The sequence below is a fragment of the Musca vetustissima genome, unplaced genomic scaffold (genome assembly GCF_032173495.1).
Source record: "Musca vetustissima isolate MV318-11 ecotype Yass unplaced genomic scaffold, APGP_CSIRO_Mvet_v1 utg3344, whole genome shotgun sequence".
Taxonomy (NCBI): domain Eukaryota; kingdom Metazoa; phylum Arthropoda; class Insecta; order Diptera; family Muscidae; genus Musca; species Musca vetustissima.
In genome coordinates, this window is record NW_026885918.1 from 645,438 (window position 1) to 717,526 (window position 72,089).

General features: G+C 34.6%; 1 protein-coding gene across 1 annotated transcript; it reads right to left on the minus strand.

Annotated features, from left to right (window-relative positions):
* Positions 1–47,014: 47,014 nt before the first annotated feature.
* LOC133333283 (uncharacterized) lies at positions 47,015–59,454 on the minus strand. The gene is made up of 3 exons (XM_061541597.1): positions 55,689–59,454; positions 49,600–49,778; positions 47,015–47,098 (listed from the first exon to the last, which is right to left on the minus strand). Exons 1-3 carry the CDS (start codon positions 59,452–59,454, stop codon positions 47,015–47,017), a joined length of 4,029 nt encoding a protein of 1,342 aa, XP_061397581.1.
* Between the last annotated feature and the right edge of the window lie 12,635 nt (positions 59,455–72,089).

Sequence of the window (72,089 nt, forward strand, 5' to 3'; positions counted from 1 at the left end):
GTATAGGACAACTGTAGATTGTTGTGACACATACCACAACAATTCTACTACCACCACACCAGCAGGCATACCTTCATACATGCCATGATCGTTGAATACATTATTCTACTCAATGGAGCAGTATTAATAAAAACGAACTACTGACGGCATGACTTCCTTTGTCCGAACATTTGCGCCATCGGATATGTTTTAATCAATATATAATAATAATGTATTAATTATAATTGCTAATGGAATTTCAATTTAATTTCATACACATAAACAGTACATACATATATGTGTCGGAGAATGACAAAGGTAGGATATTACATGTTGAAGAATGTTTTCCAAAGAATGTATTCGATAAAATCATCGCACAAATGAAATGGTAATCAAATATGAATGGAATATTTGATATATTTTCAGCAAGTTGTAATGTGAAATCTATAAAAATAACTTAAAATGGATATTGGGAAAAGTAAAAATGAATAAAATTTACATAAACCAGTAGAAGAGCGAAACGCCAAATCTTCTTACCAAAATTGATCTGTGTTGGTCCACTTCAAAATTTCGGTACTTTGGAGAGTTCATAAACGTTTTTCAAGAAAATAAAAAGTAAATTTATATATCGATCTCTCATCAGACAATTTGGAGTCTATTTACATACGTCCGCCCGTCTGTCTTTACATACGTCTTGACTGGTCCGCCCGTCTGTCACTATAAGGTTGGATAGTGGTGCTTATGGCTCCCTCTAGAGCTTACCCCAAGAGGTCATTATTTCAAAATTTGCATCGGTCCACTCTTTCTGGAATCGCACTCAAAAACGGATCAACATTATTAAAATCTAATATAATTTGAGGTGAATGGAGTAACCGATTTGATTCATTGATTGCACATCCTAATAAGAAGATATAGCGAAACTTTTTCTGTTATCTTCTCATAGATGACCAACTCTTAGATGGTCAACTATTAGATAAAAAATATATAAAACGATTACATTGTGCAAAAAAATCGGGCACATGGTCTAGGGGTGGAAAAGTCCTTCTGGGGATAAAAGACCTCGGTGATTATATAAAAAAGCAAGAACTAAAAACCTGCCATAGCTCAAATTTCGGAGATATGGCGTGATCATTTTTTTGCTGGCGACCGTATTATACTTGAAGAGATAGCTTCATATCTTCATTTGTAGATATTGTATGCACTTTTAGAAATACAATTTCTGCAGTAAAATTTTATGATGATTTTTTTATTGTAGAATATTTCGTCCTTCTAACTGTCCTGTGTGTCCTTTACGTCCTTAATTTATTAACCCGGACTTCAAAGATGCGATTTTTTTATCCTCGCAATATTCTATAAAAAAATGTTGCTCATATCATTTTGGGTGGGGTCTTCAAAGGCGACCTCACCCATGTGTTTCGTATGTGTTTCAATGTAGAACTGTCGGATCCGTCCGAATTATTTTCTAAAAACATATATTTTTATGCCAAATACGCAAACAAATTAATTTCGAGGAAACCGGGTTTCAAAAATTTTGAACCGGATATTCAGATAATAAAACCGATAATAGCCCGGATCTAATGATATGCATATAAGGTATTATAACCACTTTTATTATCACAATATCCGGTTCAAAAATTTTGAAACCCCGTTCTTTTTTCTTCTAAATTTATTATTTATTTTACGTATTTTGTATAACTATGTAGGGCATTAGCAAATATTTAAGACGAATCCGTCAGTTCTACATAATAGGGAATGTATACTGAATTTATTAAACAAGAAACAGGTAAAATTGAGAATAGACCAATAAAATGTTGAAATATAGATTTATCGTCTTTGAGGAGCACCTAAAAGCTTATGGACAACCCTAATTTGATATCTTTTCTTTGACCTAATCCTATATCTCTCTTTAACATAAATGCGCTCGATAAAAAACACAACATTTTTAATATTATTTATAACTTTTATAAATAATACAACAGTTACATTAATTTCAAATACAAAAAACCCTTGGTATTTCAATTAAATAAAATGTAATTTAAGTACTCGGTTCAAAAATTTGGTCAACCACACGCACACACACAAGGACTTCCTCCTAAAATAAATAGCCCCGATTCAACAAAAACACAAACACACACATAAATATTTAAAGTTTTTGTGACACACACAGCCCTCCCCAACTGAAAATAGAAAAATTCAATATTTACATGTTTATTGAATTGACTAACTCCCTTATCGGGTTAAACATAACTTTGGGGACTTATCGCTTCGCATTGTTAGCCAATAAATATTAAATTCAATTGACTACATTTTTTGCGCTTTTTTGGTTTTTGCCCTGGAGTCTAAGGGTTGATATGTGTTGATTTGTCATTTACCAAAATACTCACTGGTTTTGCAAATTAATAGAACACAACGCAAAAAAAATATTAATCTAAAACATGTTGTTCGGTCAGATATTAGGTTGTGTGTGAAAAAGAGTGTACAATTTCTTGAACACATGAAATGTGTATATTAAACGTTCTAAATATGTCTTAATTATACCCTACACAACTATGTTGTCAGGGTATTATAGCTTTGCGCAGCCCCAAAAGTTTGTAACGCCGCGAAATATTGGTCCTAGACCAACCTTTTAGTATACCGATCATCATATCTCGACTAGCTGAGTCGATCTAGACATGTGTGCCCGTCCGTCCGTCTGTCCATTATAATTTGTAAACACGATACAGGGCACAGTTATGGACCAATCTTCACGAAATGTTGAATGGGTTCTGCCCAATGAAGATCCCTATTGTTATTGGAAAAGATCGGCTAATATTTAGGGGATGAAATGGACCAAAAACTTTATTTTTGTCTGATTTTCTAGTTGCTCCAGAGGACGCAATTATGGCCAAAACACCGCGAATTTTTGCATGGAGAAGGAGATCGGGCCAAAGTATAAGCATGCCTGTTTTCATAAAGATCGGTCAATATTTAGCGGGTCAAATGGACCCTGACTTTTATGTGAAAAATAACAAAATTTTTATTCTATGGCGTATATATTTGCCCCTGAAGGACCTAGACCCAAAAAGTTGATAGTATGTTCAAGAGGAGTGTTTGACCTTTAAATTGATACCAATTATATGGTCGTATGTTCTCAGATGTGGAAGTTACACTTAAATATTTACAGGTGCTTACGTATTCATATATTGTTTAGTAACCCAAAAGCACAATACAGGGCGGAATTATATCGATGATCGCTTTGAAAATTTCCATGAGATTCCAGTTATGGTCAAAGACAACGCCTATAATTTCGGTGATGATCAGATAATAAATTTGGGATGAAGTGGACCGAAAACTTAACTTTTTGTGTTACTTATTTATAGGCCACATTCGACAGCCCAACATCATAACATAACTCACGGTAATGAGAATCTGGACAGCCCTCGTCTACTGAATATTAGTAATATTTGTTGACCTTTAGTCGGGTTTCAAGAGGGTACAAATAACGCAAAGTTAGATTTTCGTGGAAGTTGTGTAGGGTATTATATGGTCGGACCCGTCCGACTGCTCCGCTTACTGGTTTTTTTATATATTTTTTATATCAAATATGGCAAAATCATGATTAAAATACCTTTATATCCAAATATTATCTAAATTTTTCTTTATTATGTAATTTGCGTATAACAATGTAATTTGTGCATAATAATTTCTAACGCCAATCAAAATTTCTGAAATTTGGGCTAGGAACTTCCACGTAACGAAAATTAATAGGGACCATTGTATTGTACTATTTAAAGCCATGGACATACATCAAGGTATTTTATTCGTTATTAATCTAATAATCCAAATTAGAGTCATTTCTGTGAGAAAATGCGGCTAAAACCTTCAAAACACGGAAAATAGGGAGGGGATTACGTTGCCTCCTTGTATTTTGTGCAGTGTTTGATGTTCTTGCTTAGTTAGAGTTGCAATTTTTATGTGGTTGGCGCAATCTTATTATCTGAATATCCGGTTCAGAAATTTAGAAAACCTCGAAATTTATTAGTGTATAACTATAGGATTTTAGAAAAAAAAACGGACAAAACTGACAGATCCACATAATAAGGAATGTATTCTGAATTTATTGAAATGCATATAGGGGTTTAGTGACAAGAATCGGGTAAAATTGAGAGGACCCCGCTTAAAATCTTATGAGCAACATTTTTGTAGAAGGATTAAACATAGCATCTTGTGATAATTGGAGTCCATTTCAATAAATCTAGGACGAAAAGGACACCTAATGAATAGAGTAAGAAGGACGAAAATGTTCTAGAAAAACGTCATTCAATTTTACTGAAAAATACATACAATAGCTACAAACGAAGTTATGAAGCTATCTTTTCAGCAAAAAATGTCCAACAGATACCAAGCTATTTTATTTCCCCAAAAAATGTAATATTCTAAATCTGTATGTCAGCCTCCACAAAATTCAGAATGCCAAATTACAGGCTTTTCGGTTGAAAACTGTAACTAAGAGCTTCAAAAAAGAACTAGACAGATATATTACATTTGCAATACCATCCTGTGATAAGTATGTTCTAAGCTCTCGGGCATGGAATTTTATTCTGATCGGAGGTGGATAATATATAAATACGATCCCTCTGCTTCAATAAACGTTTAAGATCACCGAAGATGACGAAACAAGTATACAACACATATACACAACACATACAACTGCTATCGGCCGTGTGAGTATTCGAATGCGAAACAAATACATTGCAAATAGTTCATGGTTCCTTCGGCAACACGGATGATGTGACAACTGTTCAAAATAGTACGGCCACCAAAATTTGTTTAAATGCAGTCCTCGGAGAAACAGTAGAAAATGAGTCATTGTGTGCTATGATAATGCGAGCTCTACAGAAGAATACTTTGAAATACAATGAAACCATTTTAGGAAATAAAAACACTATTGATTTTTTTTTATTATTTCAAATCCAGCGTTTTCGTCTCCGGAGTAGATTTACTAGGTCTAGCGTTTAACATTTTTAACTCTTCTACCAAAATTATCCACATATCCTAATATTCGGCTTCCTTTTTTATGTCAACGTTAACAAAAAAAACACACAAAACCACCTATATACCCACAAAACCAATCATGAATAAAAAAAAAAATGAAAAACTTAAAAAACATGTTTATACATGTTTTGAGGTACATACACACCTACATGTTTCAATGAGTTCATGTACAACAAGTGAATGCTGTTCTCGAATCATTCGGGAATCACAAACTATGACTTCAAGTTAAACACACGAGGAAAATGAATAAAATAGGCAAAGAACACAAAAAGCAGAAATTTCTCCCGATTCCACTTCACCTTCCGATTGAGGTACAATGATATCGAAAGAGGAAGAGATTTTGTAAAAATAAGATTTACCATGGATTTTGTATCCGCAATATCATTTTGAGGTGTCAAACTTCAATATATTTCCCACACTTCTTTTGAGAATTTCAAAATTTTCTTAGAATTCCGACAAATAAATCTCAATTTCTAAATTAAAATTTCAAAATTTACAAAATAATATCAAACATTAAATTTTGTTTACATATACCCGTCCAAATATATGTTTTTATACTGATGACATACTAAATATATCCGTCACATATAAAGGAAGTCAACAACTGAGAAAATCACAAACACGCACACGCACATATACATTTATACACGCTCACAAAGAGAGCGAAAAAAACCCAACCGACAAGCAAGCAAGCAGCCAACCAATTGTGTTAAAGGCGTATTAAATGAATGTAAACGACAAACAGCAAAAAGGTGTTACCATCATTGGGGAATAACATTCACGTGGATGTGGGAATGTGGTTTCGGTTAAACGTTTGTGTGTGTGCGTGTGTTTGTTTTTTATTAACTGGTGTTTTTTGCTCTTTATTTTCTTCACATCATTGTTTTTTAAACAAATTTCAGTCGGTATTCACATCATTTTTTTTTCAGAAAATAAAATAAAAAAAGATTTTTAATCCACATCACAGAAACATTGTGAACAAGAACGGAAAGTGATTTGGGTAAACATTTTTGTTCGAAGGTAAATTTAAGAATTTTTTTATGTTTTGTGTGTGTTTCAAGTTGATGTGAGTGTGAGTGTAAAATCCCCATTGGAATGGATTTCTGTAGATTTCGTTGTTGCTGCTGCTGGTGTTGTTGTTGCTGCTGGTGTTGTTGTTTGCTGTTGCAATGACATTTAAATATGGTAATTTGGAACATTGAACATTCAACGTTGTTGTTGTTGTTATTGTTGTAATGAAAAGAATTGAATTCGCTTGAATTGATATGAAGTGCTTGATGACAGTATCGTCGCAAGTCTGTTGGCAAATAAAGAGAGACATTAACGAAGGAACGCACACACATACACACCCATGGATTCACATACTGCTAAGATAACACCTTACGTGCAATATCAAACAGTGCGTATTTCCGTTTGTGATAGGCTAACCTTGTATCAAAGCATTACAGATACATTTCGTATAGTTTGATATTGAAAACATTATAATTAATAATCTGAGAGGGGAAATGAGATTTTGAAGTATTTTGACATCAATGATCGAAATCTGAGGAAATGTCTTAAAGATAAACATAAACATTTATTGCAGCATCAAAAGTTATTATCATGAAGTGAAAGTTGCACTTTCCATTCTGTCATTAAAACACTAAAGTTGTGTAAATCGTGGCTCCAAAAGGTGGGGAGCCATCCTCCTTTTAAATTTGGCACTCCGAGCAGTATAAAATTCTGTGTCAATTTAGTCATGTCCGTCTGTCTGTTGAAATCACGAGGAGATCGCAAGATTTTATATCGCAACTTCCATATTTTTCGCATTTTCCCAATGAAGTGATTGTAATTTGATATTCCGAATTCTGGGAATGTATTGTGATATAATTCTATGTCAACCTAAAAACCGTACTAACCTATGGAGCATGAGTTAGTAAAAAATAAAAAATATCTGTGACAGACATCGGAGAGAACAATTCGAAGATATCAGTAACGACAGAAACACCTCTAAAAATAACGAAGAATACTATAGCAGTCCAATGAAAATACACTGAATATACCATGCAACCCTCCCGACTTGTACGAAATGATAATGACAATTGAACAAATTAAAGGTGATAAAAACTCCTGCTATTTTGGTTTACCGACTGAAGCTCTAAAGACGACAACAGAACTGCAGTTGAGTTACATTAACCTCACATCGTATAAGCTTGAGATGAGAGGAAGAAAGACTGCTTTTAACGTGGAAGGAAGGCATTGTTGATGTTACCCAAAAGTGGCGACTTAAAACATTGTAACAACTGAATGTGAGTAACACCGGCTCAACACCATATGAGAAGCATTGGACAAAAAGAGACTATCTCAGAAAAAATACTCATCTCTTCACAACGGAAATATAAGACAACCACATCCCACCAACGCGGTATTAAAATCTCTGTCTCTCACGACAGCTCACAGACATAGATTATGCGGATGATATCTGTCTTCTCTTTCACATCATATTCAAAATGCAGTCAAAATTAGAAAACATAGAGTGATTGGATCGCAATGTTCCAATTGAAATTAATATTGAGGAAATTAAATCCATGGAAAATTCGACGACGATGCTATAGTATTTGATCTACTCCAAAATATGTTTGAAAAAATTATTTTGCAAATATTCATTTGATTTCTAAATGTAAACAAAAGCAAAATGACTGGCCAATAATGCGTATACTTTATGAAATAATAATGTACAATTACATTTATTACTCATACGCTGTATAGAAATGAGATTATTTTACACAAAAGAGAGAAAAAACTGAAAATGTTCAAACCCGTAATAGGGGTTACAAATTTTAATCTCAAAGAAAATATATAAAAAAATACACCAAAAAGAGAAAAAACAAAATGAAACAAGTTTTGCATAAGAATAAAAATGTATTTTGAACAACATATCGAAAATATACATTGTCGTAAACAATGTATCGAAGATAAACTTTATTTTTCTTATGTTAATATGAACAACCACTTTCAATTTAAAACTGCATCACTTTCTTTTATAAAATTAATATTTCCTTTTCAGTATGACAAGTATAAAAATCCTCGTGACGAACTCCTAATTTCTTCCCCTACATCCTGTGGTGACCTACTTTTAACGAAGCATGAATACAAAAATACAACAATGAAACATCCAGCACTTACCTTTAATTGGTGCCCCGTAAGGACACAACGCTACACTACTAAATCCTATAATCGAAAGGCAGTGACTTATGAACTATAAAAACTGACTAGTGGAGGATAAGGGAACTTATTATAAAATAAAAAAAATATCCCTAGATCAAATAGAGGCAAATGCTATTAACGGCCATAAGTAACAGTGGGAAAAAAAGAAACCGCAAAAGCCCACAACACTAATACACACACTAACGGATAAAATGATTCGCTGTAGTTCTTTTTTTCTGTCGCACATTCAAGGAACAGGAAACAATTTACGTCACATCCATATTGAAGTATGGTCAACCACCATGGCATACATATATACACATCCGCACACATAACTATCTACCATAACTATTCCAGTTCTCCATTTCTCGCAGTTGCTCATGTGAATGCAAAAGGGATTGGCAGGCAGGCAGAATAAGCATCATTAATTCTCCATAATTTGTTTGGGAATGCGTGAGAAATGAGAGAATATCACTTTGACAGGAAATTAATGCAAATTTAATGAGATGCAATGTTAAAGCTGTCATCGTTCACAGTATAAATATATTTATTTCTAATTTAAGTATTTTTGTAGTCATGCGGCTACGGCTGTTGATGCGAAAGATATCACACATATTCAAATTATTGCCAACATAAGATGTAACCATAGTTGCTAATCATGGTGCGGTAGGCGGTGGCAATGGCTGTGATGTAGACATTAAACATATTGCAGTGAGTTTTGGGATATGATTATATAATATTTTATCATATTAAGAAACTAAAATGGTGGATAGAACGATATGTATATTTATACATAGTCCCGTACATGTGTAAATATGTATGTATTTCATAACGAGTATTAATTATGGTGGTAAACATGTTGCCGAAACATACACACATACATATTTGTTTATGAAAAAAAGACGATAAACACCGCCTAATAACAACCAGTTCTACAAGATATGTTAGTTTCTTGGACAACCAAATATACACCCTGAGAGGCCTAGATTTCGGTCAGATCGGATTAAATATCTCATTTTATTGACCCTAGTTTTGTATTTCGGATTTGAAGGAACTTCTACTTTCAACAAAATATACGTGTCCCGCTTTCGACAAAGTCCACATTTTCTTTCCAACTAGGATATGGAACCCATGAAAATTAATACCGTTTAACTTTGTAACATTTATTTTTATCTTCATTCATGTATTAGTATTAGTCTATAGACGTCATAGTATTTGTAACAAATACTCTACAGCAATAAAATGTCCAAATGATTCGATTACTGTAACAGTACCCGATAAATTCTTTATTTGGCAGATAGCTGCTGCTGCCTTAAAGTGTGAAGCGTGACTTCGTGTACCTCAATTAGACGAAATATGAAATGTGGAATATTATTCGCAATTTTTCCTCTTTTTTTCTTTTTTCCTCCTAGTACTAGCATTTAATGTGTACATGTCTGTGTAATTGTGCATACAAATGAAAGTAACTGTGTAAGTGTGTGTGTGTGTGTTTGTGGGGATGGGTATTCAATCTACTTTAAAGAAAACGTCACAACGCGACGTGTGTGCACGTTCTGTTACCCATTGTCACGCTCATGCAACTTTGTAACACACTTTGAATGCTCATTCAGAACTTTTTGATCATATGTCGCTCAATGTCCTGACGTCAAAAATAGGACCAATTTATATCCCCTGGATACCCTTGGCTGTAACACCCAACTTCGCTGTCCTTGTGTGTGTGTGTATGGGGATGTATGTGTGTGATATTTGGCGTTATGGTAACACCGTTTGTTGGACGCAGCAGCACACACTTACCACTATCAAATGTAAGATGTACTGAAAACGTATGTTACGCACACATACAAATGTATGTGTATTCTTATATATGAACAATAAATACCTACTCATTGTAACATCCAGATGTTGGAAGCGAGGAACATTGGTTTGACTACTAAATACCGAGAAAGAAATTGGCATACGTAATTTTTTTAAAATATATTTCTTCGACAACTTTTTCAAATATTTTTATAAAGATGGATTTTTTTTAAAATATTTTTACAAGCATGGATTTTTTTTAAATATGGTTTTAAAGATTTTTACGTGCGTGAATGTTTTAAATATTAAAATACAAGTAAAAAAATTAAGATTTTTACAAATATAAGATTTAAAAAATATATATTTGAGGATGTTACAAGCGTATTTGTTTATTTTATCAAGAGTGGATTTTTAGAATTTTTTGTTAACATATTTTTATGAATTTGTTATGTGGATTTTTTAAAAATATTTTTTATTTCATTTTATAATAAAAAATAATAATTTTTTAGAGCGTCGATTTTTTTTCAAAATATGTTCTTGAAACAGCGTAGAAATTTTAAATTATGCTAATTTTGATTTAACTAATTTTAATCGGGTGGAACCATTCTGAATAACTCATTTCAATCGATCCCTGTAAACCAATGTCCCTCTGTAATAATATTTACATCGGTACGAGTGTATGTGTTCACAAAGCGTGTACGTGTTTGAAAAGTGTCATTTCTGTGGCATTTAGTGGTAGGTTGGCATATGCTAAACGCGTGATATGCGAACATGCTGGGCTAGAATATACCACTACTCCGACGGACTGACTGTCTATCCATCTATCTTTTTGTGACCGTATGTTGGTTTCATTCGCACAGAGAGATATTCATCTTTCTTCGTTTATCTTTAGTCATGTACATTCGTTCGTTCGTTCATCCGTCTGTCCATACGCCTGTCCGTCCAACCATTGTTTTGGGGTCCCCAAAAAATTGAATGACTGTTTTATTTTTTTTTTTTTCCTCTGCTGTGCCTTCATCAATCCATGAAACTGTTTAAATATTCAAAACATGACAGCTTTACTACAACTTAATAATAAACGATTTAATGTGGTTACCACAAATATTTTCATCCATCTCGTCGTCGTCGTAGTTGTCGTTGTTGTTTGTCCTCATCGTACATGGTAAATCTTTTAATTACACCAAAATGTACGACGTGTCCTTCAGGGCCATCCTATCAATTGTTGTTCTTCTTGTTGTGGAAGAGGAGGACAATAATGTTATGAAACAAAAGATGAAACATAGATAAATTATTGTTTTTATTTTTGGTGTTGTTGTTTTTTCTTTTTTCATGCTTTGAGGGATTTTATGAAATGATCCGGGATAAGGAAAAATTAATTTTGTTTCTTTTTTGTGGTGTTTTTATTGTTGTTTTCTGTGGACAATAAATGACCCATAATTAAGTGTGCAAAGTAAACACACGTTTTATAAGTTAAAAGTTTTACAGTAAAGTTATATTTAATTAAATTGACGAAATTGAAAGTGAAATATATACCGCATAACTCATATTAACTAAAGTGGAGTTTTAAGTACTTATCTCTAAAGTTGTATTGAAATGAAATAATGGTTTTATTAAGGGTGGAAATAATTAGTTCACTTTTATACTTCCATATTAGAAAAAATTGATAACGTTTTATAATTTTTTTATGGAGAATAGTTATTTAACAAATATTTTGTGAGAATAACTGATGTGAGAATATTTCTATTATTACTTTTAAAAGTCTTGGCGGACTTCACGAATCATCAACGCCCAGACAAAGCGGCTAAAGGTAGAATTTTGAAATTTGGGGTGAGCGTCACTCTTGGTCCAAAAATGCCATACAAGGCGGTATCATTTATATTTGGCGAACCGGTAGAGCTAGAATTCTTAAATTTGAAGTAATAGGTTTTTTGATATTCGAACTATATGTATCCGAAAAGTAGCATGTGAATAAATAGAGCAAAAACTTGAAATTTGGCATGAAAATTAAGGGTCGGTATAAAGATGTGATTTTGGAAGCGTGTACTCATGTATACGAAAAGTACTAAACTGTACTAAGTTTATTACAATTTGAATTTGGAGAAACGGATGAAGCTGGAATCCGGAAATTTTTAATTAATTATGTATGTGGACGAAAGGACTAAATGATATTATATTTGGTACGATTTGGAGTTGGGTGAAGCGAAAGAGCTGGAACACTTGAATTTGGAAATAAGATTACTACTGCATTGTAGAATTGGGGTATGTTGATACTTTGTAAGTAGTTCGTACTTATGTGTACTAAATTTGGTACAATTTTGGTTTGGAGCTGGAATTTTTATGTTTTATGTTTATGGTACTCAATTTGGTACAATTTGGATTTAGGTGAACCGATGGAACTGGAGCACTGAAATTTGAAAAATTTGAATTTGGAGTGTAGGATTGGATATGGATTTAGATTTGGAAATTTGTACTTATGGGTACTAAATGGTACTTATAAGTACAAACATTGATGCAATTTGGATTTAGAGCTAGAATAGTAACAATTTGAAATTATAATTTCTGTGAGGTATGTAGGTAGTTGTGTGAATTCGTACTTATGTGTACTAAATGGTACTAAATTTAAAATAATTCAAAATTTGGGTGAACTTATAGAGCTGGAATCCTAAAATTTTGGAGTTGGGGTGTAGGATTGGGATATGAGGGAAGTTTTGGAAAATTGTACAAATGTTTACCAAATGTGGATTTGTGTAAACTGATAGAGTGAACATTTTCAAATTTGAAGTTAGAACCACTGTTGGGGTGTAGAATCGAGCTATGTAGGAATTTGTATTAAATGGTACTAAATGTGGATTTGGGTGAAATGATTGAGCTGGAAACTTCAAATTGAGCTAGATGGCTTCAAATGTGTTCAGTGCACTTCCAAAAGAAAGACAATTTATTTTAGCGGCGAAACAACTGGTTCCAATATCATCTACCATTCCAAGCGACGAGCAAATATGCATAACAAGACCCATTGGATTCAAGTAATATATATTAAGAATCCTTTGTTTGGAGAAGTAGATAAGTGCATTATCTACTTCTCCAAACAAAGGATGACAGCAAACTCTTTGGGAGCTTTTAATATAAGGCCGTGTTTCCCAAGAATGTATATAGATAGATTATGTTGACTACGCTCAATCGAAGAAGTTTTCCAGAATATCTTATATGCGTTTAACCAGTTGGGGATCAATTGTGATGATTGTTATCGATTCAACAAAAAGAAAATGTTAAAAGAGAATGGTTACCACGCAATCAAGTTCATCGGAATATGTGCCCACAATGTTGTTGTAATGGATGATAGCTCTTGACAATAATAATTGTTTTAGTCCCTGTATACCAAAGGAAAACCAAGGTAGTTTCTGATTTCCACGAGTCGCCCTGATGGCCCTATGTTGTCTAGGGCCACACAAATTTGCAGAGGGGTTGAGGAACACCTAAATAAGATCCCAATAAAAAAATTACTAAAAAAGCTTAACCCATTCGAAAGCTATAACGAATTTACTATGATTATTTTAGATAGATTATCATTTAAGCATGGATTAAAATATATATTATTTTAATGTATATATATTATTTTGAGTTCCTACATCTAGATCAGATACGTATAGACTAATTTAAAACAAAAAACCTGACGATAGTCCAATTTTTTAATGAGTTACAGAGCTATCTTTGGATGGGTACAAATGTACCACGGATATTGATCTACGTATAATTTTTTGGTTATTGACCGTAGGGTTAAATCGGACGAAAATATATATGGGAGCTATATCTAAATCTGAACCGATTTTTCTCAATTTCAATAGGGTTCGTCCTTGGGCCAAATAAGTGACCTATACCAAATCATAAATGCGTACTTTGTTCACAATTTAACATGGACAGACGGACAGGCGTAAATCGAAAGTGGTTCTTTGCATATTCTCAAAAGGAATCATGTGTCTATCTCGTTTCCTTTTGCCTGTTACAAACATATGCACATTTTTATACCCTTCACCATAGTGTGGTGAAGGGTATAAAAATGAGATAAGGGAAACAGGTGACTGTTTTACATAGATTTGTCTATATATGTTCAAGTTTTGATATCGTTTTTTATGGAATTTGTATACCCTCCATCATATTATGGAGGTTATATTAATTTTGTTTTTCCGTTTGTAACTCATCATCAAATAATCATTTCTGACCCTATAAAGACGATGTAAGCATGCCCGACTGTCCGTCTGTTGTAATCACTCTAGCGTCTAAACGAATTGAGATAGATCGCCAAAATTTTGCATAGAGTCGTATTTTGTCTGCGAAAATGGGCTACATTGGTCCAAGTTTTGGCATAGCTCCCATATAAAGATACGCCTTGACAGCGTTTTCAACAGAATTCACTGAACTTTGGTACATTGTGGTCTTATTGGGTACCAAATTTCTCCACTATAAATTATAAATATAGATCCACTTTTTCTGATAACTCCCCTATAACGGTATCCCACCAATTTTCAGTATTTTGGGGGTTTTGATCGCATTTTTACCGAATTGGCTGTAATTTAGTACTTTCAGTTCTTATTGGGTAGCAAATCTATCCGCTAAAAATTATAAACATAGGTAAATTTTTTTCGGTTAGCCCCCATATAAGGGTACCCCCAATTTTTGTTGTTTTGAGAATCTTAAACGCGTTTTTCAACCGAATTCGCTGAAGTTTGGTACATTGTGTTGTTATTTCTCCACTAGAAATTACAATGGTATATGAAATGGAACGGTATCCCCCAATTTTCGGTATTTTTGTACTATTTTTTTATTTTTATTTATTTTTGTATTGAAATACAAAACTTGAAATTGAGCTATATCGGTCATTAATTTGGAATACATCCTCATATAATGATAAGCCCAAATATCTGCTAATTACTGGCTATGTAATCAATATTGGTCCCCCTTTAGCCATAGCCACATATAACTCTGAACTCTAAATTGCAGTAGTTTGAGGATTTTATATACATGTTCCACTCTACCATGCGTTATCAATCAGTCCACGTTTTGGGGTATACAGATTTTAGGAAAAATCCCCATTAAAAATCTCTGAAATTAGTTTTTGGTTTACATAAATTTTTACATTAATCGGTTTGTAGTATTATTGGTATAGGTCCACTTTTTGCTATGTTCCCTATATTTTCATTTCAAGTACTTTTCAGCAGACAGAGGGGGGCCCTAGTGGAGGATACCAAAAGCTGCCCCGGCAAACTTACCGAGATTTTTACTTTTACATTTTATTTCCAGCCCTTTTATAGTTTATAAAAAAGGGTATAAAACTGAATTTTAGTTTAAAATTTTTTTAAAGTTACACGATTAGTAACAATCGATCCATATTTCTACATAAATTTATCTGTTACATCTTAAATCTATGAACATGCTACGTATTCCCATATTCGTTATGCCTGACTGGAAACACTAAGAAATATTATTCCCACGCCAGTGAAAGAACTAAGTGAAAAACGGAAATGATTCACATTTGTTTTCTATGACTTGCTTCTTTTCATTTTCTGGTGACTGCATTCGTTGTCGTATCCTCCACTGGAGACGAGGAAATCCAAAACTCACACAAGGAATGAAATTCGAGTCTGTCTTTAGTATCAGTCTCGGTTATTCATTGATTCCAGTCAAGTGGAAAAAAGAATCGTTTTCACAGTTTTAACCCTTGGACAGCTGATGGGGAATAATCACCACGCCCCCCACTCTGCTACAGTCGGACGGGCGGAATACACAACTCTATGGACAATTCAAATGCAATCAACTGCAATTTATCTATTAGATGTCTTATTAAACTATGTGTAAAAAGAAAAAGAAGTATTAGGTGTTTGAAGATGAGTACATGTGTACCAATCGATGATGAGGGAAATATTGTAAGTCCAGAAATATTTTAATTTTTTACACTTACAAATGTCCTTTGCTCCACCATATTAATTTTACTTTAATGAGAAAACAATGACGCGGATATTATGACGCAAATTCCATATTTGATCAATAATGCCCTTATAATATGTATGATACATCTGTTCGGGTACAATCGAACTCACAGAATAAATTCTGCGACCGTATCATCTCTAAAAATTTTAGATCGACTTAAGTCATTTTGAATGTGAAATAAGTTCTTAAAATCAAATGAATTGAAGAATTTGACATAGCAACAACAACACGATTTTTTTCAAACATCCTCACACATTCACGTCTGATGAGCAGTAAAAGAACAAAAAGTTCCAACAAAAATTCCCTCTGAAGAAGAAAAATCTTACGAAAATAAAATTCATGATTGTCTATGGTACAGGAGATCGAAAAAAGGATAAGAAAGCACATGGGATACTAACGCTACTTCAGACTCAACTACAAGCAAACGAGCATCAACAACGAAAAGTTAATCTTGAAGATGTTGAAGATGAAGCAGCAACGAATGCAGATAAGGATGAATTGAACACAAAGAACTTTGGCTATATCATTTACTTTTAGACTTAAGAAAAAAAGAACGAACTAAACACATACGTACACACACTCAGCTATACGTACACACACTCAACTATACGTATTTAAATTTGCATGTATGCGAATGTGTGTCTTGGACTTTTATGAATCTATATAAATGTGTGTGCATATATTTTTACAAGTCCTTTAAAGATGCAAAACAACGACAGAAATACCTTTGAATTTACATTTACATGACTACGAAAGATATTCTCCGGCAAGGCAACATAAGTAAATATTACTTTCCAATGCAATTACCGTTCAATAACAGTTGTAAGGGGCATAGTGGGTATAGAAATTAGCATTCGACAAAAAAAAAAAACTGGCAGACAAATATGCATGAAAATATACTTCTTTGCATATAAATGTTAAAGGTAATAGACATATTGAATTTTTAATTTGATTCATGTAAATAAATTGAGAAAAAAAATCACCTAAGTCATCATTCAATATATAAATATATCTATAATGTAAATCGATCCGCTAATACGACATCCTATAATACAACATTTATATATAATAATCCAACATAAAATTGAATATATATTTACTTTATTCCCTGCAATTCAATGGGATAACATTTGAAGTACTGATTTTGATATGTATATCACTTCCTAAGAGGCCCAAATAATGAAGTTTGTCTTCCGCCTCACTCCTCACTTTCGCAGATTTCAAACGCCTGTAATGCAAGCTGGAACTCTCTTCATCCTAACGATTATTGCGCTTATTCTAATGTCAGAAATTTAGAACAGGTTGATACAAAAGTGTTCGTTTTTTTATTCCCGTGGGCATATTATTGGGTCAGTGGTCATTTGTTCTACAATGAAGACTTCGAAGCTACTAGCAACTTTCACTTAGATCCATCCTTTCCAATTGCTAGATCCATCCATTCTATTCAATGTTAAATATATGTGGTCCTTGGCTTGTTTTCGATTATATATTTGCTATAGTTTATAGTTGATTTTTCCCTTACAAGAACCAATAATGCCAAATTACAGTCACTTCGGTAGGAAACTACTGCTAAAACAGTTATGTGGAAGCTATACTATTAGTAGACATTTCCAAACCTCCAATTACACTGGTACCCCAATCCTACACTTCAACGGTATTTTCCAAATTTCAGGATTTCAAACTTATCAGTTTACCCGAAATCCAAATTGTACCAAATTTAGTACACATAAGTATGACTTTCCAAAACTATTTACATACCTCAATTCTGCACTCCAACAGAAATCTGAATCCTATTGTATCAAATTTATTACTTTTCAAACACATATGTACAAATTTACAAAACTACTACATGTCCCAATCCTACACCCAAGAGAATCCTAACACCAAATTTCATGATTCTAGTTCTATCGGTTCTCCCAAAATTTAAATTGTACCAAATTTAGTGCTGCTTAATACACATAAGTACTAATTCACAAAACTACCTACATACCTAAATTAAACTATTGCAGCTCTGAATTAAAATTGTATACAATTTAGTACCATAAGTACAAATTTTCAAAACTACATCCATCCGTCAATCCTACATTCCAACAATAATCGTATTTAAGTGTTCTATCTCTATTGGTTCAGCTAAATACAAATTTAAATTTTTTATTACCACTCCAACAGTGATCCCAACGCCATATTTCAGGATCACAGCTCTATTGGTATACCCAAAATTTAAATTGTACCAAAATTAGGACACATATGTCCGATTTTCCCAAACTACCAACATATCTCAATTCTGCAATGCAATTGTAATCTTATTTGCAAAGTTCAGTGTTCCAGCTCTACCGGTTCACCTAAATAAAAATTGTACCAAATATAGTACGATTTAGTACTTTCCGTACGCATAAGTTAACATTTCCAAAAATAACTACATATCGCTATCCTTTACTCCGACCGTAATGTTAATTTCAAATTTCAGGATTCCAGCTCCATCCGTTTATCCAAATTCAAATTGTACCAAATTTGGTACAGTTTAGTACTTTTGGTATACATGAGTACACACTTTTAAAACCACCTCCTTAAATCAACCCTACTTCTCAACCTTAATTCGCATTCCAAATTTCAATCCATTCAAATGCTACGATATTTTATCAAATTTAGAATATTTAAATACTTATAGTTCGAATTTCCAAGAAGCCTTTGTTTCATTCCCAGTCCCAGCGGTTCGCCAAATACAAATACAAATAGTACCATATTTAGCACTTTTCGTGCTGTTATATATCTAATTTAGGTATATAGAGGTGTATTTCTATTTTGATCAAATTTCGATAAATCACATTTGCAGTATCAAACATTCCAAGATCTATATGATATCTATAGTTATTTTAACACACGGACGGACATGTCTAAATGGACATAGAATTTTATTCTGATCAAGAATATATACTCTAATGAACTTTCCGCCAGGTCATGAAGTTATACTTTATACAATTATTATTGCGAGAAGCTATTTAGTGAATATTAAGCTGCACTATTACACTGTGCATTACTTCGAAAAAAAACATATGATTTTAGTACATTAACAAGATTAAAATAAGATAACTAACATATTCCTCATTCCACATTCGTTAACTTCATAATAAATTCAAAATAAAAATGTAGAAAATAGTTTTGGCCTAGCTAGAAATGTTTAAAAAAAATTGCACATTCAAGGTTCGTATTGAACGATATTCAACGGAAACCAAGTATTTTTCCTCTCGAATGGATTTCTTTTACAACGTTCCGAACAAAATTCCTTTTGATTTGATTATTATTATCAACTGCACTCCACATATAAATGGAGTTTCTTTACATTTAGGAGAGCGCTCCCTTTCAACAGAGCAATTCGTCAGTTGTTGTTGTTTTTGTTATCGTCGTCGTCGATGATGATTATTCGTTTTTGTTGTTCACAAATTGATGCAATTTAAACAATTCATCCTTCATCGTCTTTGTGCTCGGAACAATTCAGCGCATGTGTGTGTGTGTGCGGGTGTGTATCTGTGTTTGTATTTTTTATATTCAATAGGGCATAATTTTCAATGTGTAGTTGTTAGTTTTTTCTTTTATTTTCTCCATAAAGCATCAAGGACCCACTTCATCGTCCTTTTAAATATGGAGCATCATCATTTATCCCCTCTTCTGATCTTAGCCGGCATTGATGCACCTCCATGGCTGATGGAACCATGGATGCTTAGAAAGCAACGAATCTTGATTTGTACTTCAAAGCTGTACTTTGAATGGTAAATTCAATACAAATAAATAACTAAGCAAATGAAGAACTAAAAGGCGAAGGACAAAGGACTTTGTGTGTGTGAGTGGGTGCACTGGATGCGATGCAATGAATGGGATGTAAATCGAAAAACACAGAATAATACATTGAATGTCAAAAGGTAGAAAGAAATACCAAATGGTACTCATCGATATGCTAAGACGTTTAGCAATGCTACAGCTGATGCTCCTTCTCCTCCTCCCCTTCTTCGTGCAGCTTTTGTTCATGTCGTTGGTAAATTTTAGTGTACGCGTTTTTTCTACTTCGTTCATCATTGCACTCTGTGTGTGCATGTGTGTTCTCACATAATTTCAAAACAATCACTTGTGCCAAGTTGGTGAGCCAGCTGGGGAATAAACAAAAATCGAATGAATCAACGGAGAACTACTTGTGCATGCAAGCAATTCGAACAAACTTTGCATTACCTTCATCATCAACATTGAATTTAGTTCTAGAGATAAGTTCTGCCATTCAGATCGAATGACGCATAATCAAAATCCTGTTTTGAATTGCAATTGGTTTATTTGAAACTAAACGTTTCATTTGGTGTGCCATCCACCCACCCACACCCTAGTCCGGATTTTTTCTTCATTGACTGATAAAACAAATCGCATTTTCAGTTTATTTATGGGATACCTTTAAGGATTTTGTAATACAATATCGAGTATTAGGGGCATATATTCAGACACACACATAGATATAGATATACATAGGGAGGAAACGACGAGTTAACATACGTAGCATGCAAACGTATTTAATTTTGTTTACAAAGTAATAGTAAGTGATTGTTATTTGTTAATTAATTTGTTTTTTTTTTTTAACAAAAACAACGCCTAGTGTTAAACCTTGTGTTAGACCCTTAAAAATATTACAAATCAGTAAGGAAAATAGTAAAGTCGGACTTGGCCGATTTTCGAGGAACATTGGCATGAAATTGAACGAACTTAAAAATGCGGTCTTTATCTATAAGTAACATCAATCCTTACACATGCCATTCTGCATCTATTCCATACTTTTAAAATTTTTTTAGCAATTTTTACGCACACTACTGATTATTTGGTTTACAATCAACATTAATAGGTCGAAATTATATATGGAAGCTATGCCATATCTAAATCTGAACCGTTTTCAAGGAAACTTGCCCGAGATTAATTTATATTAATTTCTGTACGTTTTGCCAATCGGAACTATATGTAAATTTGAACCAATTTCAAGAAAACTTGACACACACAAGGTTATAGTAACTTCAGTACATTGTACAAAATTGTGTGCGGGTCGGCCAATCTTAAATCATTAAATCGGACGTGTATATATATAAATATATATCAAATCGGACGAATATATATATATTGGAGCTACATCTAAATCTGAACAGATTTTCAATAAACTTAGCACACATCATTCTGGGCCCAATTCAGTACCCTATGCCAAATTTCGTGCAAATTGAAAGATATATAGGGATTTGGAGACCCATTTACCTTAAATCGGACGAAAATATATATGGGAACTACTATAAGTCTGACCCGATTTTCTCGAAACTTGACGTCATTCTTGACCTAATTCAGTATTTTTGCCAAATTTCGTGCACATCGAAAGATATATAGAGACTTTGGTGCCCCAATTACATTAAATCGGACGAAAATATATATGGGAGCGCTATCTAAATCTGAACCGATTTCCCCATTTCAATAGGGTTCGTCCTTGGGCCAAATAGTTGGCTTGTGTCAAATTTCATCCAAATCGGATCATTTGTTTACAATTTAACATCTACAGACGGAAAGACGGACGGACATGCATAAATCGACTCAGAAAGTGACTCTGTGCATATTCTCAAAAGGAACCATGTGTCTATCTCGTTTCCTTTTGCCTGTTACAAACATATGCACAAAGACATAATACCCTGTACCACAGTGTGGTGAAGAGTATAAAAATCCATCCAAAACGCTGGCGTTATTGCATTATATCGGAGAAGAAGAAGTCCCAACCCAAAAGGCTACAAATATCACTACCACGTGTATTTCATTACTTTGCGTACCATTTTCAATATAGCTTTCAAATATGTTCATAAAATTGTCGTATATTTTATTTGATACAGCATCGGCAGCGACTAACATGCTACATTAATTTTCATGTTCTTTGTTTTATTTTTCGGTTTTATGCGAACATTAAATAGCCCAAAATACAATTCAATTTAAAGCCAATCTTACTTACTTACTTACTTAGCTGGCTTGTTACAGAACGGTTGTTCCATAAGCCGAGCTTAAAAAAGATTTCCAAGCGCGTCGGTCTTGTGCGCAAGTCCACCAGTTTGGAAGACCACGTTCCAAGATGTTGTTTTCTACTTGGTCTTTCCATCTAATTCGTGGCCTTCCCCTTCTACGAGAACCATCCGTAGGCGCATTTTTATATGCCTTTTGAGCTGGAGCATCTTCATTCATCCGCACAACATGGCCTAGCCACCGTAGTCGCTGCAGCTCAATACGACTGACTATGTCGATGTCTGCGTATAAATTGTACAGCTCGTGGTTCATTCGACGCCGATATTCACCGTCGACGCAGATCGGCCCGTAGATCTTTCGGAGAATTTTTCTCTCAAACACCCCAAGCGCTGCCTCATCTGCTTGCGCAAGTACCCATGCTTCTGATCCATATAATAGCACGGGTAGTATCAGCGTCTTGTAAAGTGTGAGTTTGGTCTGGCGAGAAGTGGCCTTGTTTCTAAACTGCTTACTTAGACCATAGTAGCATCTGTTGGCCATCACAATCCTTCTCCGAATTTCAAAACTGATATCATTCGTTTTATTTATGGCGGTACCAAGATATATAAAGTCTTTAACTACCTCGAAGCTGTAGTTCTCAAGTTCCACAGTTGGTCCGAGTCTACTGGACGTCTTGCGCGTTGATACCATCAGCTTGGTCTTCTCGCCGTTTACTGCCAGACCCACTTTCGCAGACTCCTTTTCAATTTGTTCAAAGGTGGCTGTTACCGCTCGCAATGTTCGACCCATTATATCGATGTCATCGGCGTAGGCGAGTAACTGATGTTGTTTGGTGTACAGAGTGCCATTTCTGTTCACCCGTGCGTCTCGTATGACCTTTTCCAGTAGGATGTTAAAAAGATCACACGACAAACTGTCACCTTGTCTGAATCCTCGTTCGGTATTGAAGGGCTCCGATAGGTCCTTTCCTACTTTAACGGCTGACCTTGTGCCACTTAAAGTTATCCTGCATAGCCGTATTAATTTTGCAGGAATGCCGAACGCAGACATGGCTTTAAACACCTCTGAACGGATAGGGCTGTCGAATGCGGCTTTATAGTCGACAAATAGGTGGTATGTGTCGATGTGTTTTTCGTGGGTCTTTTCCAGGATTTGGCGCAGAGTGAAAATCTGGTCAATGGTCGATTTGCCAGGTCTGAAGCCGCATTGATATGGTCCGATGATGTCATTGACCATTGGCTTCAATCGTTCACACAGCACACTGGATAGCACTTTATATGCGATGGGAAGGAGACTTATTCCTCTATAGTTGGCACATATCGTCTTGTCTCCTTTTTTGTGCACGGGACACAGGATGCTGAGGTTCCAATCATTGGGCATGCATTCATCTAGCCAAATTGTGTTAATCAGCTGGTGCATGCTCCTGACCAGCATCTGGCCACCAGTCTTGAATAATTCGGCTGGTAACCCATCGGCTCCTGCTGCTTTGTTGTTCTTGAGCCGATTAATTGCTTTTATGACCTCATCTTGGCTAGGTGGTATACACTCTATACCATCATCTCCTATTGGTTCTGGGGTATCTTCTTCATCGCCACTATTTGATACTAGTAGCTTTTCGAAATGCTCCTTCCAGATCCTCAACACGCTGTCTGTATCTGTCACCAGGTTTCCTTCTTCATCTCTACAGGAGGATGTACCTGCACCAAAGCCTTCGGTTTGGTGTTTTACTCGTTGGTAAAATTTCCGGACTTCATTCTGACTCCTGTACATCTCGATTTGCTCACGCTCACGTTTTTCTTGTTCTTTCTTCTTTTTTCTGAAAACACGTTTCTCCTCTCTCCTTTTCTCCCGATAATTCTCCATCACGTTACGTGTTGCTACTGTCTGCAGGGTTGCCCTATACGCTGCGTTTTTCACATCAGTAGCATTACGACACTCCTGATCGTACCATGGGTTTCTTGGTGGTGGTTTTTGGTACCCAATTGTTCTTTTTGCTGCAGTTTGTAGGGAGTGGGCAATTCTTTGCCATTGTGCTTCTATACTATTATCGGGACAAGAAGTGCTTTCTTCAAGCAGGTGGGTAAGTTGAGCGGAGTAGGCCTCGGCTACCTGTTGTGTTTGCAGCTTTTCGACGTCGAGTTTCCGTGTTGTATTAGATCGCACCTTTGCTGCAACATTTAGACGGGTGCGTACCTTGGCTGCCACAAGGTAATGGTCCGAATCGATATTCGCTCCTCGGATCGATCGGACGTCTAAAACACTGGATGAATGCCTTCCGTCTATCACAACATGATCAATTTGATTTCTCGTTACTTGATCAGGAGAAATCCAGGTGGCCTTGTGTATATCGAGATGCTTGAATCTGGTGCTGCTAACTACCATGTTTTTTGCTGCCGCGAAGTCAATCAACCTCATGCCGTTGTCGGATGTTTCTTCATGAAGGCTGAATTTTCCGACGGTGGGGCCAAAGATATTTTCCCTTCCGATTTTTGCATTAAAATCTCCTAGCAGAATTTTAATGTCATGGCCAGGGCAACGGTCATATGCTGTTTCTAGGCGCTCGTAAAATATATCTTTGGTCTGTTCATCTTTATCTTCGGTCGGAGCATGGGCGCAAATTAAACTGATGTAAAAGAACTTCGCTTTTATACGGATTATAGCAATTCGCTCATCTACTGGAGTGAATCTGGAGACAAGGTCTTTTATTCTCCTGTTAACCATAAACCCGCAGCCAAATTCATGTCTCGTTTCATGGCAGCTATAATACAGGGCGTAATCGTCTGATTTACTTACGCCTGTCCCTTTCCATCGCATTTCCTGTAAGGCAATAATATCGGCTTTGTACTTCTTGAGTATATCCGCCAAAGCGAACACTGCCCCTGTTCTGTACAACGTGCGCACATTCCAAGTGCAGATTCGCAGATCGTGGTCCTTTATACGTTTGCGGGGGTCGTCAACATTAGGGGGGTTTGGTTTTCTTTTTCTTTGCTTTTTCATAGTAGGTTGGGTTTTCCGAGAGTGGGCAACTAACCCGACGCCTCAACCCATTTTTTTATAGTTCTTATGGGTGAACTCGCGGCACATATTAGCTCACTATTTCATCGGGTGATGAGAATAGCTCCCCAGGTGGCACCGCGGGGAGGTCAGTGTCCACAATTGAGATGAAAGAGGGACCAAGATAAGCCTGGGCTTCGCCATGTTAAAGCCAATCAGAGCCGTTGCTTGGTATCTATCGTCCCCTACGCCACCCTTAAAGCCAATCTGATTACAGGAAATTCAACATCAATGTTGAAAACAAAAACTACAACAACCATAAAAAGAACAAGAACATGTTTGGCTAAAAATGGCAAAGTTAATACATTTAAAATATTTTGCACAAATATCCGCCAGTATTTTGGGAATAAACGCCATCCGAAAAAAAACTAAATTTCATTCCTGACAGCAAAAAACGCAAACACAAAAAACCCCCGAAAAGAAAATATCATTACTCAGCAAAAGGTTCGGCAATGTTAGGGAGAGGGGGCCAATGCTATTTTATAGTTGAACTTAGCGAACTGAAGTGTTACATTTCAGCTATGAATGATTCTATTGAGTTGATGACCCAGCGAATGGGAGGTGAATTTTGTTGACTAGCATCGTCGTGGAATATAAAACGAATGTCACTTTTCTGCTGTTACTGTTACTGCTGATGCCACTGATGAAGGTGGAGGCATTCCGTTTCTTTTCGTTTGGGTGATGGTGATGTCAACTTGTGATGACAAATTTTATACAAACAAATTTGTGATAAAAGCTAATTTTTCAAATAAGCAAATATAACAAATGGCAACAATCTACAACAATGCCAACAACAAAAAACTGCACAATGGGAAATGACACACACACACTCACTCACACGTACATACATCAAATTTACTTTGATGGAGTGTTGCAGAGCAAACAAATAGAAATAAAAATACACCAGCAACAACGTGTGAACAAATGTTTGTGGCAGAACAAATTGTGCATTGACTAAATATATATTTTGGATAGTTAGTTGAATTGGGAATATAGGAGGTAAGGTCGACACTCCAACAACCCTATATGATGGAAATAATATTTTCATCGCTTGGTTATAGAAATTGTTCATTAAATGGATATTTGTAGAAGGTATCTGTCTATGATCTAAATTAAATGTAGAAGGTCGTCTGCATATATACAAGTATTCTACATTCAGACGTCGTACATTTCTAGAAGATCCGTATACGGTCTTTTGTCTATAGAGTAACTTCATAAAAGCACTGCACAATGTATTCTATCTATCTTTATAATTAATTCCGTTTATAGCAGACATGTTGAAGGTATTCTGTAAACATGCAAATATCCTGTACAACAACAACATAAGAAAGTCTTTTTGTGTACATTTAATGTTATTTATTATGCCCCAAAGTGTCTTTATAAGGTCCTTTGTCTTATGCGCAACTCTTCCAATTTTAAAGACCTTGTTCCGAAATGATGTCTTCCATTTAGGTTTTCCATCGAATTCATGGTCTTTCTCTTCTGTGTGAACCTTCACTTGGCTCGATTTTATATGCCTTTTGAGCTGAGGCATCCTCATCCATTCTCACAACATGGCCTAGCCATATAGTCGGTGCAGTTCGACACGTTTGACTATGTCAATGTCCGTGTATAGATGGTGCAACTCAAGATTCATTCGACAGCGGTATTCACCGTCAACGCAGATCGGCCCATAGATCTTCCGGAGAATGTTTCTCGGTGGGAGGTCAGGGTCCGCAATTGAGATGGAAGAGGGAACAATAAATGCCTGTGCTTTGCAATGTTAAAGCCAATCAGAACCGTTCCTTAATATCTATCATTCACTACGTCAGATTTTTAGAAGCCCTTCTGTCTTTGACCTCTGGAAGGACTTCTGTCTACAGAAAACCTGTGTTTAGAACACCTGTAGAAAGACTTTAAGGTATTGAAGACCTACAGACGGCATTCTTCTGTCTATTTGCGTCTTCAATATTTTGCTGTCTGTGGAAGATCAACAGAGGTCTCCTGTTCGTAGAAAAATACCATTGAGACTTTTAGAAGGTCTTCTGTTTGTAGAAGTATTCTTTCTATAGACGATATGTAGAAATTCGTTCCTTTAAACGACACAATGTTAGGCAAACCCAAAATTTCCTCCTGTAGAGCATGCAAATGTCCATTCAAAGTGTAAATTTTGCAAAAAAAAAAACAAAATCTCAACAACAACATCAAAATTATTGCATATGTATAGACAGACACACACACCCAATTTGTATACACCCTCCAAAAAACATTTGAATAAAGCAGAAAAATAAATGCAATTTGTACAAGTTTTCTTTGCCTGTCATCTTGACAATAATACAACCGGAAAAAGCAACAACAAAAACAAACATCAACACGAACGGATATGCTGTCTTTTTCTGCTACTTGTGGTGGTAGCAATGGCAAATAGTAGATGGCACCATCATCAGAAGCAGCACCAGTAGTCGAAGTGGCATTAGCAGTAACAACATTTCAAACGAAAGATAAATTCAATTCGATTGGATTCAGCAGCTGAATATAGAGGTGGGGCGCTGTCGGTCACCGTGGGCATGGGTGTGGATGAAGATTTGCATTGTCAGTGCCTTAGTTGTAAATGCATTAAAATTATTTATATCAATAAACTCAATTTGTTGTTAAAACGTTGGTAAAGAAGGACAGAGCACAGGACACAGACAAAACAGAAAAACATCAAAGTAATTTTTAAAAAAGCACATTTTGCTTTTGGCAGTTTTCTTATGTCCTTGCTTCCTGTTTGCTGTACGTATGTACCCACACCACCCTCTATTTGTTACTGCCTCCAATGTAGTAAATATAAATAAATAAATAATGTTGAGGTGCAAGGGAGGTGATTGTTGATCTGCATAAATTGTCGAAGATGACCTTTCGTTTCCTACGAAAATATTCACAAAATCATTGTCAGCTATATTGTATAATATGTATGTGATATATTTTATTATTAGGGTGGTATTATGATCGTTCCGCCATTAATAAAATGTTTGATATTTGTCCGAAATTTTCGAATCAGAATGCGTTCTAGTCTACTCGCACACGTATAGAAAAATCCTCATTTTTTTTAAATTAATCACCTAAAAAATAGTTTTCCAACGTTTGTTTTGATTTTGGGTTATTTTGACTTTGGTTAAGCACTCATTAGTATGTAGATGCATTGGTGTACCATTTTTTCTTTTAATTTTTTTGAGTTTTTGATTTTTCTTTTATTCATACTAAATGAACAGAATTAATAATTTTTAACTTTAAAGACTATTGGCTTTTAATAGTGTAAATAATAACCGGTTATAGTTAATCGAAATATCTTATTTTGACAAAAACTTGTGAATGGTAGAAGAATGCGTTCTGCAAACATTATTGCTAATCCAGTATGAAAGTGAAAATAAAACCTACAAACTATAGAATGGTGCACCAAAATCCCAAAGGTTTGTCAGAATGAGACGAAATTTTACAAAATATACGAAATTGAGTCTTGAAAGACCTGTGTTAAGTTTCATTGAAATTGGTTCTGATTTAGGTACAGCTCCCAAAGGTTTGTCCAATTCAGATGAAATATTGCATAGTGTACCAAATTATGTCTTGAAGGACATATTATAAAGTTCAGTAAATTCATCATACAGTGCTACAGGGTATTACATATTTGTGCATATGGGATGATATTGATTGATTCTTATATATTTGTAGATCACATAAATAGTTTCGTCCGATTCCATGACAATAGTCCTGCAAAGACGCTATGTCTGTTCTATCGATAGATTATTGAATGTAGAGCATCTCCGTATGTACCCAAAGTGGTGCGGGTGTTATACAATCGACACCGTTCACTTCTGCACCTTCCTTACTGTTTTTTTTTCAATCCTCGAAATACTTCTGAAACGCGCAAAAAGGCATGATTGTTTTTTTCACAATTATATGGCGCAAAAATCAGATAACTTCAAGGACCTTGTCGCCAGAATTCATGATACATGACGCTTTGCAGATCAAGAAAACGTTTTGAAGTTTTTATTGGGATGATTGGACTTTGGTTTCAGGCCATATGCATACACCTATGATTCAGTACCAATTATGACCTTTTTGAGGTTATCAGGATATAATTCATTGGTATGAGACAAACGAAATACTGATAACATCAGAAAACTCACTGGTAGTGATTATCCAAAATCATTTCCTTAACTGATAGATTTTTTGGAATATTAAAAATCGAAGAGCACATTAAGACACGACTAAGTTTTTTTAAGAATTTCGATATGGTCCACAAAGAAAATAATCCAAAAATCTTGGTTGTTTTGATAATTATCGGTCAAAAATTTTCTAATCAAATCCAAATATTAGGTTGGGGAAAAAGAAATTCATTATTTTTATATGAACTATAGAACTTTATTTTACATGCTTCGGAATGTCAGATTTTGGTCAAGTATGCACCATTTTCTTGTATGATTTGTTGTCATTTTAAATTTAACTTTATAATGCCTCTCTCATAAAAGTCCTGCTCTTTATTTGCCAAACACTTTAGTACTCAATTTTCACAATCCTCCTATCATTAAATAGATTTTGCAATGCAAGAAAATTATGTTAATCGATTTGTGCCAAGACCGGACTGTATGACGGATGCATTAAAACTTCCCAACCAAGCTCCCGAAGTTTCTGGCGAGCCACTGTAGATGTGTGTTAAACGATTTTAAAAGTGCTAAATCTAGCACCAAAAAAGCTAAATTGGCAACATTGGTTGCCATCGACCTTTTCAAACTTTACCGATATCTGTGCACAGTAATAAATATCGTATAACTTGAAGATTATTGTCTTAATCGGAAATATTCACCATAAAACACCCAATTATGACAAAGACCTTAATAAACTTTATTAACTCTGAGATATAATATTCGAAACATTTTGCTGTGCTGATCAATGCAACGATGGGATGATATACTACGATATTTGTTCAGCATGTCGTATACGTTTTGGCTCAATTAACTTCATAAACTGTATACGCCATAGAGTACCTTCTATTTCAAAATAGCACAACAGCAGCAGTAGTGCAATTCTTTAACATTTTTCGTATAACGACAAATATCGATATCATTAAAACACATATGTTTTAATATATATTATTTTAATATGTTTATTTTTATCGTTAACTTACCGAATATTTTCGTTAATTAACATATAAATATTGCATTCTTGTGAGTTCTAAAAAGAAAAATAATTAACTACATTAATAATAAATATAATATATTTGTTTAAACATAATCAATAAAAAGCAGTACAAAATAATGTTACCCTTTTATACTGCAATACATTTTGTTTATTATCCTTATGACATTGTCTTTGAATATTTGGGGTTTCTCCAAAGCGATGGACACACTGACATGCATAGATAAACATTTTGGGTTTCCTTGAAAAATACAAAACATACACAAACAACACTTCAACTCTCACTCTCAGCTCAGCTCAAATCCCCCCAACTAATGTTCCCGGCAATGACAATGCAACATTGCATTCACCAAAGTGCAGCTAGAGTAGCTGTAGTAGTAAATGCTACAGCTACTCTAAAATGTATTGTGAATTGAATATGCAAATGTTATGAAAATGCAAGCTGCCCTTCTCCCAAAATCATTCGTAAGGAAAAACAAAACTGTCATCGAAGCTAATGCTATGGCATTGAAAACATATAGTGTCAGCAATCGCGTTTTGGTCCCAGCAAAGTGTGCAAAAATCCTTAAATGGATGAATGTTACAAACATTAGAGCTGGTAACCGAACGAAGACAAAAGCTGAAGAAAGGAAAAAGTAAAGAAAGAAAGGTATAGAACACAAGGAGCCAAGCAATGAAATTCAAGAAGAAAAAATTTCATTTTTCACATTGTCACATTAACACAATAAAAATTCACAACTGTCGCAACAACTCCCGCCCAGCGACAGTGAAGTTTGGGAAGGGATGAGATTATAAGGAAATGTCGTGATAAAATTTTTAGAAATACAATTTCCATGGCGGTCGAATTTTTATAAATACTAAGACTGGATTTTTAAGAATATTATTGACGATTGTCAGAACGTAAATCACAGATTTTTTCAAATATTTTTGAAGAACAATTAAATATATTTCTCTTAAAAATATTTTGTACGTTGTTTCCCACCTTAAAAAATAGATTTTTCAAGAATATTTTATGAAGGGCTTTAGGCGCGGATTTTTTTAAAAATTTTCTTTAAAGGACTATCAGAACTTTAGTCGTGGATTTTTTAAAAGTATTCTATCAGACCTTTAGGCAGGGATTTAAAAATATTCTTTGAAGAACTATCAGACCTTAATGAGAGAATAAAAAAAATCTTTGAAGGATTGTCAGACATTTAGATGAGGATTTAAAAAAAAAAATATTCCTTGATGGACTATCACCTATAGGTGAAGATTTTTGAAAAATATTCTTCAAAATACTATAAGACCTTTAGGTGAGGGTTAAAAAAATATTCTTTGAGAGGCTATCAGACCTTTAGAATAAAAAATATATTATGAAGGACTTTACCTTAGAGTTTTCGAAACAGTTTTTAATAAAATGCATAACACCCTTCAGAACACACTTTTTCTCCACCACAAATAGTAAAGACAAAAGTACCTACATAAAATCCTTGAAACTCTCCCTGTCAGCATCAAAGATTTGGACATTACAACCCAATGCCGAGATGAACTCTGACACAGATACATAAAAAATAAGCACAGCATCGGTGACAATATCAAAGTAGTGAATAAATAAAACCTGATTTGCGCTAAAAGCAAATGGAAATAGCTTTGGGCGCAATGTTCTTCTCCTTTGTCTCCTTGGTACCGACCAACAGCAAATAAAGAAAAAAATGAATTTCTTTAAAAAAGCGACAGGTTTGTCTTTGTCTGTCCAAACTGATTACAATGACAAACCCCCGTTGGCGATATTCTTGTCTGCTGCTCCATTATCCAAACGGAATCTATTAAATTAGCGTAAAATATTATTTTCCTATATTCCAAATAAACAAAAAAACGTGTTTGTTTGAAATTGTGTTTTATCAAAGTGTGATGATATTTATTAGATGTTGAAATAAATACATCGAAGTAAGAGAACAAATCATTTAAATGTTTTCTTAGTTTTAAGAAAAATAAAAAACCAACAGTTTGTTAAATTAAATTTAATAAACAGTTCTATGAAGTTTTTTTATTATGAATGTAAAATGGTTCACCTAATTAAAAATTTGTTTTTCTTTTAGTTTTTATTTAAATTTCATAGATATTTATAAATCTATGAATATATATATATATATAGATTTACTCTAATTTATAAAAAAAATACTGTGTATCATTAGGATTATGTTTACATTCATCTTAATGAAGGAAACTGTCAAAGACCAATGCTGTAGTACAGTGGCCGATCTGGTCGACTTTAATATAACAGATAAAAAATAGACCATAATATGATGTACAACTTTCTGTTCTCGATCATCCTCAGCAAGAAACACTCGAATAAAAATATCAATTCGGAAACTTTCAAAAACATACATGGACGCAGCCGCGCACTAAGATGTGTATTCATCAAGGTCCATGAAGACAAATAGTGGCCTAGGAATGGATCAATGTAAATTTTTTTTCATTAAATAAGACTTGAATTTAAAACGAGTAAACCCGTCGGTAAGATGAGCAGAATTAAATGTTTTATACCCCCTACCATGAGGTTGGAACTATATGTATAACAATTTGCGGACTCTGGTTGGAACATCTGGCTAGAACGTCCAACATATCTAACATAGGCAGACCCTACGTCAAAACATAGAGAGACAAATTCGGATCAAGCATATTTCCACTAAGTATTTATTTGGTAGGCTACTACTTTGGAGAACATTTTGAATAATTCAGTAACATTAAAAACACCACTGAAAACAACGAAACGTACAATAGCCGTTCAATGGAAAATACACTGAATGTATCGTGCAACCCTTCCCCCAGTTCGAATTAAATAAAAGATGTAATAGAACAATTAAAAAGTAACAAAGCAGGAGAATAAGATAAATTACCGACAGAAGCGCTAAAAGCCGATGGCAGAATCGCAGCTGAGTTACTCAAACCCCACAACATTTCAGCTTGAGAGGAAGACAGACTGCCTCCAACTTGGAAGAAAGGCATCGCTGAGAAGTTACTCAAAATGGCAACTTGAAAGATTGTAACAACTGAGAGATGACCAAATAGAACTTATGTGGACCAGTCCAAAAACCTCAGAGTCATAATAGAACAATCTATAGAATGGCGCACCCTCCTGTACCTACTATTCATCGATTTCAAGAAAGCTTTCGATACCATCAGACGAACTGCCATATGGGAGCATTGAGCAAAAAGGAAGCGCCCCAGAAAATAAAGATACAGAACTCTAAGTTCTTCACAGCGGGAAAATGAGCCAACCGTTTCACACCAACGTAGAAGTTAAACAAGAATACCCCCGCTGTTCACAGCTGTACTGTATGAAATAAGGAATGAAGTCTGAGTCTCTCACGGCAGAAAATGCTCGGAGAGTAAATGAGAAACCGCCATATGAAATGACTTACTATAAGAGAACGAGCTTATTGATAAATGTAAACAAGGGCAACAATTCCCATGCTTGCAATATACAAAATTAAAAAAACTAACAAAAGCAAGATAAGTATTCGGCCGACTGCAAGGTGTATGGAGAAGCTCACATATATCCATTCTGTCGATTCTGCTATACGGCAGTGAAATATGGCTTGTGTAAAATACCATCACATAAAAGCTATAGGTATTCATAAACAGATGCCTCAGGATCATAAGCAGAGTATTCCAACACCATAAGTAACGTAGAACTGTCGAACCTAACGAACAAAGAACGCATACAAAAACAGATCAGTCGTGGAAAATAACATAACCATGAATGGAATCCACAAGGAACAGAAAATCGAAATCGATTAAGAAACACCTGGCAGCGAACAATAATCCAAAAACTAAGACAAAAAACTTCCCATGGGAAAATTCAAAAACAACAACAATTAACCGAGTAAGATGCCGGTGCTTAGTAAAAATCACTTAATCCTCGAAATACTTCTTAAATGCGATTTTTGATTACGTCAACAGCTCCTGTTTTGATTTTTATAACTAATTGCAATTTTCAATATTTCGGAGTTGAAATTACTGTAATTTTGTATTTTAGATTCTTATTGGGCAGAAGAAACATCTAATTCAATCGCTTCAAAATTTTGAAACGGTGAACACTTTCTAATCCGCGAGGATTATCCGATATTCCAGTGAAGAGTTATTAATAAAATAAAATATGGATTTTTCTTTAATCACAAAAAACAACAACAAAGAATTTTTGTAAATTATTTTTCCTAATCTTCAAATATATATACAGTGAGTGTAATAAGTATTTTGCCTCAATACAAATTTGAAAAAAATCCAATATATATATATATATATATAGTATATTTGTGGACATAAGATCGTATTTCTGCAAGAATCACAGCGAAAGACCTATTGGTCTCGAAGATATCGGCCGAAATATATAACAACCCAAAATGGGGTTTCGCGATAATTTTTTAGATAATTTGTTTGTCGGATTTTGGTTTTAATAGTTTTAAAGGCCCTGTTCTCGCGATATATTTTGTAAAACGTTCTTTTTGTTATTCTTAACGTATTTGGGATGTTTTGAAGCAGCGACGACTATATTTAATACTCTCATTTTGAGATTAGGACGAGAAATTACCAAATATTAAATGAAATATTGCTAGAGAATGTATTGAACGTAAATGTGAGAAAATAGTCGCGAACAAATGCCGTGGTTTATTGGAATCATTGCCAAATCACTTATAGTATGTGGTTACCCGCAATGGTTACTATAAAAAGACCAAACGTGTTCTATGTAAAATTTTTTTTCTAAAATAATAATAAAAAGCAAAATACTTTTTTGTGATAAACATTTTTGGGTTGTTATATATTTCGGCCGATATCTTCAAGACCAATAGGTCTTTGAAATACGATCTAAATATGTCCACAAACGTATCCATCATTCATAATTCATTTTTCATCTTTAGTATGCTGGCTTTAGGCGTATATATTGGATTTTTTTTCAAATTTGTATTGAGGCAAAATACTTATTACAATCACTGTATATATATATAATTACAAAAATTAAAGCATTGAAAATCTCTAAAATTTCAAAACAACAACATGGGTTGCTTTAATGGAAAAATATAAATTTTATCCGCACTTGTCGTGTTTTCACATTTTATGTCCCAAATTACTCATACATTCATATCAGTTCTAAAAATCTGCAATAACATATTTAATGTCAAAATGTTACTCTACAAATAACGATCGTAAAAGGTTTTATTTTCATCACTAGCCGCTAATTGGAAGATAAATGTCCTTAAATCAGCATTAGAAATTCAAATAGGCTACAATGAAATTATTGTGGTAATAATGCCCTCACAAATTGGCTATATATCAAAATCAGAGATAATTTATCATACACACACATATATATATATATATATATATAAATAACTCGCATTTAATTGTTTTACTCTCCATAAACTTTTCATATTGGCTAAACATTATTTTCAAAATGCTACCCACTGTGTTAATATTCCGTTTCGCCAACCATGAATCCATTGAAATTACCATTAAGATATCATCACTTGACTACTTAAGTTCCCATGGCAGCTGCAATTGTTTTAGTGTGTATGTGTGTGTCTGTGTAAATCTCCATGCGTAGTTTACGAAGTTTGGGGTAAAAACGGAAATGAGTAATAAACTGCAAACTGTTTCGCGTAAGCATAAATTACACATCACTTAGACCATCCGACTGTAACTCCAAACACCCCGGCTAGTCATGCGGTCCCGGCCAATCTAGTCTAGTCCGCTTTGGTTCGGTTCGGTCTATCTGTGACTTCTTTCGAATAAATGTTGCGTACACTTAATGCTTTGACTCTTCTTGAGGATTTGTTTAATAAGACTTTATCTCATCTCATTTTGAGGGTAATGCCGGACGCTTGTTTTCATAGAAGCCAACCAGTAAGCAAGCCACAATGTTACTTCATTCCTCGTTTGCTGGGCAATGGTTTTTACGCTTTACCCCATTTCGCATCTTTCGCTTTTATGTTTTTTTTCTTTTCTTTTCAGTGAGTTTGTCTCACCAGTGACCATCGCATTTGTTTTCAATGTTAAGTTTTACTTGGCCAGGCAACTGATTACGAAGACTGTTAGTCAGTCGCAGTGGAAATAGTCATAATCACCGTAATTCTAGCTGTGACAGTCGCTAGTGGACTACTAGTCCGGCAATTAAAACAAACAATCGGACAGACGTACAGAAAAAAATACCATTCGCACACACACACCGATACATAAACATACCACAGAAACTGATCATAAATCTTGATGGCGCCGTTGTGAATCATAAATTTTATAGAGTTGACATTTTCAACGGAATTTCTCCTGTACTGGGGGGTTTGGTACCCACCACCGCCGCCACGACCAGCGTTTTTTTATATCAAAAGTAATGGTAAAAATATCTGAATAAAAACATAAAAGAAACGCGATGAAAGCAAGTTCGCGGTCTGGGTCGTTGTAATGATGTTTCATTTTACAAAGCAATGCAAAATAGTTGTGCACATTCAACCGGTATGGCGTTGAAATCAGATACACATTTATTTCAAATTAAAGTTAGTTTTTTCACCTGAACTAACTAAGGGAACTTCAATCGAATAATGTATGCATTCTGAGAGAATGGGAAATATATAAATCCATGTAGATATATTTTTTTAAAATGAAATTATAAAAACAAAGCAAAAAATTAACATTTTCAAATTGTCTTATAACCTGCAGAATAACGTTAGACTTTCATATATTGACTATGTGCAGAGATCACTTCTGTCTGGAAACATCCTGAAAACCTCTAAATTGAAGAAAAAGCGTTTTGATAACGCTGGAACACAAAATGGAGTGAAATGGGTGAAAATTTATTTAATTACCCAGAAGGTCCGTAGTTTTGGCGTGATGAATTTTTCGCTGGTAAATTTAAAACTCATGAAGAAAAATCTTTATATCTTTGTTTGCGGCAATAGCAGGTTATTTTTGAGATGTCATGTCTTCAGTCAAACCGAATGAGGAATATATGCGTAAAACATATCACCCTTCTATCTGAAGTCTGTGTACGTCTTTTCCTCCTTATTTTCCTTAAGCGTAAACGAAATACCACCACATGAAATTTTTTGACCTCCAAATAATCAAGTTATGCCAAATTTCAATGAAATCGAAATATATAGGAATTTTGGTGCATCATTTACATTAAATCGGACGAAAATATATGTGAGCTATATCAAAATCTGAACCGATTTTCAGGTTCATCATCATTCATAATTCTATACTTAATTTAGTACGCCATGCCGAATTTCGTGAAAATCGAATGATTTTGGTAGACCATTTGCATTATATCGGACGAAAATATATATTGGAGCTATATATAAATCTAAACTGAATTTCACGAAACTTAGGACACATCATTCTGAACCTAATTCACTACCCTATGACAAATTTCGTGCAAATCGAAAGATATATAGGGACTTTGGTGCCTATATCGGCCGAAGATATATATGGGAGCTATATCTAAATCTCACCAATTTCAATATAGTTCGTCCCTGGGCCAAATAATCTCGTTTCCTTTTGCCTGTTACAAACATATGCAGAAAAACATAATACCCTATACCACAGTGTGGTGAAGGGTTTAAAAATATTTACAGGCGCGTCGGTCTTGTACGCAGTTTTTCCAAGTTTCGATATGTTTCCTTCTACTTGATATTTCCATCAAATTCGTGGCCATCCTCTTCTGCTTGAACCATCAGTTGGCTCGCTTATATATGCCTCATCCTTTCTCCAATCTCGATACGTCTGACTACGTCGATGTCCGAGGATAAATAGCATAACTCGTACATCCGACGCCTATATTCACCGTCGACTCAGATTGTCAGATAGATCTATCGCAGAATTTTTCTCTCAAACACTCCACGAGCTGCCTCATCTTGCTTACTAAGGCCATAGTAACATATTTTGGCCAACACTCCGAAACTAGAATCTTTGACTAGCTCGAAGCCGTAGTTCTCAAGTACCGCAGTTGGTCCGAGTCTACTGGACGTCTTGCAAGTTGATACCACCAGCTTGGACTCCTCGTCATTTACTCCCAATCCCACTTTGGTAGACTCCTTCTTAATTCGTTCTAAAATGGATGTTACCGCTCGCAATGTTCGACCAATTGTGCCAATGTCATCGGCGCAGGCGAGTAACATGTGTTGTTTGGTTGCAGAGCGTCATTTCTGTTCACCTTTGCATCTCGTATGACCTTTTCCAGCAGAATTTGAAAAATGTCACGCGACAAACTGTCATCCTTTCTGAATACTCCATCGATATTGAAGGGCTCCGATATGTCCTTTCCGACTTTAACTGTTGACCTTGTCCCAGGTAAAGTTATCCTGCATAGCCGTATTAATATTGCAGGAATGCCGAACTCTGACATGACCTAAAACACTTTATATCATATAGGGCTGTCGAATAAAGCTTTATAGTCGACGAATTGGTGAAATGTGTCGATGTTTTTCCGTAAGTTTTTCCAAAACTTGGCGCAGAGTGAAAATCTGGCCTATGGTGTATTCGCCAGGTCTGAAACCGCATTGGTATGGTCCAATGTCATTGACCTTTCCTCTATAGTTGACTATGACTATTTCCTCTATAGTTGGCACATATCGTCTTGTATAATTTTTGGTGCACGGAATACATGATGCTGGTATTTGAATCATTGGGCATGCATTCCTCTAGCCATTGTAATGTATTGTTAGTGCATTCTTCTGATCAGCATCTGACCACCGGTCTTGATTAGTTCAGCTGGAAAACCATCGGAATCCTGCTGCTTTTTTGTTCTTCAGCCGATTAATTTTTATTTTTACCTCATCTTGGGGTATCTTTTTGACCGCTACAGTTTGATACCAGAAGCTTTGCAAAATGCTCCTTCCAGATCCTCAACACGCTATCTGCATCTGCACCTTCTTCAACTCTGCAGGAGAATAAAATGATAAAATTACCGCACTTCATTCTGACTCTTGTATATCTCGATTTTCTCACGCTCGTGTTTTTCTTGTTCTTTGTTTTGTTTTCTCTCCTCTCTCCTTTTCTTCCGATAGTTTTCTCTCGCATTGCGTGTTCTTACTGTTTGCAAAGTTACGTTGCTTTTTTTACCTCAGTAGAATTACGACACTCCTGATCGTACCATGGGTTTCTTGATAGTTGTCTTTGGTGACCAAGTTGCTTTTGCTGCCGTTTTTAAGAAGTGGACCATTCTTTGTCATTGGACTTCTATATTATTATGGGGACATGGAGTGCTTCCGACTAGCAAGTGAGTAAGTTGAGCGGAGTAGCCTTTCGTTACCTGTTACTTTTGCAGCTTTTCGACGTGGTGTTTCCGTGGTATATTAGATCGCACCTTTGCTTCTACATTAAGACGGAATGCTCTGAATCGAAACTTGCTCATCCAATCAATCGAACGTCTAATACACGGGAAGAATGCCTTCCGTCTATCACAACATGATCAATTTGATTTCTCGTTGTTTGATCGGGAGAAAGCCAGATGGCATTGTGTATATCAAGATGCTTGATCCTGGTGCCGCTAACCACCGAAGTCAATCACCCTCCTCACCCTCCTGCCGTGGTCGTATGTTTCACCACGGGGAACTCAGTACACAATTGAGATGGAAGAGGGATCTAGGTAAACCTGGGCTTTGTCAGGTTAAATCCAATCAGAGCCTTGTTTGGTATCTATCATCCCATTTCTTAAACGGATGGTGATTGGAGATGAGAAATGGATCGCATACGATAACCTGTGTGAAGACGATCGTGGTAAAAAAAAACGGTGAAGCACCTCTAACGGTGGCCAAAATAATGCTATGCATTTGGTGGGACTGGAAGGGGATTACTTATTATGAGTCGCTTTCACAAAAAGTTGACCCATATTGAAAATTTTTAATTTGAAGATTGTCTACCCAGTGAGAACCAAAAACACCTCATAACAGTTGATCATTATATGTTAATAAAAAAATTGATTTTAAAAATTAAATATTTTCTTAAATTAGCATGACTTGTTTGCAAATTATTCAATCCGATTTCCGTGCAATGAAAAGACCAAAACTACAGCTTTCAATTCCAATAATCCAAATGTATTTAGAAAATCCTTTAAATGATTAACATTGGAAATGCTTCCATAATCCCGAATAACATTCACTTAATTGATTGTCTCTACGATTCAGTGCTTATTCAGCCGGAAGCCAAAAGACTTTGACTCGTTTGGCTTTTTTATTTCTGTAGGTAACTCCCTCCATCCAGACAGCTGGGTTCTTCACAAGCTATGCCTATGGGTGCAGTACAACCAGCTAGAAGTTCATGTGGGTGGGTGCGAGTGTATAAAAAACCAAACAGCCAGATAAATATAACGACTGTCGTTCATATGATCCTTTAAAAGGCAAACAAGTAAACAAAACAAAAATACGAAGACGTCTAAAAAACCCTACCCCAATGTAAAACCACAAGCAATTGCAAAAAGAGAGAGAAAGACCAAACAAAAAACATAAACAAATTGAAAAGCAAACGCATAAATCAATTAATTCCTCTTTTCTATTTGCCTTTTTTTGTTCTTGTTCCTTTGCCACAACAGTTTTTTTCTATTCGACTTTCCCTACGAGCACCATGAAAAACAACTTTGGTTAACAATTTCTTTACACACGTCTAGGCATTGTCATGCCACAGTACACCCAGCGTTGAGAAGTATCACTTTGGAGAGAAGAAAAAACCCGAGTCGGGGTAAAGGGCGACCAAGAGAGAGACCGGGCGGAAATGGACCAAGTGATATGCCTTAGAGACACATCATACCGAGGATTTTGTTCCCATTCTATGTGTGCGTGTATGTGTGTCGGTTATTTTATCTGCCATCATTTTTTCTCACGTAATGCTGAAGTAAGTAAAGCATTATCCTCATTGCAAGCTTATAATCCGCAATACTGTCGTTGTGGTATTTCCATACTCACGTGGTTGCTGCTGTTGTTATTCTTGTTCATCGATTTGCATTTAAATGTAAATGATTTTCACAACAATAAAAAGGATAACACCAACAGCAAAAACAACAACAATATCTAACACGTGCATGACAAAAATTTTAAAAGGGGACAAATCTTTTTTTGTGCTTCGCATTTAAGTCAATGTTTGATTTCAGAAAAGAACACCAAACTAATTTGTAGAATACCAGCAGAAAAAAATGGTATACTTTTATCAATAAGCCTGAGTATTTTTGCTCACCTTGAGGATGATGATGTTTGCAAATAAAAATATGTCTGTAGTAATTTAAATAAATATACAAGGAATACATCGGATTTGTGATGACGTCAGAAAATAAAAGATGATACGATTTGTCATAATAAATGCAAATATAAGCAATTGAAAATGGTAAAAAAATGGGAATCAAAATATATTCGTATTGTCAATTGACATTTTTGAAGAATGGCAATTTAAAATTTTTAAATTAAATTGAGACTGAGGCCTTCTGAAACCCATTTGAAGATAACCGCAAATACGATCAAAAATGTACGTCCACGAACAATATTGAATTGAAATTGCTACTAATTTTTGTATGCATGGCATTGAAAATGCCAAACAGTATAACGACATATAACGACTTTTCCTAATATTCGGTATTTTGCAGATATTGGGGAAATTTTTTGGGTTTTCATTGAGTAGAAAATCACCCTACCTAAAATTATAAATATAGAACAAAGTTTTTATGTGGACCCTATATGTGTATACTCCCCATTATTCAGTTGAATTTTATGCTGATCAAGAATATTGTATATTTATGAGGTCTCCGGTAAATATTTTGAGGTGTTTCAAACGGTATGGAAGATGAATATGTATGAATACAAGAATGCCGCCACAAACAATCTACACAGCGTAGTGGCCATTTTAGAATGAGATCTTAGTCCCCAGTCAATCACAGATACCGACCGCTTTTCGGAATCTAGGGTATACATATTGGAGGAGTTTATTTAAGCGGCACGAAAAGTGCTAAAAAGTACTAAATACTTTGTATTTGGCGAACCGGTAAAGCTAAAACTCTTAAATTTAGAATGACAATCGCTGATGGTTTGTAGGATAGATGTACCCAAGGGTACATCGAAATTCGAAGTATAAGTAGGCGGAGAGTACTAAAATGTACTACGTTTGGTTCTATTTTGTAGCATGTTAACGGATAAAGCTAAAGACTTGAAATTTGGAATGCAAAACAATGTTGAGAAGTATGGTCGATTTAAGTAGGTTGTTTGGAAAGTGTGTACTCATGTATACGAAACGTACCAATCGTAGTATAGGATTGGGATATACATACCTACATTTTTGATATTTGTACTTATGAGTACGAAAAGTACTAAATGGTAATGTGGTACAATTTGGATTTGGGTGAACTGTTCAAGTGTAGAATTGGGGTATGGGGTAGTCAATCACAGATACCGACCGCTTTTCGGAATCTAGGGTATACATATTGGAGGAGTTTATTTAAGCGGCACGAAAAGTGCTAAAAAGTACTAAATACTTTGTATTTGGCGAACCGGTAAAGCTAAAACTCTTAAATTTAGAATGACAATCGCTGATGGTTTGTAGGATAGATGTACCCAAGGGTACATCGAAATTCGAAGTATAAGTAGGCGGAGAGTACTAAAATGTACTACGTTTGGTTCTATTTTGTAGCATGTTAACGGATAAAGCTAAAGACTTGAAATTTGGAATGCAAAACAATGTTGAGAAGTATGGTCGATTTAAGTAGGTTGTTTGGAAAGTGTGTACTCATGTATACGAAACGTACCAATCGTAGTATAGGATTGGGATATACATACCTACATTTTTGATATTTGTACTTATGAGTACGAAAAGTACTAAATGGTAATGTGGTACAATTTGGATTTGGGTGAACTGTTCAAGTGTAGAATTGGGGTATGGGTGTCGTTTTGGAAATTTGTACTTATGGGTACTAAATTTGATTTAGGAAAACCAATAGAGCTGGAATTCTATCATTTGAAATTATGTTTACTTTTGGAATGAATGAATTAAATTGTAATTAAATTGAATTGTACTAAGTAGTACTAAATTTGGATTAGGGTGAACCTATATTTAAAATTTGCAATTTATTTTTTGGAAATAAGTATTACAAGAGTACAAAGCATATTTAATGATACCAGAATTGTTAATCTCAGAATTGGTGTGTAATATTGAGTTAAGGAGGTAGTTTTGGCACTAAAAGTTTAATTATGGTCGCTAGCACAACCTCTGACGATGAATTTTGAATTTTATAGCAGATGAGAATGTCTTTTCCAAAGCAGTTTCATTTTGATTGATTTTATTGATGATTGCATACATCACTTCCTTATAAGTCTCCTTTTTAGCTTACAATGCTCGCTATTCTCGTCGATCACTGAATAGCGCAGCCCTCTGTCTGTTACTCTATCATCCCATCATTCGATGGAATCTCGTGATTGTTTCCTAACTTTGTATTGCCTCAGCTTTCTCTTTATATCAGCTATCTGCTCTTCCGGAGACCCATAAGCAATTATGTACGAAGAAATGATTGAACCACCACGAATACAGAACGGAAGTCAAACAACAGCTTCTTTCGTTGGTAAATGGGGCCTATGATCCCACATGGACCCAAACCTGGACCCCAACATGGACCCACATTCAAAATTGTCTCTAAAAATTTGTTTTATCCTCCCGGAATGCCAAATTTGAAAAATGTTGAACAATGCAGTTGTAAACTGTAAAAAAGGTAGCGAGTTAAATATTTGTATCTGAATCGTGAATTCAACAAACAGACGTGACTTAAACTGAGAATAAATATATTTATTTAATTAGGTTTCCGACGAATATTTTGAGGTCTTGCAAATCGAATGAAAAATTTAATATACTCTCACTCAGAGATATTGAACATAGTGTACTATTTTGTCGGGACCATCGAGGAATAGTCAGAAATCTGTTCAAACATTATATAGACAATATTGCCAATTTTTATATCACCACACTGTGGTACAGGGTATTATGTCTTTGTGTATGGGTTTGTAACAGGCAAAAGGAAACGAGATAGACACATGGTTCCTTTTGAGAATATGCATAGAATCACTTTCTGAGTCGATTTATGCATGTCCGTCCGTCCGTCTGTCTGTCTGTCCATGTTAAATTGTAAACAAAGTACAGGTCGTATTTATGATCCGAATTGGATGAAATTTGGCATAGGTCACTTCTTTGGCCTAAGGACAAACCCTATTGAAATTGGGAAAAATCGGTTCAGATTTAGATATAGCTCCCATATATATATATATATATATATTCGTCCGATTTAATGCAAACGGTCCCTACATATCTTTCGATTTGCAGGAAATTGGCTCAGCGTAATGAATTAGGTCTAGAATGATGTGTGTAAAATTTCATAAAAATCGGTTCAGATTTAGATATAGCTCCCATATATATTTTCGTCAGATTTTTTTGTAAATGGTGCACCAAAGTCCCTATATATCATTCGATGTGTGTAAAATTTCATAAAAATCGGTTCAGATTTAGATATAGCTCCCATATATATTTTCGTCAGATTTTATGTAAATGGTGCACCAAAGTCCCTATATATCCTCCGATTTGCACGAAATTTGGCATAGCATACTGAATTAAGTCTAGAAATATGTGTTTTTAATTTCGTAAAAATCGGTTCAGATTTAGATATAGATCCCATATATATTTTTGTCCGATTTTAAGTAAATGCTGCACCAAAGTCCCTATATGTTTTTATATATGATAAAGAAATGCGGCCGAATGCACAAAACATACTAAAATAAGTGTAACCTAACATGTGACAAGTTTCGATTAAATCGGTTTACAATTAGATATTTTGCTCTAAATTAATTTACATAAGTTTGTCCTATTGTAAGAAGCAACTCTATATCTGGCCAAAATTTATAGGTTGTAGAAAGACCTGTTTAATTTCATATTAATGGTCCTTCAAAAATGTGACGTCTGTTAGGCTTCCGTCTGTTGAATATACCCAAAGTGGTGAAGGGTATCATATAGTCGGCCCCGTCCGACTTTACTACTTTCCTTACTGGTTTAATATTTCATTTAATATTGCAAAAAATCGGTTTTTTTGTTTTCGTGGTACATACATCATTTTTGGTACACATATAGAGAAAAATGTTCTGACTCCGAAACTGTTCGCGATCAAACTTTTGGTTGATACGCGCAAATGTTATCGAGGTTTTAATTTTGGGCATAAGGAAAACATCTTAAAATTATGCGTTTTATTAAATTGGCCAAAAACGTTCATATATATCTTCCTTCGTAAAATAAGAATATAAATATATAATAATCTTCGGGGCGTAGTCCCCATTTTGTTGGCTTCTAGTTTACTTTGATACGAAGACCCACCTTTAAGTATACCGATCGTCATATCTCGACTAGCTGAGTCGATCTAGACATGTGTGTCCGTCCATCTGTCCATTATAATTTGTAAACACGATACAGGCCACAGTTATGGACCTACTTCACGAAATTTTGCATGTAGGATGGGTTCTGGTCAATGAAGACTCCTATTGTTTCTGGTAAAGATCGGTTAATATTTAGGGGATGAAATGGACCAAATACCTAGTTTTTGTCGGTTTTTCTGGTTGCTCCAGAGGTCGCAATTATGGTCCGAACATCGTGAAATTTTACATGGAGAATGGGATCGGGCCAAAAATTGAGCATGCCTGTTTTGATAAAGATCAGTCAATATTTAGCGGGGCAAATGGACCCTGACTTTTGTGTGAAAAATTGCAAAATTTGGTTTCTATGGCGTATATATTTACTCCTAAAGTATATAGACCAAAGAAGTTGATAGTATATCCAAGAGGAGTGCCTGGCTTTTAAATTGATACCAATTATATTGTCGTATGTTCTCGGATGTGGGAGTTACACTTAAATATTTACAGGTGCTTACATATTCAGATATTATTTCGTAACCCATTACCACACTAGAGGGCGGAAATATAACGCTGATCGATTTGAAATTGTTCATGGGGTTCCAGTTACGGTCAAGGACAGCGCTTATAATTTTCGATGATGATCAGATAATAATTTTGGGATGAAGTGGACCGAAAACTTAATTTTTTGCATTTTTTCGAATCGATCTATAGGCCACAGTCATCATCGCCATACAACGCTGAAGTCAATCTGGACAAGTAATAAGAAGGGCTGTACTGAATATTAGTAATATTCAGAAAATATGTCAGTATATGGAAGATGTGCTGTTGACCTCTAATCGGGCAAGAGGGTGCAAATGTCACGAAATATTTCCCAGGCTCGGAATAAACGTCCTTAGAATGTTAGAACTCCTTCGTAGTTGTGTAGGGTATCGTATGGTCGGCCCCGTCCGACTATATTGCTCGGCTCACTGGTGTAACATTAAAGTAGACACAGCTTCCATCCAAATAAAGTTTGGAGGTCAATATCATGAACTGTTTGCAACGACAGATCAATTAACCCATAACTCCCCATCACTTTTTTTGTTTAAACTATTGTAAAAGATTTTACATAATTTTTTTTTAAAGAAAGTATTTTATACAAATTAAAAAAAAATAAGCTGCTACCACGTCGCATCCCTCAAAAGTTATACCCTAATAGAGTCACTTTGCCTCGGCGTCTCACTAATTAACTAACTACCTTTTCTTTAAATAATCACATTACACATATTGCAATTAACCTGAAACACTTCGTGGATGTTTATTTAATTGTTAATTGTACAAAACATTATTAGTTTTAAGCCGGCCTTCTCCAAATAAGTCTTCAGTTATTTAATTAAAGCGCCCAGCTATTAAATTTTCATAAACTGGCAATTTGCCAAAGCAATTTAATCAACATTCGGCGGTGGTGGTGGTGCTTTGAAATGAAAGCAAGCAGCAAATAAGCAAATTTGTTGTTGTTGCTGCTGCTGCTTTTGTTGGTGTTGTCAATATTTCAAACGACAACACCTACGACAAAGGACAAATACACAAACTCATACAAACACACACACACACACATCCGCTCGCACACTTCTGTGAATTAAAGTTCGCAACAACAGCGGCTGCAATATATATTTTTTTAATTCTTTAGTTACAGTGAATTGACCCGGTTAATCACGGGTTCGTGGCGCTGTCAAAGAATTTCTAGTGATAATATAGCCCCTCCCCCTCTCCATATGCAATGCTTGTAATTTTTTGTTATAAAATTTCAGAGAAAAGTGCTACAAAAAAAGAAATTCAACACTTGGTTGCCACTGTTTGTTGTCCACGATAAAAATCAAAATCGTTGATGGATGTCTGCTGTGTATTTAAACGATACAAAGGACTGGTTGTTGTTGTAATTTACGAGGGTGAATTTTAAAGGCGGTGTTGGGGTTAACTATATCATTACTTAAAAATATAAATACGATAAGAAGATACAGTCGGCAATTTTTTTTTAATTAATATATGAGTCATGTTCATACATGACCTATTTTGAATATTTGTCAAATCGTGGTCCTATATTGACAATGTTCTTATTAATCCATGTATGGATCTTATAGGAATTTGTATAAAATACAACAATGAAAACTTCGTTAAGTTCGACTGGGCTGAATATAATATTTTGTACCCCCTATATATCACATCCAATAATGCGGAATGTCAAATTATATTTCTAAAAACTTCATAATATCGAAAATTGCGCAATTTTTACATGCTTAGCCGGCTTGTGAATGAAACTTTGTTCCATAAGCCGAGCTTAAAAAAGATATCCAGGCGCGTCGGTCTTGTGCGCAGCACATCCAATTTGAATGACCATTTTCCGAGATTTTATCTTCTACTCGATCTTTCCATCGAATTCATGGCCTTACCCTACTGCGTGAGCCATCAGTTGGCTCGCATTTATATGTCTTTTGTGCTGGGACATCCTCAACATGATTTAGTCAAGGTAGTTGCTGCAGCTCGATATGTCTGACTTTTTCTCAAACACTCCAAGAGCTGGCTCATCTGCTTGCGTCAGTACCCATGCTTTAGATCCATATAACAGCACGGGTAGTATCAGCTTCGAGGAGGAGGGTAGTATCAGCTTCGAGGCTCACTTAGACCATAGTAGCATCTGTTGGCCAACACTGTTCTTCTCCGAATTTCAAATTTTATGCCGGTACCAAGGTATATATGTACAATCATTCACTACCTCGAAGCTGTAGTTTTGAATTTCCATAGTTGATCCGAGTCTACTGGATGTCTTCCGCGTTGATACCATCAGCTTGGTCTTCTCACCATTTACTGCCATTCCCACTTTGGCACACTCCTTTTCAATTCGTTCAAAGGTGGCTGTTACCGCTCGTAATGTTCGACCCAATACGTCGATGGCATCGGCGTAGGCGGGTAACATGTGCTATTTGTTGTACAGAGTGCCATTTCTGTTAATATTTTTATCTCGTACGACATTTTCAAGTAGGATGTTAAAAAGGTCACACGACATACTGTCACCTTATCTGAATCCTCGTTCGGTATTGAAGGGCTCGAAAAGGTCTTTTCCGACTTTAACTGCTGATCTTGTGCCAGTTAAAGTTATTCTGCATTGCCGTATTAATTTTGCAGGAATGCCAAATTCAGACATGCCATCAAACACCTGCGAGCGGTTTCGTAAAGATTATATTAGAAGTAGTCTTTTTTGAGGACAGGTCTTACGATTAAAGACTTACGAAGTTCAATACAAAATTGTCAATCCTTGACTACTTCCTTTCATTTTTCATACACAGAAATCAGATAATATTATTACAAGACTTCTAAGATTTATCAGAAATTTTAAATATTAAATTGCACTTCCCCCTACATACATTTACATACATACATGCATACATACATATGTATAGTTTTGAAGGTAAATTGTAACAACAATGCCGTACTAACTATCGACATGATAAAGGCGCTATACTAAAAAAATAAAAAAGAGCAACGTGTTGCATGACAACAACAAAAACCCATAAACAAAAAAACCGAAACAAAATACAAAACTCCCCGTGGATTTTTACAGAAAATTCAACAAACAACTGAATATTTTCACAACATGTCACTTTTATTGAAGTTTAAATATTGGCCGAATATAATAGGCGTGATGAGTGGTGCCGATGTCGAATCCATTCCAACCCGCCCACCTTTCATCCACTTTGCAAATCCTAGAAATTCCATCATGCAGTGACCCGTTGCTAAATGCAATGGATTCCAAGCGTATTTTTATTTACCCAATCCGACACTAACCAATCCTGCACAACCAACAGCAGCAGCAACAACACCACCAGCAACCAAAACAAAAAGAAAAACAAGTGTTGTCATATCTATGAAACCCATCTATCATCAGGACCCCGGGCAGTGGTGTGTCATTGTGTTTTTAACATTATTTATGCATTTCGATATTTATCGAAATGTCTGTCTGTCCGGCACTGGCTTTGGTTCTGGTTCTGTCACGGGCACAGGTGCTAGCCTGTAACGTGGCAACTGCCATATGTAGCTCGGTGGAAAGCTCTGCTAGCATTCCACCAATGTTGTGTACTCTGATAATGTTGTCACTTGCTCTGTGTGCTCGGTGTCCGGTGTCCAGTGTCGGGTGTTTGTCTTTTACATTGACTGTCAACATTGGATTCATTCATTGAAATTGTTGTCGAGTTTTTCCACGAAAAGCTCTTCGCGTTCCTCTGATACGAAGGTAAATCACTCCCGTCACTAGCACTAGCGGGGCCATGTATGCATGCAAATATGCAAGCGGACAACATCAAGCAATACAATTTTGATGACAGCAAATAGTGAATGAAAGAACTTTTAATATCCAAAACAAATTATTTGAAACGAATTGGAGGGAACGGAAGGGGAGTGCTGGAGGGGTTTTGTTGGGGTACAGAAGAGCGTTACTTTTTGATTGAAGATAAGAACTAATGAATATGAAAGACCATATTGCATTAAATATGCCATTAAAATGTACATTAAAAAATATGAGGGGGTTGAGGCAAAAAGGGGCATGTACATAGTTTCGAAGTGTGGCAATTCAATTATTAGAATAAAGAAATTTATAGTGTAAATAATAAACATAATAATATAATGTAGGAATCTTTTAGACTTCCCAGGGAAATTTTTGCTGGTTTTCAAGCTTCTGCCAATCTTCGCATTTAATGTTAGGTTTCAGACAGTTTTTCTTAGGCCAAATGTATAAAAGTGTTTAGAACGTTTTGACAATGTCGGGATTTTTGCATTTTATAAACGCAATCCACACAATTTACTGGTTTCTCGTCAGAGAAAAACAATATTGGAGTGTTTGGTGGTTGCGGCGGGTTAATTAGGCACAACAATTCTTTATCTTTTTTTTTTTCTTTAGAAGAACCGTATAAAATGTAAAACATTGGCGTGGGCTTGTTATTCGTATCAACACTTGTTTGATATATCGAAATAAATTGGAAAATACATATGGGAATTTTGTAACAACAAAGTGTCTGAAATAAATAAACAATGAAATGCAAAACAATTGAGTCAGTAGAAACAGTAGTCAAGTAAACGGTTGCAAAAATAACAAACAAAGAGTAAACCGAACAATGAATAGTGGTTGTGGTGATTTTTTCTTGGGAGCAGAGCTCCGAAATGCTCGCTCGAATTCGAGTAAAGAGTGAAACTCGCTCGAGAGTATACTCCCCAAAAAAACTCGTACTCTTTACTTACTCCCACTCGGGAGTAATTTTCACTCGCGAGTAAAATCGAGCAAATCGGAGCTCTGCTTGGGAGGAATAAATTTTTTTCAAAAAAATAGAAAGAGAACAAATGAGCGCATATAGTGCTAAAGTAGAACGAAGTAGGAAAATAATTGTGATATTAATAAATTGTTTAATTTTTTTGGAGAAAAAATAGTGTCTTTCTCATGTTTATAATAATGAAAGTCATGCGTTCAGGCTGCACCTGATACAAAATGATGCTGGCCATAAACTACGTCTGTTGGCCAGAGTTTTTTGACGGACGTAACTGCAAAAAATGGTCGCAATCGAAAAAATGGTTGTTGAGCTTCGAAGTTCGCAGTATTTTGCAGATATTTTTCCTGTTCCAAGATTTCAAACGAGAGCTAGTTCGGAAGTAGATACTGCCACTGGTTGGAGTCCCCGCTTATTTAGTTTTGCAAATGTTGTATGGGTGGCGCTATCTCCTGCAATTCCTATTTGTTTACTCTCATCCTTATCTCACTTTGATTCGGCAAATTACATATACCCCCAACTTCCGGACAATTTGGGGTCGATTTACAAATGTCCGCCCGTTTGGCTGGTGGGCACGATAACTCTCGATGGCAGTAACCAATTTCATCCAAACTTTTCACATCGTAATATTTCTTTCAAACTTAGTTCAAGTTCGAAGATGGGGAATATCGGTCCACTCCTTCTAGTACCTCCCCTAAAAAATGATCAACATTTTGTTAGAAATTACTTTGCACAGACTATTATCTTTACCAAGCCTAGTCCCCACAAATGTTTAATATTTATAAATCCAATACAACAAATGTTATTTTTTTAATATCTTCACCAAACCTAGATCAAGTCCGAAAATGCGACTCATTCGTCCACTCCTTCGAGTGCGAATGAAATGTCCGATTTAAACCAAAATTTCGCACAAACTTAAACGAATAATAAAACATTATCTTACCAAAGGCTGAGTGTGTATATCTGTCGGCATAACCGACTGTCACTTTTTTACTTGCCGAGGTTGATTAATATAATTTCAGGCCTTTCATCGGAAGCGTTGTGTACCACTTTGAACGATTTTTCCACCCGGGATCCAGTGGTTTTTGGCCTGACACACTATCAACAACAGTTTTGCTAGAGAATCTATCGATGCCTCGGAACAATAGTATGCTAAGTCGACTTAGCATGTTTTAAAGTTCTTTACGTTTTTAGATACCACGGTCCTTAATTTAAATTCTCTGAAATTTTGGTAACCATCGGCCAATCCAAACCAAAGTTATAAGCAAAAATGTACTTATCATGGCACGTAAGATTTAAGAAACTTCCATACTTTGAGAGCTTCTGCTGAAAAACTCACTTTTCAGACTTAGCATACTATTCTTCGGAGGCGTCGCTATGATCTTTTTCTCAACGACTTATGACGTATCTTTGTAAATTCCTGCAGTTTTGAATTTTGGTTTCTTCCAGAACTATCTTGAGAGTGAAGATATAACAATTTTACCAGAGCATTTTCAACACTTAGAAATGTTCCGTAGAGACCCATAACAGATACAGATGGATTTGGATGCACATACATAACAATAATATTTAGTCTTGAAAATAAAATATATCGATCGAATTGTGTTCATATTTTGCATTAGCCACAAAAGCCTGAAGATCATATCCGTGATTTGATAGAAGTTAAAAACCCCGAGACACACTCGATTTGGAAACAAAATAGGAAATGATAAAATTGACAAATTATTATTTGTTGGAACCCATAGTAATAAAAGAGACATTTCAAAACAGTAGACTTCGAGCCATTAACTTCAAATTCCTCTACAAAAATGTATTAATTTGATCCCAACTTCAGTATAAAAACCTCCCGAATTGGCTCTGTTTCAATATTAATTGGTTTCAATTGGGCGTTAGAAGGTCCTGTAAAAAATGATCAATATCTGTCCTCGTTTTTATATAGCCACCACATTTTTGGCATTTTAAAATTTTCAGTACGTTGAAGACCTTAGCCCAATTTTCTACCCATATGAATGTCCCGATTTTACTGGTCATATTTAAATCTGAAGAAAATGGGATATGATTTTTTCGTATTAAAATTTTACTGCACATCCCACCCACTTTATAATTATTGTACATCGATTTAGCCATGTTTACTGACCCCTCTCATCGTATTCATACAGAACTCCTGTGATTGCTGTTAGTTTTAATTCTTTTTTTTTTTTTTTTGTTCAACATAAAGCCGCTCATAAAAATTCATGTCCGAATATTATTTCGACTTATTTACGATGGTTAAGAGTTCTTTGACATGGTTTGCTGTCTGTCACAATGTGTATGCGAGAGTATACGGGTATGTTATGTGGCTGGCGACCGAGTGCACTTTAATCCATAAATATATACCACTTCATGTGTGTGTGTGTGCAAACAAGTACATACTCGTGCATACGGACGGGACCTCATGCATAAATGCATAAAAAATACTTTACTCAACATTTTATGTATTGGTCGGATGGGTCGTTCGGCCAGAGGTATTGGTTGGTATAATGAGAGGATATTGGTCTTTTGCATATATTTTTTTGGCTGAGTAGTCTGAAGATGATGAATAAAGACCATGTCCATATAAAAGATTTCATTTAATGGTATAAATACTAAAGCGACGTGACATAAGGGTGAATTGTAAAATCCAGCTACGCATAAAGTGGTGGACATGGGGTAGTCATTATATTCAGAACATGTCTACTGATTATTCTCATTGTTAAAAAAATTAAAAAAAGATGTTAATGATAGTATTATAGATTAAAATAATTATATCTATTGAACTGCAAATAATTGTTACTATTACCACCCTATGATAAATCAATAATGTCTTATAAGCTTTTTTATAAGATGATGCGAAAAGAAATAAAACTCGAAATGCAGCAAATTCTGCTTCCAAAAATTGATGCGTTTATTTCGCTGTTGCTATGCCAACTAAAATTTACAAAAATGATCTCCAATATCATTAGGCAAAAATCAAAGAAGAAAGACAAAATGCATTTACATTGCAAAGCTACAAATTACATATTTACATTTTACGATATTGTACTTTAAAATATTTACAATATGTACATACAACCATATTATATATATATATATCTATTAGCAGCCATACACACATCGCCTTACATACATGCTGTAACTGGTCAGCATTACAACGCATGTAAATCATACACACACGGCATTACATTTTGATGCGTTTGAAAACAATTGGTGTTAGATTTTCGATTCTCCTATGTGCGGTGTTTCTGATCTTATAGCTGCTGCTTGCACAGTGGTTTAGCAAGACATCCTCCCCCCGTTGAAAGGTTATAACTTTCAACAGAACCATTTTCTATAGGGAGAATTGCTAATTTTGCAACCGATCGTCGACTAATGCCATTTGCCGTTCTGACCATCGCAACTCGAACAACGCCATCACTTCCAGTAATAACATTTACGACACGTCCTAATAACCATTTCAGGGGTGGAATATTTTCATCTTTAAGGAGTACCATGTCACCAACTGCAACATTTTTCTGTGGGGTTCTCCACTTTGATCGCTCCTGAAGTAGCGCTAAGTAGGAGCTACTCCATTTTTTCCAAAACGTTTGGTGCATATAGCAAACCTTTTGCCATCTACTTAGCTGATTGATGTTCAAGTCCGTAACGTCTGGTTCAGAATAAGTAACTAATGGTGATCCGACTAAAAAATGACCGGGAGTCAAGACTTCAAGGTCGTTTGGATCTTCTGTAATTGGACATAATGGTCTTGAATTAAGGATTGCAGAAATTTGACATACCAGTGTTCTTAATTCATCGAATGTAAGAATTTGCTGTCCCACTGTGCGGTAAAAGTGATATTTGGCTGATTTGACAGCAGCCTCCCAAAGTCCGCCAAAATGTGGTGATCTGGGAGGGATAAATTTCCAATTTATTTCGTCGGCCACACACTGCTTGTAAATTTCATCCATGTTATTTTGATCGAAAAATAACTGCCTCAACTCAGCTAGCTCATTTCTGGCACCAACAAAATTTGTGCCATTATCAGACCATATTGTTTTTGGTTTTCCGCGAAGGGAAATAAATCGTTTCAACGAAGACAAAAATGATGATGTGGATAAATCTGCAACCAACTCCAAATGCGTAGCTTTGGTGGAAAAGCAAATATATATGCAAATATAGCATTTTACTGGTGGCCGTTTTCTAATATCGGATTTGTAGAAAAACGGTCCACAGAAATCAACACCCGTAGTAAAAAATGCTCGATTTGGTCTCACTCTATCTTCTGGCAAGCTGCCCATTACATGCTCTGCAATTTTTGGCTTAAGGCGAAAGCATCGGACACATTTTCCGAGAACTGCGCTTACCAACTTCCTGCCTCCTAGCGGCCAGTACTGCTGACGAATGTTGGCTAATAAACATTGCGGTCCAGCATGTAGTAATTCATGATGATAATACAAAATTAGAGATGTTGTAACGGGGTGACCACTGGGTATAATTATTGGATGTTGTGCGTCATAATTTAAAAACGAATTTTGAAGACGTCCTCCTACTCTTATTAATCCTTCTGCGTCCATGAACGGCGAAAGTGAATTTAATTTGCTGGATTTACTGATAATTTGTTTTGATTTTAACATTGTGTATTCAGATGCGAAGTGTACGTATTGAATGTTACGAAACATTATTTTCGTACCCATTTTTATATCCTTCTCTGTTAAATTTCCATATAACTTTGTTCCTCTTGTAAAATTAAGAAATCGGTATACAAATCCAAAAATTCGCTGAATTTTGAAAAATGAATTATGATATTTACATAACATCGAAAAATCTGCAATTTTGGTTGATGTAGATAAAACTGTTTGTCGGCATTCGGGTAGATTATCAACAAAAATAGATGTATTTGGCCAACATTCCAAACCCTGATACAAAAACTTCGGTCCATTTATCCACATATTATCTTTTAATAGCTCTTCTGGTGTGGCTCCCCTTGATAAGATATCCGCCGGATTTGATAAAGATGGGACATGACGCCAGATCATATTTTTGGTTATATTTTGTATTTGGCTTACACGGTTGGCGACAAATACATTGTAGTTTGAAGATTCACCTTGCAACCATGATAAGACAACCATAGAATCAGACCAGCAGTGATATTTGTAACCATTTTCAAATGTTGTTGTTATTTCTGCTAACAGCTCTGCAAGGAGTAGTGCAGAACATAATTCTAATTTGGGTACGGTTAATACCTTTAAAGGTGCTACTCGAGATTTGGAACACAGCAGCCTTACTTGAATTTTACCATCAATCTCGGAGCGAACGTAAACACATGCTCCATAAGCAGCCAAGCTTGCGTCACAAAATCCATGTATTTGTACGTCCGCATTTGGAATGGAAACATAGCGTGGAAATTCGAAATTGCATATATTAGAAAACGTGGAAACATATTCAAGCCACGATGTATGTAAGGCTTGAGGCAGACTCTCGTCCCAATCTAATTTTAGTTTCCACAAATTTTGCATAAATATTTTGGCTTTGGTGATGACGGGTCCAATTAATCCGAGGGGATCATAAAATCGGGCTATAGAAGATAAAATAATTCTTTTCGTAGTATTGAGGTTTTCATCAAAATGAGAAAAAGAAAATATAAATTTATCTAGTTTTGGATCCCAAATTAGTCCCAGAGTTTTGACTATATCTGTTCCGTCATGAAATTGTAAAAACGTTTCACGATCACTAGATGATACGCCATACAAAGATAATTCTTCATTAGAGCACCATTTACGAATTTGAAAGTTACCACGTTTTAACAAAGCTGTAACTTGCTCTCTAATAGTTACGACTTCTTCAATAGAATTTGCGCCTGAGATCAAGTCGTCCACATAAAAATCTCTTCTAATAACTTGAGCACCGATAGGAAAGCTGGTTTCTGTATCAATTGAAAGTTGTTGCATTGTCCTTATAGCAAGGAAAGCCGCTGGTTTGGTTCCATATGTAACAGTATCAAGTTTATAAACTTGTATATCTTCTTCTGTATTATTTCTCCACAGGATACATTGAAGATAGTCATCGGGTGGATTCACTCGAACACAACGATACATTTTGGATATATCTCCACTCAAAGCCACTCTAAAAAGTCGAAAACGTAGTAATGTATTGAACAATTTTGGTTGTATAGTAGGTCCCGCATATAATATATCGTTCAAGGAAATGCCTGAAGTTGATTTTGCAGAACCATCAAACACAACTCTTAGTTTTGTTGTTGTGCTATCCTCCTTTTGAACACAGTGATGGGGAAGAAAGAATGCTCGTGTATCTTGCGGAATATTTTTAACTAACGACATATGCTGAAGATCTAAGTATTCCTTCATAAAATCAACATATTTTTTCTTTGTATCTGGCATCTTACTCAACTTTTTCTCGAGGTTCTTAAACCGGTGAAGTGCCCGATCATATGAATCACCCAGCATATGTGTATCCAATTTCTTTGGTAGGGAGACTGAGTACTCACCTGAAGGTAGCTGAATAGTATTTTGAGCAAAGTGCTCCTCACAGAATTTATGTTCAGGGAGAGAAATTTCAGAATTAGCGAAGTTGTTTTCAATTTCCCAAAAACTCTTTAAAATGTCAATTAAAGATGAATCGCTATCAGTATCAGGCTTAACCATACACGTAGCTGCCAATGAATGCGCCTTGGAATGAAGTACACCACCACCAGATACAATCCAACCAAGGTGAGTTTTTTGCAAAATCGTGGAAATGTTTCCACAACGAATTTGGCCAACGCTCATAAGCTCAAAGAATAGACCTGCGCCAATCAATAGATCAATACGGCTTCTTTTGTAAAATCCTTCATCAGCTAACTTGATGTTCTCCGGGATTTTAAACTTACTAACATCATTATCTATGTTTGGTTGATAGTCAGTTATAGCTGGTATGACGACCGCAGAAAACGAAACAGAATAACTGCTACTATGGGACTTAATTTCGACATCTGCTATTTTATCTGCGTTAATGCTTCCTTCACCAATTCCGGAGATATATACGTTAGAATGTTTTACCTTTAGCTGGGCCAGATTTGCGAAACGCGATGTTATAAAGTTTAACTGAGATGCCGAGTCCAATATTGCACGACAGGGCACGTACACACCAAATTTATTTTTTACTAAGACAATTGCAGTTGCTAATAGAACTCTGGAACCAATGACAGAATGTGAAATGTTTTGATTAGAGCTGGATGATACAAGAGTAGACTGTTTCTTTGGTTCGATATTATTAACCACTTCATGAGCTACTGACACTTTATCTTGAGGATTAGTTAAGTTAATTTCCAAATCATTATTTCCAATGTGCAACAATGTATGATGTTTTAAATGGCAAAATCGGCAAGTTCCTGATTTACACTTCCAAAGTCTGTGACCTTTCCTCAAACAATTTAGACATAAGTTTAATCTCTTCGATTCTTTGAATCGAAGTGTTGGAGATAATTTTTCAAAACTTTGGCAGGTTGTTATGTAATGATCTTTCGCTTCACAAAATGTACACATCTGTGTGGCTCCTGAAGCTATTAGCACATTTCGTCCATGAAAATTAGTTTTCTTGTTTACCTGATGATTGGGTGATTTCGGTTTAATGGAACTTTCAAGATTTTCAAGCATACGGCATCTTCTATCCAAAAATGACGACAACGAATCCCACGAGGGCAATTTATCGTTATGTAAATGCTCCTCCCATTTTGCTAGGCTTTGTAAATCTAGCTTTGACGTAATTAAATAAATTAATAATCCATCTGCCATTTGCTCCTTGGAACATATTGTATCCAAAGCTCTTACGTGTGCGTTAAGCTTATCACTAAGCTGCCGAAGACTCAAAGCCGAATTTTTATCCACACTATGCAAGCCAAATATTTCCTTAATATGGGTTTGAAAAAGAAGTAATTTATTATCAAAACGATTCTTAAGTAAATCGATAGCCTTTTCATAATTAGAATCGGTAGGCTCTAAAGACGAGATGGTGTCCAGCGCTGCACCAGTCAAACTAGTCTTCAAATGTTGAAACTTTTCTAGGTTAGATAAATCCATATCACTTGCTATTGCAGTAGAAAACATTGCAAAGAATGCAGGCCACTCTGTGTATGAACCGCTGAACTGGGGAATTCGAAGTTCCGGTAACCTTGTTTTACGAACAGTAACTGGTTCATCCACAGAAAACTGGCGAAGAGTTGATGATCGGAAAGCTGCACGTTGATTGGTGTTGGCACCTAACTTGCGCTTAAGCTTGGCAGTAACCTCAAAATATGATGTCATAAAATTTGATCGAATCGTATCATCCATATCAACATCACTAGTTTCTTCCAAAAATGATACAGACTGTTCAAAATTTTGATTTAATTTTTCAACATATTCAAGACGCACAGAAAGATCAGCCTCGTCCAAATTATTTATTTCATCTGCGGTAAGACGGTTGTTAATGTCTTCCAGTTGCTTATTAATTGATGCTACCTTTTTAAAGCACAAGGAAAAATTGGATGGCACTTTATCAGCTTCATTTGACGACGATGATGATGTATTTTTGGTAGCCATATTTATTAAAGGTGTTATGCAATACAAAAATCGAAAATTTGCAAATATATTAAAATCCGAATTGATTTTAAATTCCAAATTTACAATTTTATAATATTCAAAATACGAGTTTATTAATATCCGAATTAATATTAATAATTGTGATACAATTTGCCTTTAAGTATCACGTCGGGGTCACCAATGTTTGATCTTATAAGCTTTTTTATAAGATGATGCGAAAAGAAATAAAACTCGAAATGCAGCAAATTCTGCTTCCAAAAATTGATGCGTTTATTTCGCTGTTGCTATGCCAACTAAAATTTACAAAAATGATCTCCAATATCATTAGGCAAAAATCAAAGAAGAAAGACAAAATGCATTTACATTGCAAAGCTACAAAAATTACATATTTACATTTTACGATATTGTACTTTAAAATATTTACAATATGTACATACAACCATATTTATATATATATATATCTATTAGCAGCCATACACACATCGCCTTACATACATGCTGTAACTGGTCAGCATTACAACGCATGTAAATCATACACACACGGCATTACATTTTGATGCGTTTGAAAACAATTGGTGTTAGATTTTCGATTCTCCTATGTGCGGTGTTTCTGATCTTATAGCTGCTGCTTGCACAGTGGTTTAGCAAGACACAATTCTTATAAAAATAAGGTCTTTATTATTTCCTCGCCATTTTCAGGTGTTTATTTTAGTATCGTCTGGTATACGAAGAATACCAACCAACTGGTACTTCCTTTCAAGTTTTCAGCTCTATCTGTTCACATGTAAAATTGTCACAAATTTAGTGCATTTTTTGTTCTTTTCTACTTTAGTAGTTTTCGTGCCGTTCGAATTTCCAAAATCCGATCCTTTTCTGAACATTTGTAATAAGAGTGACCCTCACCCCAAAATATCAAGGTTCCTGCTTTAGCCGTTTCGTCTGGGCCTTGATGAATCGTTAAGTAAATCAATCGGTTTACTATTTTATTAGTACAGGTAACCTTCCCGAAAACGCTTTTATTTTTAAAAACCATTAACAAATGTCATATCAAATAGAAATATCGGATTGAACTTTATATCGATCGGTTATGCTACGGTAAACGAAATACAAATATACAGACATTCAGGTGGGTCCAAAACCCAAATTTTCTACATGTTTGAAGTACTAAAATACCGAAACCAGGCGTTATCTTTAAATGGCGGTTATCCGAAACAAATAATTTTTGACACCCAATGGGAACAAAGATATCAAATTTAGAGTCAATTAGAATTTAAAATCGTTTATGGAATCCTAAAAATACCGGTTGATGTTCATCGCCCAATTGGAACTCAAAGAACAAGTACTATAATTTTATATTTTATTTATATGAATCGTAATCATATGAATAAAATATGAAATTTGATCCAATTCCGTTTAAAAGGTGTTCAAAATCTACTGAAAATTGGGGGGCTCTGAAACTTGTCTTAATATTGACAATTTGTATTAGGTTTTCTCACGAAAAAGAATACAAAAAATAAAATCACTCCCAAAAAAATACCGAAGTTTGGAAGATATCGTTTTAGTGGCTACTCTAAAAAGTGGGCTGATATTATCAATATTAATCCACTTTTGTAAGAACTTTTCAGAACCCAAAATGCGGACAACTTAGATGCCAGAAGTTCAACAATCTGGCGAGTATCGTACATAAATATATAAGGTATATATATAATGCCAAACATCAAATTTAAAAGTCCTATTCTGGCGATGTGTATATGTCCCCAGAACCTACAGATATATTCTGACTAATTTCATATAATATTCTTTTTCTAAATATTTTGTTTACAGAAAGTAAATGAATAATTATTTATTGCCAAATGTCCTAGGTGTCCCTATGCCAATGAATTGTAATTCACATTCAACAGCTTTTTATTTAAATGAAGTTAAATGTTAATGCATTTTGCATATCAATTTATTTTAATGAGGTTCTATTTGAAATGTATTATTAATTTATCACCAACATTCATGAGATTTTTGTACTTGTTTTTGGTATATTATGAAACTTGATATATGGAAATACATAATTATTTGTAAACAAAATTAATTGGTTGTAATGGCAGGATAGAATAGGATGTTCCATTAACTATTCAAAGCACTTTAGGGTATATTCAACACTTAATTTAGCTTTTTAATTTAAATTATGTAAACAAAAAAAAAAAAAAAAGCAACATGAACCAAACATTGCAGTGCACTAAAAATATAAATTGAAAATAATCAGTTCATGTTTCAACAAATATCATTTAAATTTTCGTCATATATTGCCAAAGTTAATCTGTAAGATGAATATCTTAGTTGTTTGGAAATTGCACCTTTATCACAAAACAGGCTTAGAAAACAATTCTGTTAGATGTTGACAATAGAAGTACTTAAATATACTTCCAAATTGAGGTGCAACAAATGCAATCAAACTACAATTTTTTACCGCCACTGCTTAGTTTGCTTAATTAGTTTTGAGTTTGAACGTTATTATTACATAATCTATATCGATATATAGAAGCCTATAACAACGTCTACATTTAATCCACTGTTATCTGGGTATGATTTTATGGATTTTAAAATGTAATGCAGTTTGTTATCCTTTATACTAACCTTGGGTAGAAAATATTTAAAATGTTATGTGGACATATCAGACAGATACTCATCTTAACTAAAATTATCTGAACACTTCTTAAAACTACTCCATCTGGTTGTGATATTGTACATCACACTAATGGAATTATTGTTTCTGGTTGTTGTCAATAATAGAATTGTCATCAGATGCGGTATTGTGCACTATCAAAGCAAAGACATATAATATAAGATAGGACATTTCATAGTCACAAATAAACTATAGATGTCGGTATGGTATAACATTATGTTATGTCACGATATGATGACATAACATAATGTTAATTTTTGAGTGAAATGATTTTTATATTCTCAGAAATGCATTGGCATCTTGACAAACAGGAAATTTTGAAGAGACAAATATGACAAATATTCTCACCCAGTTGAGAATATTTTTCAAAAAAAAAAGTATATTTATGAAGCAAATTTTCTAAATATTTACAAATTGAAAAAAGTACAATCGGAAAAAGGGTGAACAAAAATGAGAACAGAATGAGCTGCAGTAATGATAATACTAGTCTTCAAAAAGTGCCGACTAAACCGCTGTTTGATATTTTTTTGGGCATTTCTAAGTATATATCGTCCAATGAATCATCTCTCATCAAATATATCCATGCTGATAACCTTGCTGATAAAATGAAAAATATATACTTTTGGAGTGGTTATTATAATGCTGGATAAAGACAATGGCCAATATGCTAGATTAAAAGTGATGTCTAAAATCAAATTTAGTTGTGTTTATTTTCTTATCGAGATGGATGTTAGGTACTAATATTAAGATGTGAAATACATATTACCTATTTTTTACAAAAATATTGACCGATATATACTCCTCTCTCCATGTTCGTTGTTTGGAACAATTCGAATATTTCCTGCGAGAGTAGATATTGGGTTTGTTTCAGTTTTTCGACTTTTATACCCTCCAATGTAGGGGAGAGGGGGGCACCTTTGAACGTGGGGCACCTTTGAACAGCGCTCATAAAATCTTGGTTTAATATTTTTCCGACCCGCAACCACATTTTTGTATATAGCAATCTTGTTCTCTATATACGTAAACCACTTTGGCTTGCTTTTTCAGTTGTCGAAAAATTGTGTATGGGTTACCACGTTTTCACAGTACAATTGTAAACTTTTATTCCTTCGGTTGTAAGGGCGCAGGAAGAATTTTGTGATAATTTTCTTTCGTCAAACCATTTTTTGCATTCCAACAATCATTTCAAACATAACTAATGTAATTTCTTTCATATATATTTATTACAAAAAAAAGTTATTATAAATTTCCCTAAAATGCCATGGGTGGGGCACCTTTGAACATGCCCATTAAACTCGAGTAAAAAACGGAGTTTTAATTTTTGGCCTCGATTTCTCAAAATTTCAAACGGGCTAATAAGATTACGAAATTAACTGTATTTTCATCATATTAATTTTTGGTTTTAAGTCAGTTTTGAACACCTTGACTTCGACCATTAAAACAGGAATAAAATATATTTATCAAGCTTATAGTATGTCATATGTATATTCATTTTAAAGGTTACATATGTACCTATTAATTAAAATTTATAAGAAAACAAAAATTATAAAATAAAAATTTTTATAAGGCTTGAAAGCAAAAAGTGTTCAAAGGTGCCCCTCTCCCCTATATTAACATTGTCATTTCGTTTGCAATTCCTGGCTATAATTTGGCGTTTTGGGTTCGTAATGTATAGCGAACTTCCATAAAAAATGATTAATATAGATCCAAGTCCAGGGTAGCCCCCATACAATTGTACACCCAATCTTCGGTATTTTTGCCATGTTTTTAATCGGAATTTGTTGTAATTTCATTTTCTCCTGAAAGTTCATGGTGGAGGATATATAAAGTTCGCCCCGGCCGAACTTAACCACTTTTTAAACCCTCCACCATAGTGTGGAGGGTATATTAATTGAGATAGATCGGCACAATTTTGCATAAGTTGAGAAGCAAAAAACTGTTTTGAATGAAAAAAAATTTATTTATTTAGTTTAATGGCAGTCATAACAATTAAGTAAAAATTTGAATTCTTTGTTAGTTACGCCTTTTTGCGTTTATCAAATACGTCTTTTTGTTTTTTGTTAATAGAAGCTCCTTTTTTGACGAAATATAGGTGCACTTGTTTTGGTAGCTCTTATAAAACGGTACCCCCAATATTCAGTACTTTGGGGTTTTGAGCGTATTTTTCGACTGAGTTGGCTGTAATTTAGTGCTTTGAGTTCTTATTCTTATATAGGTCAATTTTTTGGGTAGACCCCATATAAGGGTACCCTCCAATTTTCGGTATTTTGGGGTTCATGAACGCCTTTTTCAATCGAATTCGCTGTAATTTGGTATTTTGTAGTCGTATATGGTAACAAATCTCCCTACCAAAAATTATTAATATTGGCCCCCTTTTAGGGGTAGTCCCCACGTAACCACCTTTTTATATTAAAATAGTTATCTGATGGGGGACATTCGTTACTCGAAATTATCAGTTTTTACCCTATAAAATATGAACTTCTAAGACGATTTTGTAATCAATCCGTCTTCTAAGGATATCGTGATAAAAAAAAACTCCAACCTGACGATGATGAAATACAACGTCCAGCATTTTGGCATCTCCCCGGAAGGAAAGTATTGAGATAAAATATTGAGTTCGAAATTGAGCTATATCGGTCATTAATAAGGCATATCCCCTCATATAATCATAACTCCCAATATTCGCTCATTCCTAGCTTTGTAATCAATATTGGTCCCCCTTTAGGCAAAGCCTCATAAAAGTTTGCACTCTAAATTGCAGTCTTTTGAGGATTTTATACACATGTTCCACTCGGTTTTTTCACTTGCTTCTTTGTAATATTGAAAAGTTGTACAAGTATATGTCTACGGGACGGGCGGTTTTTTACCATTGTGTGCGATTTGGGGATATCGCCGTTTCTAGGATCTAATCGTCCGTTTGAGCAGTATTTGATAAACTAACGCCATTGTAAAAATAATTCGTCTACAAAGTCTGTATTTTGACAAATTCAAATTATGCTTTTCATTTTTGAAAAAATGGCAAGCATTTGTTGAGACAATCTATAACATTAACTCAATGTTGGGAGCCATATTTTTTGAGAGAGCTTCCAAAAACTGCATTTTTTTCCAGTCAACTTCAACACCAAAGACATAAAAGTATAGAGATAGGACAATTGATACGTAAGCAATTTCCAACAGATGGCTTTTCCTCTGTTGTTACGATATCATAACAACAGAGAGAACAATATTAAACGATTTTAATGATATATCTTAAGCTTATAAAATGAAAATAGATATTTTGAGTGCAGGTCTCTAATTTTATTTACATTTTATTCACACATTTTCGCGTATTGGCGTTTTTATTCTTAACATGCCTCTGTTAACCTTGATTCCCCCTGGATATTTTTTCATAAACTATTTTGCCAAAATGCATTTTGTCGAATCTTTACGGTTTCTATGTCTTTGTCTATGTCTTTGTCAACACCATCTATATTCAAAAAATTGCATTTTATTGGAAAATGCATTATGTCCAGTCTTTACTATTTCAGGTCTTTGCAAAGCAAAGACATAGAAACCGTAAACAAAGCCATGGAAACCGTAAAGACTCGACAAAATGCATTTTGGCAAAATAGTTTATGAAAAAATATCCAGGGGAATCAAGGTTAACAGAGGCATGTTAAGAATAAAAACGCCAATACGCGAAAATGTGTGAATAAAATGTAAATAAAATTAGAGACCTGCACTCAAAATATGCATTTTCATTTTATAAGCTTAAGATATAGCTTATAAAACGTTTAATATTGTTCTCTCTGTTGTTATGATATCGTAACAACAGAGGAAAAGCCATCTGTTGGAAATTGCTTACGTATCAATTGTCCTATCTTTATACTTTGCCGTAAAGACTCGAAAAAATGCATTTTTACATAATAATTTATGAAAACATATCCAGGGGAATCAGGCATAACAGAGGCATGTTAACAATAAAAACGCAAATACGCGATAATGTGTGTATAAAATGTAAAGAAAATTGGAGATATGTACTCAAAACATATGTTTTTATTTTATAAGCTTGCGATATAGCGTTTAAAACGTTTAGTATTGTTTGCTGTGTTGTTATGATATCGTAACAACAGTAGAAAAGCCATCTGTTGGAAATTGCTTACGTATCAATTGTCCTATCTTTATATTTTTATGTCTTTGGCACTATATAGAAGCATAAAACAAGACACCAAGCTAAGACAAAAGCATAGAAACCGTAAACAAAGACCAAAGACATAAAAGTATAAAGATAGGACAATCGATACGTAAAAATTACCAACAGGTTTCTTTTCTACTGTTGTTACGATATCATAACAACACAGCAAACCATACTAAACGTTTTAAACGCTATATCGCAAGCTTACGATATCATAACAACAGAGAGAACGATATTAAACGTTTTTAATGCTATATTTTAAGCTTATTAAATAAAAATATATATTTTGAGTGCAGATCTCTGATTTTATTTAGATTTTATAAACACATTATCGCGTATTGGCGTTTTTATTGTTAACATGCCTACCTGATTCCCCCTGGATATTTTTGATAAACTATTTTGCCAAAATGCATTTTGTCGAGTCTTTACGGTTTCCATGTCTTTGGTTCTGATGTATATGCCCTTTAACAATTATAGGGGAGAGGGGGGCACCTTTCAACACTTTTTTCTTTCAAGCCTGAAATGCATTTATTTATTAACAAATATATACAAAAATATTCGAAAATTAAAAAAATTTTGGTCAAATTTATTAAAACATAAAATTACATAAAAACAAAAATTTATATGGTGAAAAAATTTGCAAGATTTTCTTTCATGTTTTTCAATTTTATTCTGAAAATTCAAAAATATTGTATTTTGAAAATAAATGAAATGTATTGATATTTCGTATATTTTGTTTAAATTTTTCGACATACAGTCGACTCCGCTTTACTGAAACGGAAAAAATCTGGATGTTTGTTTCAGTTAAGCGGAGTTCGGTTAACTGAAAATAATTTCAGTTATCCGAACTTCTCATAAGCGAATAATTTTTCAGTTTAAGGAACTTCAATAATTCATATTTTATATCGAATACGTAGGTTTCGAATTTCATGAAAAATAGACGATCGAAATTGAAAATGGTTGACATGTTCACAACTGAAGTGATTTTTACATGAACTGTCTTATGCGTGGTATTAAAATGCTCGGCTTGTAACGAATCTTACATATCATGTGGCCTATAATATACTTTTTATGATAGATTGATTTTTAAAACGGAAAATATCGGTCCATGTCTTTGAAAAGGTTTCATACTAGCCGTATTAAGTCTTTTTAATAGCTGACTTGCCTGTAATATGGGGTTGTGAATAAGTAACATATTTCTTTGCAATATCTTTTTCATTGTAGATTCACATTTTTAGACTGTTCCTGATTCAAATTTGAGTATCATCTTGAAGGCTTTAAATAATAACTGGGAGTACTAAAAATTGGACGACCTCCTCAAAATTTTATTAATATATGGGACTTCGTTTTAACATTTCCCCTATAAATGCTGCATTTTGTAGAATATCTTGGTACATCTTTGTTACTTGTATATAAAATATAGAAATGCGGAACAGATTTGGTGCGAATTTTGCCAAATGGGTTAAAAAGTTTGGCCGCACTAATTTAACGTTCTTCGACGTCAAATTTATATATACTTGACACACACGTTCCATACGTCGGAAAAATCTTTAATTGCAGAAAAATATCTGTTATGGTGTGCTTTGAAGATGTGATTGCTCAATGCAAAATATTCTGTCATTATCTTTCATTCTCATGATTTTCAGTAATACGGTGTGATTTGAAAGGACATTGCAATATTTGACTCCAAAGCTATTTCAGTTATCCGATATTTTCAGTTATGCGAAATTTTCTCATATGCGGAGTAAATTGTGGGCGATTGACCTAAAATGTAATGGTGCAGGAAATCAATTTCACTTATCCGATATTTTTAAGTTAAGCGACTTACAGTAAAACGGAGTCGACTGTAACAAACTGACGCTAGTGTTACATAAAAGAACAATTTTTATGTGGTTGTTGTTGATTTGTATTTGTTGTAGTTTTACAGTTACCTTATACAATTGTACCATGACATCCAAAATATAATGCTTGCACCGAAATAACATGTTCCTATGGAACTATTATTATTACTATTTTCAAACAAAATAATCTAGTACATGGATCTTAAATTCAGAATTCCCTAAATGGAAACGAAGTAGATTCAGAATGTCTTTTGATATTTCTGACTTTTCATGTACATTCAAAGATCAAGCAATTATTTTTTTTTGTATTATCACATAAAATAGTTTCAATACAATGTCAATCCAATTAAAAAAACAAAATATTTTGAAAATTTTCAATAATTGACAAATGTCGGCTTAAAGCAATGACACAATTCCAATTTTCGCCCAAAATATTTCAAAATAACAACTAGACTTGGTGTACTAAAAATAGCCAGGAACTAAATGTGTGTAAATACAAATATGATTCTTAATATTTTTTGAAAAAGTTCGGGGTTTTCCCTAGATGGACATTACTCTATTATTATATTATTTTCAGGGTTCTGAGTTGAACAACAGAATCATAGTTGTTTCTTGAAAAGTTTTAATGATCAACATAGCCATTTATATATGTACATTCTGTTGTGAATTTTATATTTTTAGATCAGCAGTGCCCAAAATAGGTCCCATGGGCTATGTCAAATTGCTCACACATACAATTATAAAAGAGAAACATTAGAAAATAAAAAAAATATTTTCAAAATTGTCATTCATTCCTTTTAACCGAAAAAATGGGGATATTTTTGGCAAACATTAGTTCGGAACAAGTCGAAATATGTGACCAATACTATACTATATGGGAGAATGCATCATCAACAGCCATAATTGCATTGAATATAAATTTTTTTCTTCCTTAAAATTTTGGAAATAACAAAATAACAAAATTTCTCCCAGTATATGACAAAGAAACAGAACCCTGCAAACATTTGGAAGTGAGTTTCTAACTCCATCTCCAAATAATTATCTACTTCGACACTTATTTTTTGTAAAAGGGTGATACTTTGAAATTTTACAATAACAAATGTATTGGAAATACGATAGCTTCGTCGTTGTATAAATATTTGTCATTGAATAAAAATTTTTGGACATTACTGAATTTTCATTATAAAAAATCTTCGGCCTGAAACATTTTTGATTGCTGTATCAAATAATATAGAAAGATGCGGAAAAGGAAAAGCCGTCAGTAATACTGACGGCTTCCCCTTAAGGGAACCCCACCCATTCTCGATTTTAATTTTTCAAGATTTTCAATGAGCTGGTAAATGAATACCAATGCTTGTTAAGGTTTGTAACTTTGCACATATATATTTAAAGATTTAAAAGAGAAGAAAAATAATTAACAAAAAAAAAATTGTTATTGCTTTGTTGTTGTTTTTTGTAATTAAAAAAGTCTTTATTTTTGATGGCGGGCATGATAACTCCTCACTGCAACATCGGAATCCGAAAATTCCAAAGCTGTTAGAAAGAGTACATGTCTGGCTCTCGTATGAACTAGGATTATTGACTTCGCTCTAAAATTAACAAAATGGCGGACCTTTGAAAAAATATTTTTGGAAAATCGCCGATTTTTGACCAAAAACCAAGTTAAAAAATAAGGAAGATCTTCACCGATTGGCTTTATCCTAGTTCATACGATAGCTATACACAGAGAAACGTGTAAAAATTTGGAATCGATTGGGTTATTAGTTTTTGAGTTATCGTGCCCGCCATTCGCAAAAGAGAAAAACGCGTTTAAAGTTTGAGAAGCCCTTTAGCCGTCACTTGATGCTGACACAATAAATCGGCTATATTTTCAAGAGTTCTTGAGATTTTCACTTGAAATTTTGTAGGGACTTTCTTGAATTAGTGTAGATTCGAATTAAATCAAAAAAAAATTGACCCCGAGAATGGGGGGGGGGGGGGGGGGGTCCCCTTAAATTCAATAATGGGCGCAAATAATAAAGGTATATTTTATAATACAAACTGCAATATATATATATATATTTTATGCAGAAAATGTAATATACTTAGATCATACCAATGGTCAGCAAATGATTTATCATGAAATGTCAACCATTAAACAAGGTAATTTGAGTTATATCATTATTATTATTAATCGATCAATTGATTAAAGATATAATTTTTTGAAAGCCGCTGCCGGCGATTAACGTTACATAAAACGGTCAAATTGATTAACAATCATTTTTTTATGTTTAAAAATTTAATTAAAAACTAAAGCAATTTTTATGCAATACGTACATATAATTTTCATAAATCTTAAAGATGTAAAAAGTCGGAGTGTTTATGAACATCAAATTGAAATAAAAAGTCTAAAAGAAACCATGGAAATCCTTTTAAAGGAAACTAACAAAAATCAAATGGCCACACAGATGTTAATTATATCACTTACGGAGCAAGTAATTACTCTAAATAATGAGATAAGACATTCTATATTGCCCACTTCCTTAGAAAAAGAATTGCAATTGTTGCCATAGCTGCCGTTTTATGTTTTCGACGATTTTAAAAATTTTGATGCAAAACTTCTAAAAGAAGACGAAGTTCGGGATCAATTGGTAATAATATATAACTTTTATCATAATTTCTGCCACAGTTATAAATACAAATTTATTATAGAAAATATTAATAAATCGTGTTAGGGGAACAGAAATGTGATCATTTCTTAAATTAGCAATTAAAGCTGTTATAAGTGATCAAAATGCAATTGAAATAACATGGCGTGGAACTATACAAAAAAAACAAGTTTTCAGCGATTTACCACATATACTATAATAAGAGGCAAGTCAGCTTACTTTTGCGTTAATTTGATATTTTACAGATATGTGCCATCTTAAATTTTCCCAGACGTCCTTGTTGGACCTAAACATAGTTTATCAACAACATATTTTACACGCTCGGGATTTCACTCTTTTACATCACATTCAATATTCACTTTTAAATATCGTACTTTCGGGAATTTTTCGAATTGTTGAATGGTACAATTCGAACAATGGGCGCTTTTTTAACTAAGTTTTTTTTTTTTTTTTTTAATAAAAGAGTTGTACCAAACTTACCGCAAGTTCTGTTAAATTGATATTTTTGGAAATTTTCAAAATAACGGTAAAAGCTTCTCAAAAGCTTTGGCAAATACAACTCTTACATATAACTCAGCTTTTTTCTTTGACGTTACACTTTGATACAGCATTCGTTGTTTTCGTACCCTTTGTTTTGTCTTGACATACATACGACTTGTTGTTGCTCGACGGGTACAAATATTACGGCACACACAGCCACAAACATATCGACAAACACACAACGGCTAATGTCAAATGTATGACTTGTTTTTGTTGTGTGGAGATATTCTCAAAAAATTCTTTAGCGGGAGCAACAAACTTGCGCCGTGAGCAAGGAAATTCATATTTGGCGAAAATCGCTTTTTGTTATCGAAAACAACAACAACAACAAAATAATACCTCCACTGAGAAGAGAAGCGACGACGAAGAACCACCAGCAACAACAAGCAACCGTAACACCCAAGACAAAAGCAGCAACAATACCACCAACAACAGATTTGGGGGATAGAACTCTAGAACAGAACTCACGCACCAACCACGACGTGAGAACGGCATTGAAATGATATTTTAAGAACTGTTGGACGACTTCAGTTCAGTGATTGTTCAGTTGTCCGTTGGAACTAACGTTGCCCGGCTGTTAACCATCTCGTTCATTTGTCGTGACAAACGTCCGTGCCGTTGCCGCGTGTGTGTGTTTATGTGTCTGCTAGAGTGTGTATGCGAGCTTCTTCAGCGAGAAAGTATTTTCAAGTTGTATAAAATTTGATTTTGAAATTCTTATTTTAAGAAAACAAAAAAGAAAATTTGCATAAAAATAA

Coding starts and splice junctions, on each gene's coding strand:
- LOC133333283 (XM_061541597.1), bottom strand. CDS start 59,454: ATGGCTACCAAAAATACATCATCATCGTCGTCAAATGAAGCTGATAAA. Junction 49,779..55,688: donor TGCAGATTTTTCGATGTTAT/GTAAATATCATA, acceptor CAATGTTGACAG/TCAATGTAAAAGACAAACAC. Junction 47,099..49,599: donor GTGACAGAACCAGAACCAAA/GCCAGTGCCGGA, acceptor CACCAACAAAAG/CAGCAGCAGCAACAACAACA.